We start from the raw sequence: 70,884 nt of genomic DNA, 5'->3' as shown, positions 1-70,884 counted from the left end.
CATTTCCACATCTAGACTGCAATGCTAGTAGACTGAGGTGTTATATAATCCAGTAGATCTCCAGCTGGGGCCCTCAGTTTCAGTTTCTGTACAGAAGAATTCAAGGGCTGGAGAGCAAGCCAGGAGGTGTTGCACTGGGGAGGATCTTTCTGTGACATGTTCTGCAGAATTAGGAAATCCCCTGACCTTCTACATCCATGTCTCCTCTACCCCCAGAGCTCAGTAGGCCACTAGACTTCAGATGCATGCTTGTTTGTAATATGAGAGGACCAGTTCACCCTGTCCGCAGTCCTCCAGTCACACCTAGGAAGGACAGAAGCAGCATGCCACAAGGACTGAAGGATTGTCATAGAAGATCAGGCCAAGGCCCGTCCAACCCAATGTGCTTTTTCTGACCGTGGGAATTGGTGGGTGCTTTACAGCAGGGGTGTCAAGGTTATGTCCCATGTGCTGGTTCCCGTGGAGTTGGGTTATCTGGCCTGCCCTATAGCAATGATGTTAATCCCTGCTGTTTCAGCACAGCTCTAAAACTCATGGGGTAAATGCTGCTCATGCTGCTGCACCCTCTCTCCTACCCTCAGCTTTTTCTCTGGCCTTAACTGCTACTAAAATCTGGGTTTTAGTTGCCCCTGGCATCCTGGGAAGTGCAGTGGCTGGGAATGCCAAGAAACCCTACTAATACAGTGCTGAGGACCTAAGGGGTACAGGAAGAGAAGGGACAGTCCCTGCTTCTGCATCATCCACATCACATGCTGTATGATTTAGATTTACCACTATGGATATGCCCTTCTTGGGGTCTTGGCTAGGTCCAAATCTGATTCATTTGGGAGACCCAAAGGGATCTCATCTGGAGTGTTCCTGGCTGTCAGACAGAGCAGAACATGATCATTGTCACTCACGATTTGTAGCAGTGAGCAGCTGACACAACCCATTGTCTGTTGATGAGAGCACCCCCACAGAAGTGGTACCCAGCGTTCAGAGAGGCCTGGTAGGGCACAGAGCCTTTAGGACAGGCATAGCCTCCAACGATCTTGTCATCATCATCGTCAACAGGGAAAGCAACTGAAGGAAACAGGGAAACTGGGTATCATAATAGTAGCTCTGAGCACAGTGAACTGAAATGCAGCAGCATCCAGTGAACTACCAAGGATTTAGCAGTAACCCAACATGTTTGTAGTTTAGGAGGTGCTTCCACATTTCTGAGGACTCCCTGGAATTACCCCTGTTTTATGTCCTATTGCCTTCCAAGCCAAATAGCTGTGACCAATGTTTTATTAGCTCAGGAGGAAGACAGGATTGGAGTTCAGCAATGCTGCTCCTTTCTGACAGCTGTCACTCCTCCTGCTGCCAAATTTTTGGTCCCTGCAGTCATCCCTGCCTGCCAGATGAAGGAACTAGCTGGACAGCAGGTGGGAGAGCCTCTTGTGCTATAGAATCAGAGAAACACAGAAAAGAAAGGCTGGAAGGACCCTCAGGAAGTCTAGTCCAACATCCTGCCTGAGGCAGGACAATCTCTATCCAAACCATCCCAGACATGCTTGTCTAACCTGCTCTTAAAAATGTCCAAGGATGGAGATTCCAGAACCTATCTGGGTAGCCTGTTTCAATGCTTAACCAGCCTCCTAGCAAGAAAGTTCTTCTTAATCACAAACCTAAATTTTCTCTCCTACAATCTGAGGCCCTTGCTTGCCCTTGCTCCTTGTTCTGTGCCCTGTTGCCACAGAGAAAAGTCTATCTCTGTCTGCTTTATAATCACTTTTCAGTTATCAATGCCCCCCGCCCCGCCAGATTTCTCTTCTCCAGACTAAATAACCCTAGTTCTTTCTGCCTTCCCTGGTAGGTCATACTTCCCAGGCCCCTTATAATTTCTGTTGCTCTTTGCTTGACTTTATAATGTCTCTGCATCTTTCTTGAAATCTGTGCCTAAAACTGTGCACAGTACTCCAGATGAGGCCTCATCAGTGCTGAATGGAATAGAAGCATCACTTGCCTTGATCTGCAAGTGGTGCTCCTATTAATAAAGTCCATTATGCTGTTGGCCATTTTGTACACTGTTGGGTCATACTGTAACCCCCAGGTCTTTTTCTGAAGTAGTACAGCCTTGCCAGTCTGTTTGTATTTGCAGGATGAAATGAAGGTAGAAAGTGGTAAGTCCTGGCAGTGTTGCAGGATCCTAGTGCCAGGCCCTGCTTAGTATCTTGAGGATCACTTAGAGCTGTCACATTTTGCTGCTTCAGGAACAAGTTATTCTTTCACTTCTAGCCCTGGCAGCAGCATTATTTGAATAGCAGTGGGGGTTTGCTTTCATGACCAATAGGGAATTAGACACAGTTTAAGCAGCCAGTAGAGGATTTGGAAGTGATTGGAGCTGTCTTGTCAATGAAGAAGGGACCTTTCTTTGCAGCTGACAGGCTGACAGTAGATTTTTATCAAGGGTCATCAATCCCTTCCATATCTACTATATCACTTTCCATTGTGCCTTTACTGGAAGCACCTTATGATCTTCATTATGGTGCCTTGACTGGAAGCACCGTATGATCTTCATTATATGAAATATTTTTTTCCTTTAGGAAAAAAAAAGAAGAAATGGAAAACATTAGGGACTGCAAGCCTCTTACCTTCTTGAATGTGGGCCACAAATTTTGCCTTCCACTTTATCCAAGAGAATCAGGAAAATATGGAGAACGTTACTCCATCCTGGTCAGTCAAATGCAAGCATAGGTTGTCTACTAGCAGACAACCGTTCTGTAGGGTGTGAGATGGGGAAGAGTAAGAGGGTCACCATTTCGTCTTGATCAAGTTAGTGCTTTCCAGGACTGAACCTCCCTTGTTGACAGTTGCTGAGGTCCATATTGGGCATCCCTATGGTTTAGGAAATAACTACAGAACCTGCATGACTGCAGTATTCAGCCCCTAGTAAATGGGTGTGGGCAGAACCAGTCCTGGGGCACTGATGGGTTAGGCTAGGCTGCTCTCCGAGCCTTTTATTCTTTATTTTTTCCCTTGGATCCTCTAGTGTGGTCAACAACTGGCATGGGGTGGCACAGGGCTAGTAGGCATCACTAAAGACTGAGATTTTTATATCCCACCAATCTACCATATTCACTTCTCTCCAGAATAGTGGACAACAGAACTAAAAGACAGGTTATGGGATATCAGTGTCCTGCTTGTCCTGCCAAACAAGGAAGTGGGGGGTGGTAAGGAAGATCATGATGAGCTGATGGGGTTTACCAGTGTTTTAGGATTAAGGAAAGGAACTAGGAAGTTGATTATGCTGACTGCTTTTTCTAGGTGCAACTGAAGTGACTTAGTAAAGAGAAACATGGTCTATGTGTAAATCTAAGGGTGTGGCTATTGTTTACCTTTAAAGTATTTTAAATCTGTGGAATGTTACACTGTCATAAAGTTAGAGCAGTTTCAGAGCAGTCACAGGTTAAAGCATAATGCCCTCTCAGACCTGAACAAATGTGACTTGCCACTAGACAGCTGGTGAGCAGGGGCATGGCCAGGAGCCATGGTGGGAGAGGTGGGGTGAGATGGCAATGTAGTTTAGAGGCAGAGAGGAGGGAGGTGAAGGGAAAAGGGTGACTTAGCAAAGAGAATGCTGCTTTTTCCTTGGTTGAATTAGTGCTGGTTAAAGGTGCCTTTGGCTGCTTGCAGATGTTAAAAAAAAAAAAACAAAAAACCCACAGACAAACAAACAAACCAACCCCAAAACGCACTTTACCAGCAAAAGCAATGTGTTAGTTCAACCTGGTTCTGCAGATCCTGTATAGATTGGGCACTTCAGTGGGGCTTTTTGGTACTTTTAGTTCAAACTGATTCAAGCAGCTATTAGATAAAGGCACCAAAAAAGCCCCACGAAAGTGCCCAGTTTATATAGTAGTCAGGCAAGCCAGGTCCAACTAAGGTTCTGGGCATGTGAGGAGCTCGCCACGGGAACGCATCAAGTTTAAGGTAAAGCACCATTTGGGGGGATTTGGGTTTTTTTTTTTTAAACATCTGCAAGCAGCCTTAGAGAATTAAGTCCTGAATTTATCCACATGGTAGGTATTGCATAGGCAGAAATGGCAAACCTCGACCCATGAGCCTCAGCTGCAGCCTAAAGTAAATGAAAAATGCCTCCACGCCATTATCCCATCCCAAATATTGTTCATGTGGTAACAGGGTGGAAACAGGGTTGTCTAGTTCATGTTCTAATCTGTCAGTCAGGAGAGCTAAGTTCTAGCCCTGATTCTGCTGTTAGCTAAGCATGGGTGACTGGTCAGAGGGGACATGTGCCCCCCCAAGCAACCAGTCAGCGACCGAGGCGGGTGGTCCCCTGCGATCTCACTGACGGGGGCCGATCGCTATGGCCAGTTACTGCGGCCGCTTCTGGGAGTGGCTGTGGCTGCTTCTGGGAATGCAACGGTGCTCCACTCCCTGACCAGTACTTGCTTCCACCTGTGCGCCCCCCCTCCCCAACCCATTGCCTAAGCGGCGAGCATGGCCAGTCAGGGGATGCACTGGTGCTCTCAGGGGGTGCATGTGCACCCCCGTGCACCTCTGCATCACCACTGTGGCTAAGCTTGCTGTGTGGTATTGGGAAGCCACTCTGCCTATTGTCCTATATGAGAGAAAATGTTGAGCTTCCTTTGCAAAGTGCTTTGAAATACATAGCTGATAGGTTCCATGTAAGAGCCTTGCCAAGGGGCTACTTGATGCACCCTTAATAGACTCAATGCACCCTTTGATAGACTTGAGGCACCCCTAAGGGAAATGCCAGCTTTTAGTTTTCAGTCTTTTTTTATATTTTTTATACTATAGAGAAATAATAGAGCAATCCATCTGTTGCAGAGAACTCAGCAAGACACCAACAGGGCTTTTAACACTATAGATTTTTATTTGAAATCTTTGGGATTATTTTATATCACTCTGGTGGAGAATCTCTGGATTACCTCACTTAACCTGGTAGCTCTGCACTGAGAGCAGAGCTGCCAGGGGTTAATTCCAGGCGGTTCAGCTCTCAGCACTGAGCCACTGAATTATTTTAGTGAGATCCAGGAGTCATGGGAAGAATACTTCCCCAGGCTCTCTGGTCTTGCTGAAGTTAACATAGTGGCTGCACACTGAGAATGGAGCAGCCAGAGATTATCAGAGCTGTGCAATGAGACCAGGGAGTCGGGGAAGCATGCCTCCCCCAGCTGCATGGTTTCCCTGCATGTAAACCCTAGCCCTATCATGAGCACAGAGCCACTGGCCTGTGAAACTATGGAGCTAGGGAACTGTGCTTCCCCTACTCCATGATTTTGCTGTACTTAAACCACACAGAGTGACTGTTCTCTGTGTTGGAGCAGGAGAGAGAAGCAGAGGTGTGGAGGGTTGAAATAGGTAGAGGAGCTGGGAGCTGTGCATCCTGGGATGCTGGAGGACTGCAGATTAAACATTTATCCTCTCTGGAGCTGACTAATGACCTGAAACAACCTAGGTAAGATGGAACAAAGACGGAATAAACATAGCCCTCACTTCCACTGGCTTATTTTTAAAATGCTTAGAGGGTACTTAAAATGGTTTAACACACTTTAATGGGTGAATGCTCCCCTTTTAAGTATCTTTATGACAGTTTAAAGGTAACCTGTAACATAACCCTCAGAAAAGGGATTGGGGGAGGTAGTAAAAAACTTTCTTGATACTGCTGAACATTTCACAGTTTTCAGTGAATTTGTCTGGCAAACAGAAGGGAATGGAGGGAATGGCCCTGCATCTTCCAGAATTATCTGGGAAGTCACAGGGAGGAGATGCGTTAGTGGTGGGAAGTAGCCCCTCTCCAACTACAGCATATCAGTCTCTTTCTTCCTTACTCATTTGCTTTGAGATATGCCTCTCTTGGTAAATTCAAGCCACCGCCTTCCAAGACAGTCTCTTATCATTTAGAAAAGCAGCATCCCAAGCTGTCCTTTAGGACTACTCATCAGAACTTCATTTCCCAGGGTTGGGTAGTCTGGAAGAATGCCTTTCTGGTGCATCACTGCACCACCAGGATGAGGGAGTTCCCTTCATGTACTGGGATGGATGGTGTCAGCTCTTTTGTGGGTTTTTCATACCTTTGTCCTGTCCCTGGCCTGATATGGCACTCTTGGGGTTGGTCTGAAGTGTTTGTTCAAGAAAGATGAACACAGATTTCATCGATTTCATAGACATTAGGGCTGGAAGGGACCTCGGAAGATCATCGAGTCCAGCCCCCCGCCCGAAGGGCAGGAAGTCAGCTGGGGTCATAGGATCCCAGCAAGATAAGCATCCAATTTACTCTTGAAGGTGTTCAATGTAGGTGCTTGAACCACCTCTGATGGCAGGCTGTTTCAGACCTTGGGGGCTTGGACAGTAAAAACATTCTTCCTTATGTCCAGCCTGAAACGGTCTTGTAGTAGTTTATAACTGTTTGACCTTGGCATCCCTTGGGGCGCTCTGATGACACACCGTGAAGTTCCTTGGGGTGCCCCTTGGGGTGCTCTGGTGAACAAATGTTCCCCCAGATACTGACGGTCACCCCTGATAAACTTATAGGTGGCCACCAGATCACCCCTGAGCCTGCGCTTTTCCAGGCTAAAGAGCCTCACAGATCTCAGCCTGTCGTCGTAAGGTCTGGTTAAACCACCGGGACAAAGGGAGAGAATCCTGGAGACAGTAGGAAGAGTTACAGGTCTGAAGGAGACAAAAATGAGAGAAAAAAGAAGGGGGCGGATTGAAGAGAAACTTGAGTGGAAAGCCAGAGGCTTGCAATGCAGGATTACTGATCCCCAAGGACAACTAGATCAGGAGAAACTCACCTGTTGCTCCCAGGCAGGTGAGAATCAGGAGGAACTTCATGGTGTGTCTGGTTGGACCTCCCTCTGTTGTGAGAACAAGTGTTGCAGAATCCTCACCCTACTTTATACCTGCCTGATGGATTTATCTTCCCAACTCAAGGTCTCACCAGATTGCTTCTTCCCAGGTCTTGTATCAGCTCACATAAATTTAGTTACCTTATCAAGGTAGGGTGGTAATAAAACAACTGCAGGTTCCTGGGTAACAGGTGCATGCATTTCCAGAATAAAAGACAAAGGCCCAGATCCTATTCTGTGTCTAAGGAAGACTACTTATGTGGCACTTCTATGGTTTTTATGTATCTAGTCAGTAAACAGAATGCTATTCCAACCTTGCAGAACATCCAAAAAACCATTAAGGCACCTTGATTCTGGCCTGAAAAGTTCTGTAGGCAACTGAAAATGGCTTCTTTGTGCTCAAAAGGGATCCAGAACAGCTCCTAGGTGTCTACCTCCACCTAGGTTCTTCTAGAGGTTCAGGGACCTATGGAATATTTTAATATTTTACCAGGGGGGATAGGATCCCAAGAACCTTATTCATGCCACTTAGCTGTCTAAGAGATGGAATAGGATCAGGGCCTAGTGTCCCACATTCTGTCCCTCCATCGTGCCCTTTGTCTCCCATTTATCCAAATTCCCCAGCTCCTTGCAATTTATAGAAAATTAGGTGTGGAAGGTGTGGGCCAGTAGGAGATGCTCCTGCATTGAGACACCCGCCTCACTGTGCCTGACCACCTTCCAGGCTCTGGGTGTCTCCCTGGGGGCACCTAACATCCAGCCAACTCCCTTCCTGGACCACACCTGCAAACTTGGGGGTAACGCTGCCACTACCCGGAGTCTGGACTGATCTTGGACCTGTGCCCCCTGGGAAACACAGGGCTAGTAGTTCCTGAGGGTACTTGACCCACTGCAAGCACTTGGGGTGCTTCCTTCAGTCTGAAGCACAAATAGTGGTCTCCCTTAGTCAGCTGAACCAAGGGGACCCCAAGGCATAATCTAGATCCTCTCCCAATAAGTCTCCCACGCTAGGTACAAAGGAGAACTTTATTGGTTAGAAGGAGTAGGCTTCATAAATTCATAGACTTTAGGTTCTGGAAGGGACCTCGGAAGATCATTGAGTCCAGCCCCTTGCTCCAGGGGCAGGAAGTCAGCTAGGGTCAAAGGATCCCAGCAAGGTAAGCATCCAAATGTTTCTTAAAAGAGTCCAGAGTAGGTGCTTGCACCACTTCTGGAGGGAGAGGAAGTCTATTCCAGGCCTTGGGGGCTTGAACAGTAAAGAAGTTTTTCCTTATGTCAAGCCTCAAATGATCTTGGAGGAATTTGTGACTGTTTGCCCTTGTCGTCCCTTGGGGTGCTCTGATGAACAGTCATTCCCCCAGATCCTGATGTACACCCCTTATAAAGGAATGGGGTACAGGGTAGAGCAATATCAGAGAAATACCTTAGAGCAAACAGTGGCATGGTAGCCTTTCATTAGTCATCTGTGTTACTGCAAGCTATATATCTAGTTAGATCTCAAGTAGCTTAGTCACAAGTAACATCCAGAGGCAAGTGGAGATTCCCTCTGGAGGCAGCCAGTTCATTGATCATGAGTTTCAAGAGGGAGAGAGAGTTTCAGATGGTCTAGCTTCTCTGTGAGTTTTCATCATGGCTACTGCCCTTCCTCCTGGGCAGACCTTAACATATATAGACCTTATGACCTCATTTACCTAATCCAATGAAAGCCAGCAACTGTTGGCTGCCAGCCAACCAATTTGAAATGCATCACTGGTTGCCAGGTAGACTGGCAGGGTCTCTAGACCCCTCCCATTGCTTAGAACAATAGGGAGTTTAATCCCCCACCCAAGTATGTGATGCCAGTCGCATAGAGAGAGGGAGCAGGTTTCCCCCTCCCTCTGGAATGTATCCAGCTCAAGTTATAACTCAGGACTACCTGAAACGATGGAACCAGAAGTGTCTGCCTTCTGCAGTGACCATGGCAACCAAACTGTCAAATAGCAGAGCTTGGGGTGAGACAGAGATGGTATTCTGCCACAGAAGGCAGAATCCAATCCCCTGCTAAAAGTGGGGCAGCTGAGACAGCTGACATCTGCTCTGCAGCACTCCCTGTTGTTCTGTTCATTCCTTGCCGTGCCTTTGGCGATTAGAGCCCTCAGCACTCTGGCACAGGCCCTTTATATTGACTCATTGGGTCTTCTCCATTTGAAACTCACTGGGAATGTCTTAAACACTTCTTGCTAATGGGGGTTTTAGGAAGTTCCCTAAAGCTGAGCAGAAAACAGTCATTGGTTTTAGAGGAATCCCCCATTCAGACATGTTTTGCATTGATTTAGAATGACAGTAAAAGGAATGGAAGCTGATGCTGAGAAAGTCTGTACTGAGTGAGGGCTGTCACGGAGATGTGCACCTCTGAACACTTGGTATCTCTCCCTGACAACCAGGGCCTTTCTCAGGTAACACTTCCAGGCCCCTGTAACAGAGAACCTTAACCCTGTTACCCAGCTGAAGGGGGAATTATTGCAGTGGACTGAGAGTGGCTGTAGGGGAGTGTGCAGAGGCCCCAGTGAAGCACTGGTTAGGTGCACTAATGCTCAATTCCCTGCCAGGGCAGGGTGTAGGCCAGAGGTGGCCAGTGGCCAAGAGGACCAAGGAACCCTAGCCCATGAGGTGAAACTAGATTCAGGAACCCAGAATCTGAAAGGACTGGAGCTTATAAAATGGGCTCGGGTACAGTGAGCTTAGGCAGAGGGATCCCAGTTAGAAAAATGGGAATGAAGCCTTGGGAAGGCTGAGGTCCTGACAATTCCAGAATAGGCCAGGCTGGGTATTGAAGCAAAGTGCCTCCTAAGCACGATGACTGAAAACATCTGTGAGGCATGGGCATGACTATGGGGGTGGCAGGAGGAGACAATTATCTTTAACACTTAAATTGGGGGATTTTCTTGAAAGGAGCTACCCACACCCTAGAGTTCAATATGAAGAAGCCTGAAGGATCATGCACAAAGTGAATGCACCTAGGAAGAGGCTACCCGTTTTCTATCAACAGCCTCTCTAATTAGAAAACTGAAAAGATCAAGTCATGGCAGGAAAGAAACTGGAGGCAGAATAGAGACAGAGTAGGGTTTAAACAGCCTGGTCCAAGTATGCCAGAGCTTGCTATAGCCCTTTGCAGTCTGCCAGGCTGGTCTCCACAGGGATTTTGTCAGCGCCACTTCATCCTCGCAGAACATTTGCGATAAATTGGCATTTGAACATTTGAACATCTGATAAATTGGCAAAGGCCAGTGAAAAACTATTTCAGCACAGTTTTTCCTTTGGGCTCTAACACTCAGCAATGGAAGAAAGGGCTGATGTAGAGGTCATGAACTCACAGTGACCTGTTACCATGTGTGCTGTGAAAGGGTATATATGAACGTTCTTCCTATACACTTACAGAGGGAGGTAGTGCTGGGAGTCAGGATTCCTGGGTCGTGTTTCCAGCCTGTCATTGGACTGCAGCATGATCTTCATCAGTGTCTTGTGCTTCAGGTTCTTCCATAAGGCTAATCATGCCAGTCTCAGTAGGATGTGTTGAAGGTTCCTGGGAGTAAAACAGAGGGAGATATCCTGAGGAAAGGTGCTGGAGCTTTGATCCCTCTGCATGTGACATGTGAAGTCACATGTTGGGGCTGTGTGGCGAGCCAGTAGGGGGAGCTCCTGCATTGAACCTCCCACCTCACTTCGTCCATCCACCTTCCAGACTCCACGTGACTCCCCAGGGGCGCCTAAGCCCTGGCAGACCCCCTTTTGAGCCCCACCGCAGAGTCCGGGGGTAACGTGCTGTCACCACCCCGAGTGGGGACCTTCTAGGTTCTGTGTCCTTGGGGAAACACAGGCCTAATAGTCCTACGGGTACTCGACCCAATACAAGCACTTGGGGCTCCTCCCTAAGTCGAGGGCCAAAAAGGATAGTTTCTCTTAGTCTGCAAAACTAGGGGACCTCCTAGGCATAATTAAACCCACCCCTCAATAAGTCTCCTACGCCAGTCACAAAGGAGAACTTTATTGGTTACAGAGGGTAGGGTTAGAATAGGATAAGAGGTAGAGCACTATCAAGGGATTACCATTGAGCAAAACAGTCTGGCTGAGGTAGCTATTTGATATGCAAATGCATCACTGTGAGCTGACTAACTCTAGAAACACTTACAAATATCATCCAGAAGATGGTAGAGAGCTGGCTCGGAGATTTCCAGAGAGAGTGCGTTTCATTTGGATCAGACTCTCTCCCTGTGTCCTGGTGTTTGGGCCATGCTGGTAAAATGACTTCTCTCCTTCTCCTTGGACCAGGCCCTTATACAGCCTTTCTGACCTCAGCAGCCCAGTCCAATAGAAGCCAGCATTGTTGGCAACTAGCCAACCAATTTAAAAAGCATCACTGGTTACCTGGTCAGAGGAGCAGGGGCTTTTCCCTCCCCCCACTCAGGTGAGCAGAAGGACCACACCCTAGGCACCAGGCTTTTGTCAGGTAGGCAGGGAGGATAATCCCCCCTCCCTTAGGAATTTGACCCCAGTGTCCCAAGCTGACCAGGACAGATTTCTGGACGGAGACACAGACGGTGGCCTTTCTTCCACAGGCTGTGCGAGGCATTGTTAAATGCCCTGAGAAATACACAGACACAAAAGAAGGCTTCTGGCATGTAATTAGTGGCATGAAAGAAGGCCCAGCATTCAGGTTGTTGCCTCTGTGGCTAGGGATAGACATGCAAAAAGCCTGAGCCTGAATTGATTCCATCTTTGCAGGCTACTCTAACCAGCCTAAGTTAAACAGGTTTGCAACTGTGCAGACATTCCCTCTGGACTGAAGAAATGGAGGCACATGCCTGCAGTGGCTCAGGCTAGAAGCCAGGCAGCGCTAAATCAGCACTCCCTTCCCTTCCATAATGCTGAGTTGACAGGGGGCATGGCCAGGCCCTAGCAAGACCTCTGATTAGGGAGGGGTGTAAACCACCACCCTGCCTGTAGTCCCAGGCTTTTCCCTGCTTGCTGCTCAAGCAGCAGGAGAGTTGCCAGACCCCAGCTCTGGGCTAGTACTCTGAGGCAAAGGGGTGCGTGCAGTGCATGCATCTGTTGACAATACTGAGCTTTTCAATCTTCCTCTCCCTGCTTCTTCATACTGTCTGCAGCAAACTTGACAGGTGAGGGAGCCAGCAGGGGACTGATAACATGGCCTATCAACAAAACAAAAGCCTCTCTCATTAGTTCAAGCCCTTCTTAAACAGTTTTTTCCAAGGAAGGAATGGAGGGATATTACCAGATGACCTGTTGATTAGCTCCAAAAAGCCATAAGTGGTCACTGTTCTATCTGCCTGTCGCTGTGAAGCTGGAGACACACACACACACACACACACACACACACACACCCCTCAGCATTATCTAGCATACCACATGCCTAGGGTCAGTGGGGCTGGGGTCTGTGATGTGGGAGATGAGAGGGAGGGAGGGGGGATATTTGCTTAAGCAGTGAGCAGCAAGGAGTGGGGGGCAGGGGGAAGGAAGGCAGACCCTGCTGTGCCTGCAGTCTTTGCTGGGGCTCCGGCTAAGGAGCAGAGGGGAGGGGCCATCCCTTTTTTCTGGAGCAGAGAGCACAGCCCTGTCCAGGACTGCCAAGCATCTGGGATGCTGGGGGACTCTGGTTTAACTTAAATCAAGAAGTGATCTGGGACAGACTTTACATAAACTGGTTTGACCCAAATCAGTTAAGTCTGATACTATATTCAACCCGGTTTTATCTCAAACCAGTTTCAGCAATTTTGAAGCTGGTTTATATATACTGAACTTATGTTCTGTTACAGGTTTAAACCAGTTTCTGACCACTTAAACCCATGTATGTGTAATGTTTGTCCTTAGCCTGTCTGTCCCTTCCAGTTTTTGGGAGAAAATGTTCTTTGGTGGTGGGAGTTAAAGGAGAGACACAAAGAGGCACTAATATGTAAATGGGTGGGTAGGCACACAGCTTGCCCTAGGAGAGAAACTTGAAGGACTTTTGGTGCCTTTGGTGCATGGTAGTAGACCTGTCTCACCTCAAAAGACTGGGACATAGGCTAAAGCCTTTTTATTGCCTAGGCCCAAATACCATCCCCATTTAGCCCAGTTATCAGTGGTCACTCAGCCTGGGGAGTTAAATGTAGCCTGACATGATATTTGTTAGGGCACTCCCCTGTGATCCCCTAACCTGCTAACCACCTCGCTTCTCCCCACCTCTCCCCAGATCAGGACAGATCAGTAATATTGGCCTTTGGTAGAATGATAGAAGGATGGGAAGTTCCCAGAGCCACTGGGGTGGGAGGGGCTGCCATGGTTTGTCTACGGGCCCTATACTGTCTCAGCCACAAAAGATTTAATAAGGAACCTCAGGAAGTGCTGCTGCTTGCATTTGGGGGTTCAAAGAGGGGTGTCTTCCAGCAACAGGCTTCAGGAGAGCAGATCTATGTCACCTTTATGTGCCAACAGGGCAGTGCTCTGGCTATGTAACTGCAGCTTTGGGCACTCAGGCACAACATGTATTCTGTTTGCACATGTGCAGCTATGCTCACCCTGATCTTCCCTCCTTACCATGCTGAGAAGGCTGCACTGGCTGTGCAGGCTCCAGGGCTCCGCACATGCATAACACTGGATAGGTCCTGAAACATCAGTCACAGAAACTCTCCAAATACCAGGTGCTTGGGGGCAAGGCAGAGGAGCAGTCACCTACCTTTTTAACTCAATAGTCTAGGCACTAGAGAAGAGACAGCCCAGGTCTTAGGCCCCCTGCTTAGAAGGGGTTTGAAACTTTGTCACTGCCAGGACATGGGTAGCTAGACTTGGGGTCAAACTGGGGAAGCAAAGTTACTAGACTAGGGCTGAAGCCAGAGCTGGAGAGGGCAAGCAGAGGCCAGGGACAAGCCAGTTCAGGACACTAAGAGATCAGGAGGAGAGCAGAATCTATCAGTATGCCAGGTCCGCAAGCCAGGAGGTCAGGAAGCAGGCAGAGCTACCAGAAATACAGAAGAATCCTATCTCATAGATATTTTCTGTTTCTCCCCCTGGTAATATATGAAGGAAGTGTAGGGTCAGGTGACAGGATGCAGCCACTCAGGTATCAGGGGTTTGTCTACACATGCAATTAATGTGATTTAGGCTTACTGTACAGTAAGTTACTTTGCAGTAAGTCAGTCCTGAGAACACGTTTACATGTGCACCCTGTGGGCGTGTCTACACAAGATGCTTTACTGCACAGTAGACTAATCCACTGAACAGTAAAGCATCACCATCTACATGTGCACATTATTTACTGCACTGTAAATTAACCTACTGTGTAGTTAGCCACTACCTGTAAATACAGGTAGTAAACTAACTGTGCAATAGTGCATGTGTAGACACTGACCAGGAGCAAATTTTCTCCTGGTCAGCCCCAACACCAGGGGGCCTGCCTAACTGACTCCCTGCAGTAGCGTGCCAGGGAGGTGTACGCCTCCTTGGTGGCTGCTCCCTGCTTCCACTGCCTATAAATCTCTTTCTTTGCCCCCAGTCTTTCCTGGAGCTCCCTGTTCAGCCAAGTGGGCTTTTTTAGACCCTTAGCCCCTTTCCTGCATAAGGGTATAGACTCCTTTTGTGCCCCAAGGATCACTCCCTTGAGAAACCTCCAACCCTCCTCGACCCCCATTTGCTTGATGCTCTTGAGTTTTGCCACCTCACTAACTAGGTTTCCAAGTTTACTAAAGTTGGCCCTTCTGAAGTCTAACACTTTAGCCTCACTGGATATTTTTCTCACCCTTCGCTGGATAGTGAACTCTACCAAGTGATGGTCACTATCTCTCAGGTTACTGTGTACTCACAGTTTCCCCATGAGATTATCCCCTGTTGCTAAGACCAGGTCTAGCAAGGCGCTACCCCAGTGGGACTGGACACTACCTGGGTTAGGTGGAGATCCTGCACACAGTGTAAGAACCTCCATGGCTTGTTTTGGCCACCTGTTTCATAGATTTCATAGACATTAGGGCTGGAAGGGACCTCAGAAGATCATCAAGTCCAGCACCTGAGTCCCACAGCTTTCAGCCTGTCGTCGTAAGGTCTGTTTTCCTGACCTCTGATCATGCATGTGACTCTTCTCTGCACTCTCTCAAGCTTCTCCACATCCTTTTTGAACTGTGGAGCCCGAAACCGGACACAGTACTCCAGCTGTGGCCTCACCAAGGCCAAGTACAATGGGAGAATGAGGTCCTGGGATTTGCTTGAGAAGCATCTATGGATGCAAGCCAGCGTTTTGCTGACTTTACTAGCCACAGCATCACATTAAAGGCTCATGTTCATCTTGTGATCAATCATGACCCCCAAGTCCCTTTCATCCATAGTGCTAGCCAGCATAGCACTGACGAGCCTATAAGGATGCTGCAGGTTTTTCTTCCCAAGGTGGAGAACCTTGCATTTTTCGCTCTTAAACACCATCAGGTTCTTATCCGCCTATTTCATGAGCCTGTCCAGGTCAGCCTGGATCACCCTTCTGTCCTCAGGTGTGGATGCTTTATCCCAAAGTTTGGTATCATTGGCGAACCTGGTCAGTCCACTTCTGACTTAAATGTCTGCACCATTAATGAAGATGTTGAACAATATGGGTCCAAGGACATAGCCTTGAGGGACCTCACTGGTCACAGGGCATCATGACGATTGACTTTCGTCAATCACCACCCTCTGGGTCCAACCACGGAGCTAATTCCCCAGCCAGTGGATCATGGTGGACCCGAGGCCACAGTTGGACGGTTTTGCCAAGAGGTAATCATGGGATATCAGATCGAAGGCTTTTTAAATTTGAGATAGATGACATCAATCCCCTCTCCCTTGTCCAGGTGATAGGTCACCTGGTCGTAAAAGGAAATCAGATTGGTCAAGCAAGATCTACCCGCAACAAACCTGTGCTGGCTACCCCTCAGGATGTTGCCATCATCCAGTCTGTTAAGAATGGCCTTTTTGATAATCTTTTCAAAGACCTTCCCCGGGATAGAAGTCAGGCTGATGGGCCTGTAGTTTGCCGGATCCACTTTCCTCCCTTTCTTGAAGATAGGCACCACATTGGCCACTGTTCCTCCCAGCAGATGTCCAGGGAATTTAGATCTCCCATGACCACTGGCTCCCTCGCCTGTATGGCACCTGAGAGCTGCCTGGAGAATACATCGTCTAGCTCGTCATCCTGGTAAGGAGGTCTGTAGTAGACCCCCACTACCAAGTCCTTTTCCCCTGGCCCCACCCTGGATCCTGACCCACAATACCTCAGTATTCCCCTCCTCCACTCCTGCCTTGATGATGGAAGATGTGTACTGCTCCTTAACATACAGAGTTACACCCCCGCCTTTTTTTCCCACTGTAGCCTATACAACCTGTACCCCTCAATGCTTACTGCCCAGTCATGCGCAGAATCCCACCATGTTTCAGTTAAGCTGACTAGGTCATACTGTGTGCTAGCAAGTAGGATGTAAGCTCCTCCTGCTTATTCCTCATACTCCTGGCATTTGTGTAAAGACATCCAAAGCATTGGATACAGGTGTCGCTGTGGATGTAGTCTTTCTGGACTTCAGCAAGGCCTTTGACACTGTAGACCACCCCATCCTCATTAAAAAACTAGGCGACTGTGGCATCGATGCCTACACAGTCAGATGGATTGCAAATTGGCTGAAGGGTCATACTCAGAGGGTGGTGGTGGATGGATCATATTCAACCTGGGGAGAAGTGGGCAGTGGAGTCCCCCAGGGCTCGGTCCTTGGGCCCGCACTGTTCAATTTCTTTATCAGCGATTTGGATGATGGGGTGAAAAGCAACCTGTTTAAAGTTGCTGACAATACCAAAATTTGGGGTGAGGTGGGCATGCTAGCAGGGAGAGAAAGACTGCAGCAAGACCTGGATAGGTTGCAGGGGTGGGCTAACAAAAACAGGATGCGTTTCAATACTGACAAGTGCAGGGTGCTGCACTTGGGCAGTAGTAACCAGCAGCACACTTATAAGATGGGAAACTCCCTTCTTGAGAGCACGGAGGCTGAAAGGGATCTTGGAGTCATTATTGATTCCAAGATGAACATGGGCCGACAATGCGAGGTCACGATCGGCAGTGCCAACCGGATCCTATCGTGCATCTACAGGTGCATCTCAAGTAGGACCAAGGAGGTGATCCTCCCCCTCTACGCGACGCTGGTCAGGCCACAGCTGGAGTACTGTGTCCAGTTCTGGGCACCCCACTTCAAGAGGGATGTGGACAACATTGAGAGGGTTCAGAGGAGGGCCACCCGCATGATCCGGGGACAGCAGGGCAGACCCTACAATGAGAGGCTACAGGACCCAAACCTGTTCAGCCTGCACAAGAGAAGGCTGAGGGGGGACCTGGTGACCATGTATAAACTCACTAGGGGGGACCAGAAGGGTTTGGGGGAGACCTTGTTTTTCCTAGCGCCCTCCGGGATAATAAGGAATAACGGCCACAAGTTGTTGGAGAGTAGGTTTAGATTAGACATCCGTAAGAACTACTTCACAGTTAGGGCGGCTAGGATCTGGAACCAACTTCCAAGGGAAGTGGTGTTGGCTCCTACTGTGGGGGTCTTTAAGAAGAGGCTTGATGCCTACCTGGCTGGGGTCACTTGAGCCCAGTTTTCCTCCTGCCCAGGCAGGGGGTTGGACTTGAAGATCTACAAGGTCCCTTCCGACCCTACTTCTATGATTCTATGATTCTATGATTTTAGCCCCCCAAATGGTGCTCTTGGTGCCCATTTTGCCTTGATGATGTGTATTCCTCTTAGTGCTTACCTGGTTAGGTCTGGTGCCTTGTTTGTGGCTTTCCAACCCTGGGTTCTCATCGACCACCGGTTCCCTGTCCCCTGTCAAACCTAGTTTAAATCTCTTCAGAGGAGCTCAGCCAACCTGCAGGAGAACAGGTGCTTACCTCTAGGAGGGAGATGAAGATCGTCCCGTCCTAGGAAGCCTTCTCCCTGGAAGTGCTGGTCATGGTTGTAGAATCCAAAGCCTTCCTGAAGACATCATCTCTGGAGCCGCCAGTTGACTACCCTGATGCAGACATCTTAGTGCCGCCGGCTGCTGCCAACTGAAAAGATGGAGGAGAATACCACCTGTGCCCCTGACTTTCTGAGCCCGACCCCCAGCTCATGGAAGTCATTCATGATGCAGTCAGGACTACTCCCACCTTCATCGTTAATGCCCGCATGGACGCTAATGTCCATGCATAGGACTGAACATGGATCTACCTCCAGTTGGAGGTAATCAGGCAATCCAGCCGAGTCATCCTTCCCTGGATAACAGACCTCCTTGCTCTGCTTCTAGTCTGCTTGGAACTCCTAAACCTGATCCTGTTCTCTGAACCTCTGGCCTGTGACTTCACATTTATTCCTGACTGTTCCTGTTCATGTTTTGGACCTTGTGGCCTGGATCAGGTGCTTGTCCTGATCACAACCTCATTTCATCCTTTGGCTGGATAGCCTGGACTCAAACACATTACCAGGCTTGATCACTCTGGTAAGCCCCTGTACTAGCCACCACTGCCCATGACTTGGTCACCACGTTACAGACAAGCACACAGAATCATATTTAGACCCTCACTGCATTTTCTACAGGTGCTTTAGTGTCAAGACCAGGTACGAGCCACAGCCCAGCAGGGCTGCAATTAAACTCCAGCTGCTGCTGAAAGTAGTAGTAGGGTCTGAACCTGACATTCATTTAACAGCTGGAGGCTTTCACCCACTTAGCAGTAGGTGTAGATGCACTGATGACAACTAAAATTAAACTCAGTGTTGAGGTATGATAGGAGGGGTGTAGGTTGTAGCCTTGTTGGTCTAAGGACATAGGCAGACAAAGTTCCTTGGGTGAATCTGATATCTTTTATTAGACCAACCCAAACAGTTGGAGAATAGTTAGTAAGCAAGATTTTGGGTTCAAAAACCCTTCATCAGGCTAAGGAAGTGTCAGCAGTTGGTGTGTGCTCTTTCTGGATGGAATAAAAAGTAAAGAAGCCAGAGGCTGGGCTGGGGAGTCAGATGTCAGGCAGATTATAATGTGTCAAAAATCCAATGTCTATATTTAGTCCATGATTTTTAGTATCCAGGAGGTTGATGTAGTGGAGTTCATAGGCTCGTCTCTGGGACGTGTTGTTTAAGTTTCCCTTGAGGATCAGGACTGAGAGACTGGAGAGAGAGTGGTTTTCTTGTGAGAAATGTGCCCCGACCCGTAATTGGGTATTTCTGTCTTTGATAGATTTCCAGTGTGCATTCATTCTGGTGCGCAGTTGTTGTTTGGTCTCTCCTACATATTTTCCATCAGGGCATGTGATGCATTGGATGAAGTATATTACATTTCTGGAGGTGCAGCTGTAAGATCCAGGGATGCTGATAGCTCTGTTGTGGGGTGTGGTAACATTGGGGGTGGTGGAGGTGTGTTGGCAGGTTTTGCATTTCTTGTCATTGCACGGTCTGGATCCTTTTGGTATGTTCTGGGCTTGAGGAATTTTGCTTCTGGTGATGAGGTTAGCGAGGTTTGGTGCTTGTTTGAAGGCTAGGATGGGTGGCTCTGGGAAGATCTTTCTAAATATAGGGTCCCTGAGGTATGATAGGAGCATGCTGAGGTATGGGCCAGCTGCTGGTGCCCTGTTCTCCTGCACTGACCAGGACATTGAATACCTCAGCCAGAGATCCTGAGAGGGCTGAGATCCAAAAGAGTCTGCAGATTAATAAGCTGAAATAAATAGTCCTGCTGCCATCCTCCATAGGTCTCCAGGGTATTGCATAGGACTGGACATGGAGGTGCCAGACAGAAAGCTTCAGAGGAGCTGGACTAGTGTCTGCTGGGACTCAGAATGGAAGAGAATGAAAACCATGCTGCACTCCTTGGAAACCTCCATCCTGGCAGTGAACTGCTCCACAGTTGTCAGAGGGAAGTTGGTGACAGGGTACCAGTACCACTAACCGGGGTAGACCACTCATACCTGTGGACAATGTGGCTGGCCTACTCCTTCCTGGTACTTCCTGTGCACCACAGAAAACATGTACTGAGGTCTGCTGCATTCTCAGCACCTTTGGTGGAGCTAGCCAAGGTCCCCCTCACTAAGGAGGACAGTGGTGGTTTGGAATGATAGATGATGCTTTAAACAATCAGGGATGCTCTATGCTGCCAGTTCTTGGAATCAGGTTTGAGCCACAAAATGCTCCCGTGCAGACGTATGTGGGGTCACAAGAGCCAGGAAGACACAGGGCCATCCTTTTTGGCTCATCTTTGCTATTAATGCCTGCCCATGCCCTGAATGGAGGACATTAACACAAGTATTAGGAGATAGCACATGATCCTGCGATTGAACTCCTTTAGAGTAGTGCTTTGATGTGGATGGCAACACAAAAATGAAGATGACTTCTCCAGGTCAGGAGAGGGAACTAGAGCTGGACCCATGGGGCAAAGGAGTAGTATGTCCTGGTGTGAGGGCACTGCAGGCTGTCCCAACTACTGAAGAATCAACTGGGAGACCCAATGTCCTCCAACCGTTGAAGAGATGAGAAGGATGTTTCTGGGAAGCCCAGACAGGACCCTCTGTGAGCAACACGGTGCAGGGAAGCCTGTGCCCTAGGTCTGGGCAAGAGAATAAGACAGCATTTATGGGGGAGCTGGGTGGGAGGAGGGGACAGTAGGAAGCAGCAGGGGATTGGGGGGAACCATCTTCATCTGCTCCATGTGAGGAGTCCAGAGGAGGGAGACATATGTGGTCCCCCAGGAACCTCTGATGAGGCCTGGAAAGGTGAGTATATTTTCCTTTGCAGAGAATACTGGCCCCTGACACACCAGGCTGCAGCAAGAGAAGAGACTGGCTAAGATCATAGGCCCACACTAGATGGGGAAGGAGTTGATGATGGGCTGAAGGGAAATCTGAGGCACACTTTAGTGTAAGAGGGTGGCAGGTGCCAGAGCAAACTGTGATGAGGGAACTCAGGTGCCCTGGCATGGGGGAGAGTTGGGAACACAAGACAGTCCCTGACTTGGATGAGGCAGGAGGTGGGCAATGGAGAGAAATTGGGAGGCCCATGGGCAGGCAGGGGCTTAGCCGATGAAAGAAATGGCAAACATGACTCAAGGATGATTTTGTTTATGTTAGTTTCTTCTCAGAGATGAATAAATGTGGAGGGAGGAAATGCCTCAGCAAAACCCGAGGAAAATGGATGCTTCAGTTACTAGCCACGGTCTCCTCAATCCAGGCAAGGTAGTTGCAGACCTTGGTGTAGACGCCTGGGTAACCTGGCAGAGCGCAGCCGATCCCCCAGGACACGACCCCTTGGAGCTCCCCGTTGCACACAACTGGGCCACCAGAATCACCCTGTGAGTAAAAGGGTTTAAGAGGTTATAAGCACACACTGACTTGGGCAGCTGATACTTTGACTGTAATCCAGGAAGGTTCCCACCCAGCTCCAGGAATGTCCCAATAGCACTGGGGAGAGAGAAGCAGCATCCACAAACTCTGGTAGATGGAGGACGAGGATGGACGAAACCAAGTCACTGTCTCAGCCTCACTAGGACCATCCCTGCCAGTCAGAGACCAGGCTGCAACTGGTCATGCAATGGTGACATGCTCTGTTGCTCACTCCTGGGTCCCCTGAGCTCTCTGGTTCTCATTCTCCCAACTGGTAAAATAGTATTTTCTTTATAGTTCTCTTTGCAGTGGTCAGGGTTTTGGTGCAAGCAGTGGGAAGGGAGACACAATAGCAACTGGTCCACATCTCTGAAGCAGGAAACAATGCAAGAGTTCTCACCTGGCAGGAGTCCTTGCCGCCCTCCAGAAATCCCACGCAGATCATGTTCTCAGTGATATCTCCTGGATAAGATGCCTCACACTCAGCATGAGTCAGGACTGGAGCATTCAGGCACTGAAGGAGCTCAGGTAAGTTATCTGCCAAGAGATTGGAGAAGGTCAGGGTAGAGCTTGGAAACCAGGAAGTCCATCTGGGGCAAAGACTGGGAGATATTTGGATTAGAGATTTAAATGCAAGTAATAGGAGATGTGTTGAGAATCCCAACAATTTCAGTAGGAGGGATATGGAATATTGCAGGGCAAGAGTGAGGGAGACTGCCAGAGCTCTGGGGGGAGCTTAGGAATGGATGCAGGGATGCTGCAGGGCAGAATGACAATGTATATGGGTCCTACAACTGGAAGAGTCAGGTAGGAGGCTGTTACTTTGTCATACTCACAGCCATCACTGAGGGTGTTTCCCCACCCAGAAATCAGGCATTCAGTCCCAGCAGCCACACAGGCAGTGGGCAGAGGAATGGTATTAACACTTTGCGTCAGCTTGGCTGGGGTTTTCAGCTTGATCAGCATGATGTCATTGTCCAGGAGCCAGGAGTTGTATTTAGGATGGCGGATGGCTTTTTCAACTCCAATGAACTCTTCAGTCCCTTCCAGCTTCTCAATGTTGAACTCACCAAGCCTTACCTCCATACGGCTACAAAATCAACAGTACAACACCATACCGGTTAATCAGATGCTAAATGATAGGCTGTGTCCACTAAGTGGTGACATGCATTTCAGCACAGTGGGTTGGGGAGTCATTCGGGGTGCTGGAAGATGTCAGATTTGAAGCATTTCAAAGGCCTCTGAAGTGCTTCAAAGGGCGAGCCCTACAAACACATACCCTTTGAAGCACTCCAAAAATGGCTACAGCACTCCAAAATAGTAGCCGCTGGAATGAGGTATTATTTAGAAGTGATTTGCTTCTTCTCACATTTGTACACTTATGAAAGGCAAGTTGGTACACTTAATGGCAGACTCCTGGGTCTTTCAGCATCCCATGGTGCTTTACTCTCCCCACGTTCCCCAGTGGGAAGGGGAGGGAGGGCAAGGCAGACTGTCAGTGACTTCTCTCTTGTCGCTTCACCGCTGCTCCCCAGAGTGCCCTGCTGCTACAGCCTGGAGACCCAGCGTCCCTCATTGTACTGCTGAGTTAGGAGACCTCAGTATATCTCCCTATCCACCTCACACAGCTGGAGCCAAGATTTTGGTTTTCCAGACCTCTACCCGCAATTGCCCCTCCACTTCTGGTCTCCTGGTTCTAGCAACAGGGATTCACAGAAGCAGATGGAGGTGGAGAGTAGGGCTGTGTGAAATGGCACTGTTCCATTTCAACCAGCATTTTGACATTTTGATGGAACAGCATTTTGTTTCAAATTTCGTTTTGATTTGGAACTGCTCTTCTGTGTCGTTTCGTTGAAACAGTTTCGCTATTTCAACGCTGTTTCGATGTTTCGTCCATAGGCTATAATGGGGAAGCTCAAAACCACCTATAACGTTGTCATTTCTGGCCTGATTTAGATGACATTTGCAGGAATGGTAGCCCCTTCTGAGGACATGAAGCCTGCCAAGTGTCAGGGAGATAGGTGCAGGGGTTTTGGGGAAAGTGCACCTGAAATCTTGAAAGCAAAACTCATGTCACGTGTATGTATTAAGCCACAGCAGGGTCAATACTGCAGGCTTGCTAGCCCTTGCTGAGGCAACAAAGCCTGCCAAGTTTCAAGGAAATTGGTGCAGGGGTTTGGGGGAAACTGTACCTCAAGCTGCGGACAAGCAGAACTCTTGACATAGGTGACACTGTGTGTGTTAAGGCACAGGAGGGTGAAAGCAGCAGGCCTGCTAGCCCCTGCTGAAGTCACAAAGCCTACCAGCTGTTGAGGAGATGGGTTCAGGGCTTCTGGGTTCTGGCGCCCTGCACCTCTGGCTGCTGACAGGCAAAACTCGTGACATGGGTGCTTGCGGGACTGTGACTGTCTTGAGGCACAGGGGGGTGAAAACTGCAGACCTGCTAGTCCCTGCTGTGGCCACAAAGCCTGCCAGCTGTTAAAGAGATAGGTGCAGGGGGAGTCTGGGTTCTGGGGCCCTGCACCTCTAGCTGCTGACAGGCAACACTTGTGACATGGGTGGGTGACACTGTGTGTGTGCTAAGGTGTGCCCTCACTCAACTGACACCGAGGCAGAAAGCAGGGCAGTTCAAACAATGCTGCCTTTTATGCAATTTTCCATCCCTCACCCAGAGCACTGGGATTGGAAGGGACCTCAGGGAAGAATGACAGTCACTGGCCAGCTACACAGTCAAGAATGAGAGCACTCCATCCCCCCGCTTCTCCCTTCCTCTCCTTAGTTCAGTTTCTGTCTCCCTGAAGACAAGCCCAGCGAAATCCAAATGAAACAGAGAGCTTCGAAACAGCCTCAAAACAAAATGAGGCAAGTTGAAATGTTTTGAAATTTTCAAAAGGTTTCGAGTTTCGAAGCTCTCTGTTTCATTTGGATTTTGCTGTTTCAAGCTCAAAACAAGTCGAAACAGTGTTGAAACGAAACTGCTGGCAGAATTTCGCACAGCCCTATTATTTATCCATGTGACTGGCCTTGCTTCATGTTTTTTGACATCACACATTGACAGGGCCACTTGACCCCTCAAGAAGGATAGAAATAGAAAATGCCAGAAGGCACATGCAAACGGTATATTATCTAATACTGTCACTCACGATTTGTAGCAGTGAGCAGCCGACACTACCCATAGGTCACTGATGAGGGAGCCCCCACAGAAGTGGTACCCAGAGTTTAAGGACACCTGGTAGCGGACAGCATTCTCTGGGCAGGTGTAGCCCCCCACAATCTTGTCATCATCGTCAACAGGGAAAGCAACTGAGGGAAACAGGGAAATTGGGTTTAAAATGATAACTCCACCTAATGGCCACATCTACACGAGATGCTGACTGTGCAGTCATTACTGTGCAGCCATTTAGTACTAGTATGAACAGGTACTAAATGATTGTGCAGTAGCCAATGGCTTTTTTTGTGATGGTACTGCACAGTAACCTAATACTACTGCATAGTAGCATTGCATCATGGTTGTTTCCATGTGGCACTACTGCAAAGTAGTATTGGGCTGCTGTGCAGTCAGCATCTTGTGTAGACACAGCCAGTGACTTGAAAAGCTGCAGCATCTAGTGAGCTACAGGTCAATTAGCAGTAGCCTGAACTGCCTTTGCCGCCAGTTTCCAAGGTTCACACCTTCTGGCTTAGGAAGAAATCAGGATCAGAACCAGAACTCACCAGCTCTGGTCCTTTATTAGCCAAGGAAAAAATGACAGACATTTCTACTGTGTCTTAAGTCCTGAAAGACCCCAACATGCTTGCAAGAAATAAGTGTGCATCAGCATCATACCACCTATTGTTAGGGTGCTGCCAGTTCTAGCATAGGATGAGACAGGAGGTTGGCAGCGACCAGAGGCAGTTGGACAGGGCAAGAAATGACAAGGGTTCTGGAGTTTCATTCCTGCCATAAAGGTCATATTCTGTTGCCACTGCCTATGGGGGAGTTTCCATTTCATCATGAGGAGACTGCTTGGAAAGAGAGAGGGAGAAAACACAAGGAGAGGAAGATAATAAGAGAGGCAGCAAAGAGCACGCAATTTGAAAAGAGCAGAAGAAATGACTACACAGTGTGAGAGAACCTGTGCATTGAAAACCTACAGAGAAGCTAAAAGCCAGGGAGAAGCTAGTCTTGTTTCTATGGGTCCAGAGGACAAGCAGAAGATAAGAAGGGTAAAATAACAGAGAAACTCACCAGCTGCTCCCAAGCAGGCAAGAATCAGGAGGAACTGCATGGCGTCTCTGCAAAGTGTTGTCTGCTGTGCAAGTATGGGCTGCAGGAGCCTCACTCTGCTTTATAACTCTCCTAGAGTCTTATCTCCCCAGACCATGGTGCCACCAGCTTGCTGCTTCCCAGGGACTTGCATCAGCTGGAAAAAATCAGTTACATTATCAAAGTAAAAGAGCTCCAGGTACTCCAGAAATAAACATTTCTTGGACTGCAAAGGGAAAATACCCAACTCTGCACAGTACTGCCATCTATCCCTTGCAGCTCTTGCCATCTACCCCTTCATATCTCCTCTGAAGTGCCTGGACTTCTCTGGGTCCTGTCTGCGGTGCTCTGCTTGGTGTCCCCCGAGGGTGTGCTTTTTTTCAACCTCTGACCCTTCTGTACATCCTTTTGTCTTTTTTGTCCCCCGTACTCAGTTGATGCTCTTGCTTTCCCTTGCTGCCCCACTGAGTGACAGCCCTAAGTAACTTAGTGGGCATGTGCCCACCTGTCTAAAGGTATCAAATAGGCCTACTCTGGCAAAGCTCCTCACAGTGGGCCAACAGCACTCCCTGCTGTTTGAAAGGTCTGCTTTTGTTTGAAATGCTTTCTAGACTAGCTCCTGGAGCTGACCCTGCTAACTCATGCAGAGGAGGTTTGGCATGCTCACTTCTGTCAGGCAGAGCAAGGGTAACTCCAAGTAAGGTTTCCTGTGCTGTTGTTTGCCTCTAACTGGGGAAAATGAACAAAGACAGCAAATGTTTAGCAGAGGCTGCCCTGGCCTGCAGTCTCCCCCTGGTGATCAACTCCCCAGCAGCCCATGAGGAAGCAGAAAGGGCTCTTGCAACTCTGCTGACCCAGGGCCCAGCACTGGAGCTCCTGCCTTTTGTTTCACAGAGAAGCAGCCCTGGATCCTCATAAGAATGACCAGTATCATGTCTCCCCTTCGGAGAGCTCTGCTTTTTCAGTGGCCAAGCCCTAAGATGTCCTCATTTAATTACATGCTAATTTATTGTATAATTAAGTGCTGTGTCACTGAACAAGGCATGGGCTGGAGTGCATGGGCCATAGATTTCAAGTTAGGCACCAGGATTTGCGGATAGGTGGACGGACTCCTCATGTCTCTAATGCTGTTGAGGCTATGCCTGGTGTCCCATCACCTGGTCTGCCCAGACCCTGGCACTGTCCCGCCAGCTCTGCCCAGCCAAGACAGGCAGCAGGGGACTTCTCCCCCGACTCTGCCAAGCTGGATGCACATATGCATGCCCCACGCCTTGGCACACTTGCATAGCCTGAAGGCGATGGCTGACCCCAGGTGGATGGACTCTGCTTGCAGTGTTGCACCTGCAGGAATATTCAGCCCCTGATGATCTGGGGAGTGAATAGGGGCAGAAGGGAGGTTCAGGGCAGCTGGGGCAGAAAGGGCAGCTCAAGGCAACACATGGTGAAGTGAGTGGCTCCAACCCTTCTAACCAGCTCTCACCACTGGCCTGGACAACCCTGCTCTTCCCTCCTAAACCCACTGCCTGGGCCCAGTGCCCCACTCCAGCATCACCCAACAAGTCTCAGGGCCTCAGCCTGCCTCAGGACCTAGTGAAGGAGCAGCAAAGAAAGAGCTAGCACAAGCTGGGCCAGATACTGGTGTGCAATGCCCCTGCATTAGCACCCCTCAGAGCATCCACGGTTTGGGTCTCCTGCATGGCCCCCACCCACTTACCTGAGCTCCTCCATCCTCTGCCTCCTGACCTTGGCAATGCACTTGTTGTCCTGCCACTTATCCTCCTTGAAGATGGGAATTTGATCCTGCACCAGCTTCTGCTGGTGCTCTCATACCTGGTGCCATACCTTATTTGTGTGCCTCAGCTGCTGGGCCACCCTCTCCTCTGGCTGCTTCTGCTCCTTCTCAGTCTGGTCCTGCTGCACTTGGGGGGAGATGCCACAGCCAGTGACACGAGCAGTGCACGGGCAAAGACTGTTCTCTCCAGTTGCAGACTGACCTGGCTATGACCTTTCTGCCAGGACTGCTACATCTCCCCTCATGCAGACACATCTGATCAAGCCCTGTCATCTCCACAGCAGCTTGTGCTCCTCAGATTTGTCCGGAGCTGCAGACTGCCAAGCCTAGAATAACTTGTATGAATCTATGGTACTCCACATCCTGCTAGTGCTCCAGAACAAAGGTCCTGGAGCAGATCCCATGCTCCATGCAGAGGTGTGTGCCTACCTGCACCCATCAGCACATGGGGTTTTGTCTATTGCTCTCCTCTTGGTCCAGAGATGCTGAGACCAGAGCAGATCATCCAGTCACCACTCAGGCTCAGCAGGTCCTTGCCCCTGCCCCTGCCTCTACCCCTGGATTGTACATTTTCTGTTTCAGGTACTCCAGCACCAGCTTGTCAGACCGTCTCCTGCTCCAGTTGCTCCTCCTTGTGCTTCTCATTTTCATCACTGATATGTTTAATCTCAGCCTGGATTTTCCTTTGCTGATCTTACTTCTGCTCTGGAGAATGTTAAGGATTTCCCACACCTTGGAAACCACCTCTTGCAGAAGGTTGACATCTATGAAGAAACCCAAGATTGCCTAAAACATGCAAGTGCAGCCTTTATATGCCTGAGGAAACAGGTGGTTGAAGATTACAACATCAAATTCAAAATGAAGCTCATGGTTTATTGAGCATTAGTGATCCCTGCTTTATCATATGGATCTGAGACATGGACAACGTATAGGAGACACCTTATGTCTCTGGAGAAGTATTGTCAATGCTGCTAGGGGATGATGCATTGAATCCAGTAGGAAGCAGACACACCAACATAAATGTCCTCTTGCAAGCAAATGAGCATCCGATGATCATCCAACATCAACTTTGTTGGGCTGGCCATATCATCCGGATGTTCAAATCCAGATTCCTGAAGCAAGTTCTATTCTCCCATCTCAGGCAAGGTGTCTGCTCAAGCAGAGGGCAAAGAAAGTGCTTCAAGGACATCCTCAAGGCCATTTTAAAAAAAGTCAACACGGACATCAACTCATGGAAGACTGTCACCCAGGATTACCCCAAATGGAGGACGAATCTGCTGACTGCTGGTAGCTGGGCAAGCTCTGGACACACATTGGCCCTTCAGAGCAGCTTGGCAGTTGCACATCCCCTGTGGCAGTTTGGAGCACTGGTGTGTGCAGGACATGCCTTGGTGTTAGTGCTGGGGACTCTGCTGCTCTGCGCTGCTGGCTCTACCCTGGATGCAGCCAGGCACCAGCTTGTTTCTAGCTCCATGGTGAGCTGGTTCCCTGGTGCTGACAAGCAGGCAGTGCAGTCATCCGTTCCAGCAATAGCATCTTAGGGCCATGGGATGGCTGGAGCCAAGTGCAAAACCCCGTGTTCCCAACCTGTGCCAGGCTCGGGAATGGAGTAGCAGCATTTACCAGAGGGGCAGGCCTTCGCAGCAGGGGCCCTGCCCATGTGCCACTCACCTATGGGTGAGGTACTTTGCCTTCAGAGGAGAAGCCGAGCGCAAGGAGGAAGGGGTGGTGGGCTGGACTCTTCTGAGGAGTTTGACCACAGCCAGGTGTGGGAACAAAGCCAAGCACTGCCTGCCAGCATGGACTGCTGGGCCTGGGGCTGAATTTTCCTTGGGTCAACTAAGGCAAAAGGGGATGGGGTGTCCAAACCCTTGTGAAGCCCAAGCCCCTGTTGGCTTCCCCTTTCACCTGTCCCTCAGAGTAGTGCCAGCTCAGAGCAGCCATGAGGTTGGGGCTCTGGAGAGGGTGTGAGTGAGCTCTCAGGGGCTCTGGGCAGTGCTGGTCCCAGGGGCCACAGGCAGCAGGGTGCAAGCTCCTGTTCTGATGACTATGCCTATGAAATGTGGCAGAGAGGCCATGGAGTGGCCCAGTGCCACAGTCTGCCAAGACCTGGGGCAGAAGCAGCACACAGGGGCCCTGCATCTAGGGATCCAAGTGCGACAGCTTGGTGAGAGCCCAGCCAGGACAGGCCACTGAGCTCTGCTGTGCTTCCAGCCCAAACAAGAGTCCTGAGGCCAGCCAAGCAACAGCTCTAGGAGTCCAGGATGCCACAGGCCCTGACCTATCCGTGGGGTGAAGATTTAGAGTGGAGAGAGCTGTGCCTGAGGGAGATGACAGGCAAAGGGCCAGCATGGAAGAGGAGGAGGCATCACTTTAGGATCACAAGTGGGGGCAAGGGAGTGAGAGCACTGGACACATGCAAGGCAACTTTGATGAGGGTGAGACACTTGGCTTGTGGGACTAGGGAGAAGTGTTTGACACAGGCCTGTGTGAACCGACAGCTGCACCATTTTCAAAGTGTGTGGAGGACCCAGCACTGAGCCAGGACACCAGCTGGTCCAGTGAAACTGCCCCATGGGTGGATCTAGCTTTTTAAAAAGCGGGGTGCAGATGATGAGGTGCATCATCACATAGGAAACAATACACCTTTTTCTTCAGTTAAAACTAAACTAGAAGCTGTACTAATATGCTAGCAGCCTAGGGCTGGATTATTCAGTTTAATAATCAGCCCTGCTCAGTCAGTGTTTCAGAAGGACAGGCCAGATGGTCAACTAGCCCTTGCCCTCTTCACAGAGACTTTCCTCAGAAAACCCTGCTCTAGGCCCAGGTGACACATACTCTCAAACCGGGCTGCTAGGATAGAGTTTACCCCCTTATCCCAACAGGGCCACTAGCCACCACCGTTCCCATACCCAACATGCTCAGGAAGGTCTCACTGACCCTCCCAAGCTGGAGGCATTTCAAAAATGCCTTTCGTATAATGCAAGGGGGTTACACTGAGATTTCAGGTTCTTCCATGTTGGGATGATCCTGGTAGGTTCCTGCATCTTGCACTCATGACAAGCAGGCGCTTCCCAGAAGTTTAGCCCAGTGTAAAAGCAACTCATTCCCTGCAGGTGGATCCAACCTAGGAAATAATGTGCTCAGCAAAACCTGAAATTCCTGCAGAGGAGAAACGAGCAGACTCTTTGTATCTAGAGGATGGGGAAGCTGCTCCGCCAGTAGCCCTGGGTGTGGAAAGGCACCTTGGTCCTTTCCTTGCCCTGCAGTCAGCCAGTGCCCCTACCTGAGGCAGATACTTGCTGGTGCTCTCTGCGCTGATGGTCTTGGTGTGATGGTTGTAGACCTCTTGCATGTAAACCATGATCCAGAGGATCGATGATTGCCAGGATAGTACAACACCAGCCATACAAACGGTGCAGCCCTGACTGACTGGTGTTAAACTGCATCCTCTGCTGCTTTGTGGACCTTTCTTGGGACCTCACCCCAACAGTTAAGAAACTCATGCTGAAGCAACAGGCAGTTAGCAGCTCTATTCAAGTTGCTCCTCCATAACTCTGTCTAGGTCTTGGCAAGACATCACAGGGACTGGAGGCAGTCAGAAGGGCCCTGAGGCAGATTTCCAAGCAACACTGGTTAGGGATGGCCTGCTTGCTTCACATGAGAGTGGCCTTAGAAAAAGTGGGTCAAACAAGGCTTGCCTCACTGCTGACATCCTGGATCAACTGATTTTATAGACCGAATTGCTTGTTGGAATATTTGAACTCTGATCCCCGGATATGACTTGGATCTGGATTCAGATCGGAGGAAAATGGCTTTGTGGAGTAATGAGCTTGCACGTTTCAGAATTTATATTATAGCTCTTTCGGAAACTGAGCTCTGAGACACAGGCTTCATAAAGGAGAAGGAATACACCATTTCCTGGCATGGCAAACGTGAAGGAGTAAGGAGAGGGCATGCTGTAGGTTCTGCTATCAGAAAGCAGGCAAGGGTTTTCGAGTAGAAGTGATATGTTTTATTAGACCCACTGTGTAAATGGAAGAACAGTGCAGAGAGAAGCATATCCCACTATACAAGGCTTTTATAGATTGGTCAGACCTTTATAATGTTCTGAAGAAGCTTGGTTGTCCACCTATACTGCTAAATCTTGTTAAATCCCTATATGATGGCATGAAGGCAGCTGTAATATATGAAAAACAAGTATCTGAGTCATTCAACGTCAACAACAGATTGAAGCAGGGCTGCTCACTGCCTCCCACCTTGTTTAACATTTACTTCTTATTCCTGCTTCAACATGGGTTCCATGATGTTTGAGAGGGTGTCTATCCCAGCACTAGACAAGATGGAGGCCTGTTTAACATTGCGAAGTTCAGAGGTAGACAAAGATGAAAGACATCATCAGAAAGGACCTTTTTTTTCAGATGATGCAGCCTTTGTAGCTCACAGTGTTGATGCCCTACAACGTCTCATTACCAAGTCCTCTGGCTCATGAAAAATCTCTGGGCTAGTAATAAGCTTGAAGAAGACTGCTATCATGCACCACGGCTCTTCAGAACCAGGTCCAGATATCACCCTAGATGGTACTCATCTGGATGTTGTTGACCAGTTTTTCTACCTTGGCCCAACTGTTACCAGCAATGTAGATCTTGATGCTGAGTTTGCTACTAGAATTGGCAAAGCAGCCAGGTACTTTGGGCTTTTCCAAAACAGAGCCTGGAATAATAGCAAATGGTGAACTAAAGTGAAAACTCATATATGCGAGACGTGTTTCATCCACTCTTCTATATGGCTCAGAAACATGGACAACCCACAACAAACATACCAAAAAACTAAACAGCTTTCATATCAGGTACCTGCACAAAATTCTTCAAATAAGAAGGCAAGACAGGGTGACAAATGAGCAAGTGTTTAATCATGCAGGTATGTCATCCATGGGAATGTTGATTAAGAAAAGACTTGGGTGGCTCAGCCATGTAAAGCAAATGCTGGATCAGGGGACACAAAGAATGTGCTGTCCTGTGAAGCTCATAAAGGGTCTAGAAAGAGAGGCAGACTGCTGTGCAGATTTTGGGATGCTTGCAATGATGACTTAGCATCCTTTGGAATCGCTGTGGATGACTGGGAAAGGAGTGTGGGAGGTCCCTCTGGTTGGTGGAGTCAGCTTTCAGATGGAGCAAGATGTCACCTGCTTGGTGCTGGCAGGGGGTGTGCTCCAGGCCAGGGAGGAGAGAGTCCAGCAGGATCTTCCTGGTGCTACCATGGTGCTGCCAGATCACTTGCCTTGGTCCTGTGATGGCCATGCAGGCTTTCATAACAGGGTCTAGGGTGGACCAGGTGAGAAGAGACAGTCACTGCACCACCTGTGCTCTGCCCTGGGCACAAAGGGTCTGAGTCCTTCATGCCCCTGGGTGCCCGTAAGACAGAGAGCCTCACAGGACACCACGTGGCACTCCCCAGTCCCTAAACACCGGCCACCCAAGCCCCATGGGCATGGCCAGCCCACAGACCTACCATTCCCCACATAGACATATTTGGGGTTGCTCTGGGCCCAGCCCTCTCGAGGATGAGAGCCTGTTGGGGGAAAAGATGAGGGAGTCAATACAGGGGACACGGGCCCACATACCCGCACTCACATGGTAGACACCAGCTCAGGCTCACAGGCACATATACACATCTACACACACTGCAGTCTCCCACATGGACATGCACAGCACACAACACTGCCCCAGCACACATGGGCACACACCACCAGAAGGTGGTCAGGGACTGGGGCAGCAAGTATTACTTGGGATGCAAAGGGTTTCAGGCCAGGATGTAGCCAATTTATCAGTCTCCCCAGGCCTGCTGGGGTGTACAGGGCTCTGGGTTCCTCTGGGCCACAGCTCTCCTCCCTGGAGCCTCCACCTGGAGCCTGCTCTGAGGGCTTCTGTCCAGGCCCTAGGAGAGAAGGAGAGGGGACAGTCACCATGCCAGCAGGGGCCTTCCCTGGACACTGAGGGTCTGCGCCCCACACATTTGTGGGCCCCATAAGGGAGGGAGCCTGGTGGGAGCCCCTCCTGGTGCCCAACTCCATGGATACAGCCCACCCCTGCTCTGGGGCGCTGCCCTCGAGGGACCTACCACTCCCTGCACAGCTAGCCTGGGCAGCTTCTGTCGGTGCCGCAGAGTTTCATTGTGGAGCGGCTGTAGAAGGGAAGAATAGGGGAGTTGGTGCAGGGAGCAGTGAGTGCACGCTGGGAACAAAGCCTCACATACATGCACACGTATGCCAGCCACCATCATGAGCTCACTCATCTATGTATACACTTCACCCCACTGGACACACAGTATCTCACCTGATGGACATCTCTGCACAGCTGCACAGCTGCACATCTCTACCATCTCCCAAGCACACACATATGCACAAACTGACGTCCTGTGGACAAAGTCCTCCATAATCCGTGCCTGAGTTTCCCCTTCTCAATCCTAAAGCTAGGAGGTGCTCAGAGGCAAGAGCCAGAGGAGTCCAACCCTGATGTCTCAGGGCACCTAGGGATGTGGGGCATTCTGGGGAGAGCATTTCAAACTGCTCAGCCAGGGCAGGGCATAGGGAAGGCTTGGAGGGGACTATTTCGGTCCCCATGGCCAGGGCAAGTATTCATACATGGCAGGGCACAGGACACTGTCTGCTCCCAGGACTGCAGCCAAGGCTCTGGCTGGGGGTTTGTGCCAGATCAGGGTGCAGGCAGTGACAGGGAGGGCCCAATATATCACCGTCCTGTCCAAGGCTCAGGGCACAGTTCTGCCAGCACCTCACAGCCACTCACCTGGCTCTTGCCCCTGGGAACATCACCTGCCCCCATGTCTTCACCCTCTTCCCTGGGACATGGTGGGTGCACCAGCAGAGGGGCCCGCACCCAGACTAGTCTGTGGGTAGGCTTATGTTTTCTTGGAGGAGGCTGCGAGGCGAGCTGTACCCCAGATCCTGCAGGTATCTGGATCTGGGGTAGCTGGAGGAGGAGAAGAGCTGCTCAGCAAAAGCCCCCTTGGGACCTCTTCCCCCCAGGAGTCTTCAAGCCACTTCCTGCACCCATGGGGAAACTTTGGGGCCTTTCTCAGCCTACACTGACCCAGTGCCTGGCTCTCGTAGCTCCCACCCACCCCAGCACCAAGGGGCAGCCCCAGCAGACTTGTCAATAGCCAATGGCATCACTGTTACCAGGAGAGCTCTGCTCAGCCTGTGCCTGGGTATGCAGAGGGCCCCCAGGAGGACTGTCAGCTCATGCCCAAGCCACAGACCACAGGCATGGTCACAGAGCTGAGGAGGCCTCATCTCTCCTCCCCACCCCCAATATCCTGCCCAAATGGCATCAAGGAGAGCTCAGCTGAGGCAGAGGCCTTGGGCCTAAGAGCTAAAGCCACATGGAGCCAGGAAAGTGCTGCCCCAGCCAACAGGAGAAGCACATGGTAGCCCCTTGCCAGCAGGAGGCTGGAGCACCAGGAACCCTTTGCTACTGCCATGCTGGCCTCACAGCTTGTTGCAAAACCCCAAGGTGTTGCCAGCCCCTTACCCGCACTGGGCCGCCTCTCCCCTGTCTCTTCCTGCCGCTCGGGTCAGAGCAGCTGGTCTGAAATGGAGGGAGAGAGATGGGAGTAAGCAGCCAAGGGCTGGGGCCATGAAGCCCCAGGAAGCCGAGCTCTGTGAGGGCAGCAGGAGGCACTGGCTCCGGCACCAGGACAACATTTCCCTTTGCAGCTGGGTCTGGGACTTGTCCCTCCAACCACTCACCTTGCTGCTGTGCTGCAGGCACATCCCTGGGTCTTCCTTACCTATCATCACTATTACTTATTCTATTACTATGCTATTACTTATTCTATCTACTCTACACCACTGTCTCTATCTACTATTTATCTCCTACTTTTGTCTGCTCTCCTATCTACTGTCTACTATCTCTAAACTCTCTCTACAACTCTCCACTAACTACTCTCTATCTGCTGTCTCTAATCTATGTAATCTAACCTCCTAACTTGAACTCTCTCCAACTAATAAAACCTCTCCTACACCTTAGCTGAGTCTCTTGGGTTGCGCTGAGACTGACCAGAAAGCACTGGTGGTGAGCTTTTATTCCCTGCCGGTCCCTGGTCTCCGTGGTGATGGACTGACACGGGAGCTATATCACAGCTTGTGTCGGGCCCTGCACATGGCAGTCGGGCTGGGACCCTGGGCCACATCCTGCCTCCCCACCCCCCAGCCATTAAGGCCTCTCACTGTGCTCAGGTGTCCAAACACAATCTGGTTCTGACCCCACGGTTAACACCAAGCGGGTCCTTCTCCTCCTCTCCATGGGCAGATGCTGGCTGAAGGCTCGGATGGGCACAAGGAGCCGTGGGCCCAGTTTCAGGGTCTGCAGCCAGCCGGGGGGTGGACCCTGAGCAGATCAGCGAGTCCAGCAGAGCCGGGCTGGCAGGGCCCTCAGGAGGGCTTGTCTAGTCCAGCCCCTGCTCAGGGCAGGATCAGCCCTGTGTGAACCCTCCTAGACAAGGCAATGGAGGAGCTGGTTCAAACATGCTCAGTAGCCCTCAGGCAGAGAAGACAGACCCCCACAGCAAAGGAGCGCCCCCCCACCCCTCCCGTGCTGATCTGACGGGGGGCCCCCGCCCATTCAACGAATTCCAGAGCTTCCCACAGTTGCTGGGCTCATGAATTGTGAGGGCTTGTCCAGACCAGAGGTTCATGGGCTTAGGAGAGAATGGGCGTACTGGGCTACAAGGCCTGAAACAGCCATGATACAAGCCACTTGCAGGAAGGGCAGTCTGAGCTTCTGGCCTGCCCAGTGTGGCAGGGGCCAGTCTGTTGTGGGGCATCCTAATCCCATCCTGCCAGCTCTTCAGGCCATATCCACTAGTCTGGGGACCCTTCCCAAGCTGTTGGGCCGTCAGGTCTCACAGCCAAGAGAAAACACCCTCCTTCTCTACGTAGCCATCTCTGCTCCCTCCCAGGAACGGGCAGAAACGGGGATGATGTAGGTCCTTCTACATAGGCTGTCAATATGGTCCCCTGATGCAAACCCCTTCTCTACTGATATTAAACCTCTTACTTGTTGAAATCCATGAAAAGGGAAGCATCTGTAAAGATTATGGGCCAGCTGCACCTCTGTCTCCATCCTGGTTTCTCTGAGTGCTCCTCCTTGTGTCTCAGGCCTCTTGCCTCTCTCTCTCCTGAGGTCAAATCCCACAATCCTCCCACTTGCAGACTGGGTCCTGGGCTGCAGCCCCTGAGGAATTGCTCTCCCATCAGATGACCCTCTTCCTTCAGATCCCCACTGACATTCATGAAGCCCATTCATTCATTTCATTCCCATTCACTGCAGCAGAGCTGAAACTTTTTCAATCAGGTTCCTGGGCCTCAGTGGGCAACTTGTTGCACACATGCATCCTGTCCCCCACTATGTCTTGCACCCAGGGCCCCAATCCTGCACACACCTGCACACGTGCTAAGCTTTCCCACCAGGTGCATCCACGCAGGGCTAGGCACACACGTTCCTTCCCCACTACACCTCACCTGGCCCTGGCACCATGATGGAGGGACCATCCTGCTCAGCAGGTCACTGGGAGGTCGATGTCTCTGCAGAGGCTCCATAACTCAAAAAGCCTCAGCCCCAGTAACCAGGAGTTGTAGGGTAGGATGCAGTGCTAGTTCTGGGTGAAGACCCAGCGTGGCTGTTTTCATGCTACAAACCAAAGCGGGTTTCCAAACAGGCAGAACCTCAGCTACTGCCGACAGGCAGGGTATCCCCTCCTAGCAGCCAGCCTGTTGTATGCCAGCCCAGCAGGTACAAGGTCAAGCAGGGACAGCATGGGGAGCTGTGCAATGCTGCTCACCCCACATGGAACTGATTTGCTTTGTCACTGCCATGCTCCACCAGCTACAAAGGGAGCATCTATTTCTGTGGGTCCCTTTCTTCACTCATGTGTGTGAATGGGAGGGGAAGGGACTTCACAGCCAGCCCCTTCAGATATTGCTTGGAGTCGGCTAGGAATTTCTCTTTCAAATGTTTTCTCAGGAAAAAGAGCTTTGTGAAGGAAAAGAAAGCATTTGCTTCCTTTAGGAGCACCAGCACTGCCACAAACTCTCCAAAGTGGAATTTTTGAAGGGTTTCAACAAATCGAATGTCCAACCACTTTCTTCTTCTTTATTGGTAAAAATCTGTGTCCTTTCAGTTTTCTAAAACTGAAAGTATCTTTCACATACCTGAAAGCTGCCACCAGAGGTTTATGGTCAGGGGGAACAAATTATGCAAATCTGGAGAAATATGGCTAAAATGTATACAAATATGGAGTGATGGGAGGACAGCAGGCAAGGAAATCAAGAGTTAGTGCCGTGATTCTTAATCAGGGGCTGCAGCACACAGGGAAGCATCCTTTTAAGGGTGCTACAGGTTACCTTGCAATATCAGTACTAAGTCTGCCAGTGATTATTGAAGCAAAGTTCCCTTTTTCCTTTTCTTGTACATAGGGACTACATTTGGTTCTCACTCACTGTGCAGCACTGTCCCCATGGGGACTAGGTTTGGCAAGCACAGGTGCCATTCCTTGTACAGATCTTTCGGTATTTGGGGAGGAAGATTATCCCAGCCTCCCCATTTGGTGTTATGAGACAATGGACATTTCCCCCCCACCTCAGATGCAGACTTTTCCACAGCTACATCTTCCTTGCCACGTGGTACCAACCATTGTCCCCAGCCATGTCCCATTTTCAGTTATTTATTTGGGATAAGCTTCGTGCTGTGGGGAGGGCAATCTTGGTCCTACACCAGATCAGGGAACAAAAGACTTGAGCTTCCGACTCCACAAGTGAATCTTGGTCCATGTTGTGGCTATAGTGGGTGCTGACTGAGACCATTGGGACCAAGCAGGCCACTGCCTGACTTCAGGGTCATGCTGGTGGCAGAAGATAAAGGGGGGGACTCCGGGGAGTACCAAGTAGAGGGGGCCTAGGGCATGGGAGATGTCAGAGCCTCCAGAGGTGGTGAGTGTGGGAGCTTTGCCCAAAGCCATTCAGCTCCCTGCTGTCAGAGCCAGCCCCATCGAGCCCCTCCCTGAACCACTGAGAGCAGGTGTTATTGTCCAGTCTACAGACACACAGACCTGTTTCAGGGCAGCCCCTCGTCCCACTCCTGCCGGTCTTGGTGCTGTTCCCTCCGCTCAATGATCTCCTCCAGCTGCTTCATATGTACATTGTAGCTCCTGATCTCCCTGCCCAACTGGAACTTCTGTGGGATGGAGGAGAGAACTAAGGAGGCTTAAGGGCAGAGGGCAGACAGCAGCCTCTTGGGAGATTGCCCAGGAGGTGCACTGGCTGCACTATGTCATCCCTGACACACACACATGGAAGTTAGTACCCAATGAACATGCATGTGTACATGCACATTGGCCACCTTAACAAGCTTGCAAGCAACTCAATGCCACCACCATTTGCATGTACATGCACTTTGCACTAGTGCAAACACACTGCCAGACACATCTGCACACACACTCATACCTAGGGCACAAATGCAGGCCACACTCAGAGCAGCTTGGGCAGAAAGGGCAGCTCAAGGCAGCACATGGTAAAGTGAACAGCTCCAGCCCTTCTAACCAGCTCCCACCTCTGGCCTGGAAAGCCCTGCTCCAGGTGCTATGCCCCCACAAGCTCACTGCCTTGGCCCACTGCCCCACTCCATCCCCACCCTGCAAGCCTCAGGGCCTCAGCCTGCCCCAGGACCTGATGAAGGAGCAGCAAAGGAAGAGACAGCACAAGTTGTGCCAGATGCTGCTGGGCAGTGCCCCATGACTTGCATCCCTCAAAACACCCATGGTCCAGGCCTCCCACATGGTCCCCACCCACTTACCTGAGCTCTTCCATCCTTTGCCTCCTGACCTTGGTGATGCACTCACTGTGCCAGTGTGCCTCCTTCTCTAGCCACTTGCCCTCCTTGAAGATGGCAACTTGATTCTGCACCAGCTTCTACTGGTGCTCTCAGACCTGGTGCCATACCTCATTTGTGTGCCTCAGCTACTGGGACACCTTTTTCTCCTGCTGCTTCTGCTCCTTCTCAGTCTGGTCCTGCTGCACTCAGGGGGTGATGCCAGTGCCAGTGACATGTGTGTCAGGCCAGCTAGGCACTGTGAGTATATCAATTTAGTCACTCGGCTGTTTGGTTCGGGATCGAGGAGGCAGAGTTGGGAGTAAAACAATGGCAAATTTATTAAAGCTTACACACACACAACAGTTAACAAAAAGATAAATGCAATAAGCAAATAATGCAATATTAAAGAGCTAATAGTAAATAATAACAGATAATAACAACAGATAAATAGATCAGTCTGCTGCAAGCCAGCTAGGCACTGTGAGGGTATCAGCCACTGGCTGTTTAAAACAACAAATAGACACACATGGGTTGGCAATTTATCGATAATCCCTCAATGCCAGGTGCACGCCAGGTGATTCCAGCGAAGTCAGGCATCCCCGATAGATGCTTCCTGAAGGATTACCGGAGAAGATCCCTTGATCAGGATCCAATCCTCACTCACAGTGGGAATCCAGAGTCCACACTTAAAACAACAGTTTCCATCCTGTTCCCTCCTTCCTGTTGGTCACCTGATGCACGCGCTTTTTATACCTAGTCTTATGCTAATCTGCTGGTTTTAGGGCCATTCACAATCTTGTTTTATAGCTACTACCCTATGGGATTAAAAAGTGTTAAAATTATTATAAAAGGTTACTACCCAGACTTGGGTTTATCCAATAAGCAAATTGCAACACAGCATCTTCAGGTTTGAAATTAACATTACCCCGCCTAAATCCAACCCCTTAGAACTCTCTGGCTATGCTTCTTTGAGATGTGCTTTCCTGGAATGTGCTGGGTAAGCTAGGCAGTTGAATCCAGTTTTTATCATCATCAAGGCTAAATTCTGAGCAAGAAAGAACTATTAGGTCAGCTAATTTCACAGCTATAGCTTTGTCTTTGAGGCCTAGTCAGTTCTACAAACAGTTACAAGTTACATTTGCGGGTTACAAAAATACAAGTTATACTAGACAGAAATTCCAAATGCCTCCAACAAGCACATGTTTATTGCTTATTAATTTCTTTGGTTCTGGCCATCACAATCCACCCCTTGCTTCTTTGGAGCATTTGGTAAGGCTTACAAATATGATTTCTTCCAGGTGGCGTATACATGGTTGGCAGAAACAACATTTATTTTGGCATGGGTATTAGACTTAATTGTATAACAACAACATTTAAAGATTATATTGAACAATATTAATTCAATAACCAAACTTATTACTGCTACAAACCAAGGAAAAGGAGCACCTTTAGTAAAGGTATTCATTTGCACAGTACAGACTACTTCATACCACTTACACAGCGGGGGAATATTAGTAGCACATTTAATAATTTGCCCTCCTTCTTGAGCCATGACGGCAAATTGTTTTTCCTTTTGGGCATCTTCGAACAAACCTTTAATGTGGGCCACTACTTCACCCCATCCTTTTAGCTGGGGCATGTCTACATCCTTAACCCAGGATTTTGGAAGACTTAGGTTAAGGGTGATGCTTTCTAATTGGATTTTCGGCAACATTAAAATAGTTTCCTGGCCTTGGACATTTAAAATAGCTGATTCTCCTTGAAAATCTTGAGCTTCTGCACAACAGTTGGTGCAGGAGGTCCAAAATGTACTGTTGGGATAGTACAAGCAGCCAGAACTTTCCCAACAAACCCGCTGAGCTAGGGTAACATAGGGAGTTGCTGGTAGGGGTGTTACACAAACCATGTCAGGGGGAATATTGGGCCACCCTCTCCATAAATTTCCCAAGCTATTAAAATGCCATTTACAATCTACTCCGGAGATTGAGCTAAATACTTGGGGCCTTCTGTGGTTATCATTTCCCAAATGGGACAATGTAAGTCCCAGTCCCACATACATCCTCCCCCTAGTCCTCTTGTTAAGAGATGGGCAGTGGACCACGTGCCATTTGCTACCCCATGTACGACAAAAAAGCATTTTGCTTTGCTACACCCCTCCCATTCTGTGCTCCACGTGTCTCGGTAAACTAACTGTTGGGTTAAAACTGAGGGTAGTCTATGGCATTCTAAGCCAGCAGGCTATTCTTTGTGTTTGAGATCTTTCATTACCTGGGAGAAGTGAAAATTAAGTGAAAGCTGCACTTGGGCACACGCAGTGCTCTAAGTTTGCTTAGCATCAGCTTGAAAGGCTGCATGCATCAACAGGTAACTTATTTGTGCTGCTTCTTGGCCAATGGTTGCTACTAATTCATCAGCGTATTCTAGGGCGATGTTATCAATCATACTCCCTTTAGTAAGAAAACCTATGGCTTGTCATATATCCATTATTCCTTGGGTGTTTTTCTGAGATTTATCTATGTCCCAAACTCCCATGGCTGAATTAAGCCCGTTCCACACATGGTCTAGGGTATCCTTTTTATCCGGGCGATTGGAGGCTGCTCTGTGGGTTGAAAAACAGTTGGCCAGGCCCAGCACAGCATATTTTCTGCCAACTGAGCGCTGGCAGAGCAGTTAGGAAATGCTGTTCTGGCAAACCATTGCTTGGGGTTAAATGTGATACAGATATTGAACAAGGAGGCATTAAGGAGAACTGGAGCTCTGGTCTTGGATCTCCACCATGGGGTGACATTAGACAAGCGAGGTAGCAAATACACTTGTGGTGGCTCTTTTTGAATTAGCAGCGTGCATCCCTACTTAATGCAAAAAATGGACAGGGGTTCTCCTGTTTAGGTGCTTAACCATTTCCCTCCTTGTTTCTGGGATTGTTAAACTTCCCAATGGGGTTGATTTATTCGCTGGAGTGAATTTCCATCTGCGTACTTGAACGCACACTGTCCAGGTACGACTATGGCATGGGTATCTTGCAAAAATGATTCTGGCACGGTGCCCCCCATGGGTTTGGCCAGTTTTTCTGGGTTGACTAGGGCTGTGCCCTGCAGACTTTCCCAGACTGTTTGGCGATATGCGGCTATGGTATATTCAATTCCATGAGCGTGCCCCCCTTCATCCATATGGCGGAACCACAAAATACCCGGAACATGGGACGTGTTGGTTTCCCATTCCATGGACCGCTACATGACAGCATAAGAGCCATTTTTAAACCACCATAGTACCTTGCTGTACCAGGAGGACCCGTGTATTTGGTGAGCTGTACACCGTTGTGCCAAAGTATCATCGGGCAGTGGAACCACTGGAGCGATTGTTTCTGATGGAGGTGGTGTTGGAGGTTTTGCTCATCTCCTTGGGCTCTGGGTGGTTGTAGAACTTCGAGCTGCAGGCGGGGTTGCAGCAGTGGTTACATTGGGACCCGGGGTGGGCAGCGTACCTGCAGGTAGAATATAACAGCACCAGGGCCATTGGAAGAAACCACAACAATCTCCCCCTATTCCACACTCATTTTTCCTGATTCTAGCATATGGGAGTGTCCTGTGCAGTGGCCTTGGCAGAGGCCCAGGCAAACATCATTCTGGTGACTGCTTTCACTGCTACAAACACATACTGTTGCTTTCTGGAAGTGTGGGGAAGCAGGCCTATAAAATCACATTGCTAAACTTGCCATATTACCTTTCTATTGTGCAGCAACAAAGGGGTAGTCGAAGCGGGGGTTAGCCGGGCCTTGACTTTCTGGCAGGTGATGCAGGAGTTGACTAATTCCTGTGCTTCCCTATTAGTTAGGTGAATGCCCCAGGTGGCTGCAAGGTGAGCAGTGCTATCGCGGCCAAGGTGCCCATGCTGCCAATGCAGCCATTCTGCGGCTAGCACTCCAGGGGCTAGGGTGGGGCTGCGCACCCAGCCCTGGGGTAGGACTGTGTAGGTGTACTGCTGTCCCAGCTTTGTGAAGGCAAACAAAGGTTAGTGATTTTCATGGATGGGGATAGCAAAGAACATGTCCTTAAGGTCTATGGATCCCATCCACTGAGGGCTATAGCACCTAATGCTTTCCGTCAGTGCAGGCATGGACAGGACCACGGCTGTCAGATGGTAGGTGTTGGCATTCAAAGCTCTAAAATCAACAGTCAATTGCCAATCCCTATTTGGTTTACATACCGGCCACACTGGGTTGTTGTATGGGGAATGAGTGTGAATAATGGTTCCATCCTCCAGCTGCCAGTCAATAATGTCTTGAATGGGTTGTGTTGCTTCGGGACATGTACGGTATTGAGGTCGGTGTACCTCCTTCACAGCTGGCAGGGCGAGTGGGGTCATGGAACATCGGGGTACTGCCATCATCACGTCTTCCTGCTCGCTCTTCTGGACCATGCCACATCTTCTAAACTGCCAGGTTTCCTGCTTAAGGATAAACTGCTGCCCCTGCAACACGTTTAGTCCCAGTAGGTTCGGCCCTCCCCAGACCATGACAGCAGCTGCTGTTACTATGGAACTTGTTACTATGGTACTTGTTGGCAAGGTGAACGTGGGGCAGACCAGATGTCCCGGTTGTTTGGCGCCTCCCACTCCTACTACTTGGTAGGGGGTTCCCCATGCCCCTTTCCACTCTGCACAGTCCAAAATGCATAGCTGGGCACCAGTGTTTAGTAGCATGTTAATTGACTTTTCACGTTTACTTATTGAATCTGTACAGGTATCTGAACTAAGGGGTTAATATTAACTTTAAATACCAGTCTCTGGTTTGCTACTGTCCCCATTGTGGCCCCTTTCTTTGGGGGTTGGGCTGGCCGGACTCCCTAGGCTACATGATTAGGTGGAGTAAAGGCTGGCAGCCCCGCATGTGCCTGGGAAAATGTTGACAGTTTTGCCCTCAGGGCAGAGAATCTCTCCAGTGATACTGTTGGTGGTACAGAAGGCTCTGCTTTTGGGCTTGCCCTCTTGGTACAGTGTTTAGCTCACAGCCATTGCAAAACATTGGTGGGCAGTCTATTGATTTGCACCTTATTGAGACAGGTAGCCAACAAGTCTTTCCACATTTTTGCTTGCGGAGCCTTGGGCTGGCTTTCTCCGGCTTTTCTCAACAATTTGTTGGAGGTCAGGTGGTTTATCTTTTACTGAGGCCACTGCCATGGCCTTGGCAGTTTTCGTCAGCTTGGTAAGTCTTGGCTTCTGCAAAATGAGTAAAAGCTACACTAATTGCTGGATCGCATCTCTTACCGGGTGATTCACTGCCTTTGTCTCCAAGGCCAACAGGGTTGAGGTGTACTTTGTGGGAGCTTGTTGGCAAAACCTCCTCCACAATGGTGTTGTCATGATTTCTGCATCTGGCATGTGAGTTCAAACTGCTGCGCAGCGAACAGCTTCCTTTAAGTTAGCCCATGCCAGTGGGAAAGGGTCAAGCTCTTCTTCCACGTTACCGTAACCCGCAGCAGCTGCCTGCATTGCAGCAGAAAACAGAGTAATGTTGTGGTCTTGCCCGATCCACTGACTAAACTGGAGTTTGGGATGGAGAACCAATTGTGCTGCCTCTGTGCAACTCACAGATACTGCCGAGGCTTCTTCTCCATACATTTGAACTAGTTAGTCTATTACTGGCTCTTTTGGCTTTTGAATATTTTTAATCTTCACATGGGTAAAGGAATTCAGCTCTGTTCAGGGATTCTTTCTTTGCAGCCTTGAAAGAGTTATTACCATGGGAAAAACTTGGCTGAGTTTCTCCCTCAGGGCGGGGAAGGCCTGGCTAGGTTTCTCCCTCTGGGCAGGAACATACAGGGGTCAAGGCGGTTATTGCTTATTAATTTCTATGGTTCTGGCCATCACACAGGTGCCAGCCCAGCCTCATGCATATGCAATGACTGTCCTGCCCAGCTGCAGGCTGGCAGGGCCATGACCTTCCTGCCAGGGACTGCTACGCCTTCCCTCCTGCAGGCACATTTGACCAAGTCCCATTATCTCCACAACAGCTTGTGTTCCTGAAGGTTTTCCAGAGCTGTGAAGTCCACGTCTGACACTCCACATCCTGCCCATGCTGGACAAAGGTCCTGGAGCAATACCCCTGCTCCATACAGTGTGTGCCTACCTGCACCCATCAGCACATGGGGTTCTCTCTAATGCTCTCCTCTAGGTCCAGAGATGCTGAGACCAGAGTAGATCATTCAAGCCACCACTTAGGCTCAGTAGGTCCCTACCCCTGCCCCTGCCTCTGTACCTGAACTGTACCATTTTCTGCTTCTGATATTCCAGCACCAGCTACATAGCCAGCCTCTCCTGCTCCAATTGCTCCTCCTTGAGCTTCTGTTTTTCATTGTTAATATGTTTAATCTCTGCCTGGATTTTCCTTTGCTGATCCTGCCTCTGCTCTGAAGAATGTTAAGTATTTCCCATATGTCAGGAAGCCACCACTCGCAGAAGGCTGGCATTGATGAAGGAATCCAACATTGCCTGAAATGTGATAGTGCAGCCTTCAGATGCTCAAGGACCAGGTGTTCAAAGATTGCAACATCAGCTTTGAAACTAAGTTCATGGTTTATTGTGCGTTAGCGATCCCTGCCTTATTGTATAGAGCTGAGACATGGACAACGTACAGTAGACACCTTAAGTCTCTGAAGAAGTACCGTCAATATTACCTGCAGATGGTCCTTTGAATCCAGTAGGAAGACAGATACACCAACATAAAGGTCCTCTTGCAAACAACTGAGCTTCCAATGATCATCTAACATTAACTTTGCTGGGCTGGCCACATCATCCAGATTTCCAAATCCAGATTCCTGAAGCAAATTTTATTTTTCCAGTGCAGTCAAGGTGTCTGTTCAAGAGGAGGGCAGAGAAAGAACTTCAAGGACATCCTCAAGGCCAACTTAATAAAAGCAACATTGACATCAATTCATTGGAAACTATTCCCCAGGACTACCCCAAGTGGAAAAATCGGCTTCAAGAGTCTCAGGACTTTGAAACCTTATGATGACAAGAGGAGGCAGAAAAGTGTCAGAGGCAGAAACAGCATATTGTGGACTGAATCAAGAACAAAGAGTCACTCACCCTACACGTGTGCCCGAGTTGCAATAGAGTCTGTCGATCCCGGATCAGCCTTGTCAGCCATCTTCAGACCCACAGAAAAGACAATCATAGAACACAATCATCCTTGCCTGTGAGGGATTGTTGATGATCTGCTCCTAGTCCTGAGGAGGGTACAAGTGGGTGGGACTGAGACAGATACCAGGGGGAAACCCAAAAATGGATCTTTGTTCCACCTCTTTAGCTGACTGAAGCCTGACAGTGCCATGCCCAGCATGAGCCTGCCAGAACACCCCTCAACTGGGTTAGAAGGTCAGCACTGCTGTGTGGCACTGCTGGGACACTGGGACTGGGGATCTGATTCTGTTTTCAGGCAGCTGGGCTTACAGCAGTGCAGCTCCCTGTGTCAGGTAGGGCAAGCTCAGACCCGCACTGATGGGGAAAGTCAGAACTGAACCCTCTCTTCAATCTGCAGCCACTTCAGATGGTCCAGCATCTCCTGGGCCTCCTGGTCCCTATACTCAGCCTTATGGTTCTCTCCTTGCAATCCTTCTCTATCTGCCCAACCAGCTGGTGCCTCCCACTGGGGTGAGACACAGGAACTCTCACGTCGGGCTCCCCACTGGCCCTGCACGGCACATACTGCCTTGTCTTGGTGTGAGGCTCTTGTCTCTGCCCCATATGTCCGGCACCACTAGCGTGCTAAGGGACTACTTGTCACAGCACAACCTGGCCCAATGCTCTACTGACAGTGCCTATATGCTGGCCCGCCTGCTGTAGTTGTCCCTCGTGGAGGTGCTGATAGTGGGGCTGCAGTCAGGCTTGCTGCAGGGTTTCCTTTGCAGTCTGCTACTTGGGTTCTGCCCTGGAAGCTGTCCTAGAAAGAACCCCGAGGCAGCTGCTGAGGATGGTGAGCGCTGGGACTGCCCCAATGGACCTTCTGGGTGTCAGGGCAGTAGCGTGTGGCTGGGGACCAGGGATCATGAATGCTGAGGAGTTGCTGAATGCTGGGAGCTGGGGCATCTCTGGACACACATTGGCCCTTCAGAGTAGCTTGGAAGGTGCATATTCCCTGTGGCAGCTTGGGGCACTGGTGTGTGCAGGACATGCCTTCTGTTAGCTTTGGGGACTATGCTGCTCTGGGCTCTACTCCAGATGCAGCCAGGCACCAGCTTGTCTCTAGCTCCATGGGCTCTATTCTGGATGCGACCAGGCACCAGCTTGTCTCTAGCTCCATGGTGAGCTGATTCCCCAGTGCTGACAATCAGGCAGTGCACAGTCATCCCAAGCATCAGCATCTGTTCCAGCATCAGTCTGACTTCTTCTTCTATGATGTATATATGTGTGTGAGTGTGTAATGTGTGCTTCCCTGCACAGTGATCACACTGCCAGGGAAAACACAGCTTTCTTTTTAAAATGTTTTGGAACACCCCCCCCCCCCCCCAAAAAAAAAAAACCACAAAAAGAAATATAAATTGAAAGAAATAGGTTAGATATAGGGATAAGTAGAGGGATTCTAGTTAGTAAGCTAAGCTATAGCCAATCCTTTCCAAAAGCAAAAAGTAGCAGGAGACTGACTAAGAAGCCAACCCAGTCCAATAGCTTTCAGATGCTGTTGCTCAGGCAGAAACAGCTCACAAAAGGGACAGAAATGCTGCAGACAGAGGCTTATATGCTGTTTATATGTCCCACGCCCAGACACTGTGATTGGAAGGGGACTCAGGGAGAGGTCATAGTCACTGGACAGCTAGAGATGTCAGTTCTTCCCCACCCCCCCACCCCCAGGTCCCCCTCTGTCTTCTTAGTTTCTGTTCCCCTGAAAGACCACCTCTGAATCTCCAACTCTCTGAATACTTTCTGAATCTTTTCCAAATCAATTTGCAAGGTTTTTGGCTTCTCCTGATTTGTTTTGGATTTGGAGATTCAGGCTCTGAATTCGGCCAAATCTTCTCCAAATTGAATCACAGACCAAAGCTTTGCACAGCCCTAGTTGCCAGGACAGACATACCAACATACAAACTGGTACAGTCCTGACTGACTGCCATTTTTGCTCCCACAGAGGGGGCCTTTCTCTGATTCCCTGGCAGTTTGTCTGTGGCCTTGTGGCCCTCTGGCCTGACATGCCTATTGTCCTGGGCATGATGTTAAATTGCATCCTCTGCTGCTTTGTGGACCTTTCTTGGTTGAAGAAAGGCTACGGGACCTCACACAACAGAAAAGGCACTCATGCTGAAGCAACAGGCAGTTAGCACCTCTATTCCTGTTGCTCTCTGACAGCAGCTACCACTTCTCTGTCACTGAATGTCTTGACTTGTTCTGGCCTTTGGATTTTGGCAAAGTGATCTAAAGTGGGGATGACAGGTCTATGGCAGCCTCCACTCCTCCATAACTCTGTCTAGGTCTTGGCAAGATGGTCACAGGGACTGGAGACAGGCAGAAGGGCCATGAGGCAGCTACCAAGATTACCAAGCATCCCTGGTTAGCGATGGCTTGCTTGCCTCATGTGAGAGTGGCTTTAGGAAAAGTGGGTCAAACAAGGCTTGCCTCACTGCTGACATCCTGGATCAACTGATTTTATAGACAGAATTGCTTGTTGGAATATGTGGACTATGACTTGGATCTGGATTCAGATCTGAGAAAAATGGCTTTGTGGAGTAATGAGCTTGCATGTTTCAGAATTTATATTGCAGCTTTTTCGGAAACTCAGCTCTGAGAAACAAGCTTCATAAAGGAGAAGGAATACACCATTTCCTGGCATGGCAAACCTGAAGGAGTAAGAAGAGGGCATGGTGTAGGTTTTGGTATCAGAAAGCAGGCAAGGTTTTATGAGTAGATGTGATATCTTTTATTATACCAACTGAGTAAATGGTAAAAAGTTCTTAGTAAGCTTTCAGGTGCACTCACCCTTCTGCAGGCATAGGAAGTCTCTGCTGTTCTGAGACTATGTCCTTAGACCAACATGGCTACAACCAAAAACCCAGTTGCTCTGAGAAATGAACTTATGTTGTCATGTGAAGTGTTCATACATTGAGTTTAGTCTCCATATGTACCATGACACTTCATATTAGACTACAGAAGGGATTCATCAATCTCATCAGTGTCTATTCTCCCACTCTGCAGGCTAGTGATGTGAAGAAGAACAGCTTCTATCAACATCTGGAAGAATGGTCAGCAGGATTCCCTGGCAGGAACCCATCCTAGTACCTGGAGACTCCAATGCAAGTGTTGGGTCCAATTCTGAGATCTGGACTCGGATTCCGGGTAGACATGGCATTGGACATAAGGATGACAATGGTCAGAGAATTCTTGAGCTCTGCATCAGTCAAGGCTTATCAGTGACCAACACCTCCTTTTCTGGTAACATCAGAAGAGGAATGTTGTAGAGGCACCTACGGTCCAAGCACTGGCATCAGCTGGACTTGTTACTAACAAGACATGCCAACCCATGCACACTTGAAAGATATCTTGCATACATGATCCTTTCAAAGCGCATACTGCAACACACATCCCTCCCTTATCTGCTATAAAGTAGTATTTCAAACTAAGAAGATCCACTGCAATAAAACTGCTGGACAACCTCATATTGACTTGTGCCGAACCAATGACCCTATCAAGAAATGGCTTTTCATTGAAGAAGTAGCAAAGTCAGTCAGAAGAAATGAGACTGCATCAGATGCCAGGCAAGTCCTGAAGACAAGTACGTACAATGTGGCAATCAAGAGTTTTGGAAAGAGTGCAAAGAAAAACGTTGACTGGTTTGTAGACCATTTGGAAATACTTCTTGTTAGACCCCAACTCCATGCGGTGCCCAAAGACTAGGGAGATGACGGTCCAATTGTCCATGGATCCTGTTGCTCATTAGCCAGAGCAGAGCACGGAGCAAACACCAGCACACATTGCTTGCAACAGCTTTATTCAGAATGGAGACAGCTTTGGACTAGCTCCCATACTGACAGAATGCGGGGAGCCGCCCAGAACAACAGTTCTTTCCAATATTTATACACCTTGGTTCATACATATTAACATTTACCCTGCCTTGTCCCACCTTTGGTTCCACCCATTTTTCCTCCCATCTCAAGCTCCACCTGTTTACTGTTTGCTTCCTTAGCATGGTATTGCCTATGCAGTACATTCATTTACAAGCCTCTCTGCTAAGAGCGCATGCGTAAGACTTTGACCCTTATCTTCTTTTGCTCACTTCACAGTTTATCACTGGTTCTTGCTGGTTTTCCTGCTGACTTCTCCATCTCCAAGGCTGTATCACTGCTTTGTCTCCTGACACTAGTTGCTTAATACATCATGCACTTTGCACCCTATCCTTTTGTTAAAAATCCACTGACTTAAGCATTGGCCAAGTTAGCTGCTTTTAATACATCAGCTATCCTTGTGACCAGCAGCCTTTTGCTGAGACACAGGAAAAAGCCTTAATTCAGCTGCACACTCAGTACTCCCCAAAATTCATAACATACAGAGAAAACCTATCCTGAGGGCCAGTGTGGCTTCTGCTCAGAAAGGATCATCATAAATAAGGTCTTCTCTGTAAGACAACTGCAGAGAAAGTGCACAGAGAAGCATATCCCACTATACATGGCTTTTATACATTTAACAAAAACCTTTGATATAGTTTGTTGGTCAGACCTTTATACCGTTAAGAAGAAGCTTGGTTGTCCACCTATACTGGTAAACCTTGTGAAATCCCTATATGAAGGCATGAAGGCAACTGTAATATATGAAAAACAAGTGTCTGAGTCATTCAACATCAACAACGGAGTGCAGCAGGGCTGCTCACTGCCGCCCACCTTGTTTAACATTTGCTTCTTATTCCTACTTCAGCATGGGTCCCATGATGTTTGAAAGAGTGTCTATCTCAGTACTAGACATGATGGAGGACTGTTTAACATTGCGAGGTTCAGAGGTAGACGGAAGTGAAAGGACATCATTACAAGGGACCTATTTTTTTCAGATGATGTAGCCCTTGTGGCTCACAGTGTTGACGCTTTGGATGTTGCTGACCAATTTTTCTACCTTGGCCCAACCGTTACCAGCAATGTAGATCTTGACGCTGAGTTTGCTAATAGAATTGGCAAAGCAGCCAGGTACTTTGGGCTTTTCCAAGACAGAGCCTGGAATAATAACAAATGGTGAACTAAAGTGAAAACTCATATATACTGTCATGACCCAAAGGGTATGATTTTGTGTGTGCTTCGGCACTGCAGAATTATTTCCCGCCACATGGAGCTTTCTTTGCACGGTGCAATTCTCAGTTGCATAGAGAAAACCCCGGTGCAAAGGAGTTCCCGCCATCCGTATGTAAATTTGTTTCCCACTATTGGCTGTTTCTAAATTATTCCCACGTGGCGGCTAGCGTTTGGCTTGCTAGCCGTATAAGAGGCTTGAGCAGTTTCCGCCCAAGTTGGAGGAGGAGAACTTCACATCAAACAAACTCCGTGTGTGCCTTAAAGGAGGATACAGGGGCCTGATCAACCTCTAGCCTCTCCCCTTTGCTGCCTGATCCCTCGACGTACCCTTTCCTGCGTGCTTTCGATCGGTCCACGGAGCCTAGCAAACTTCATGTGTGTGTATCCAGAGCTCTGTCCGGGTTGTTTCAAAAGGCTCGAGTTTTCTGCAGGTCTTGTTCGAGTTTTGTTTTCGTTTTGTAACTGCAACTCAAGAAAGTTTTCCTGCCTGCACCGCGACCATCTACGGTGTAAGTAAAATAATCTTTAATCAACCTCTACGCGTCAGTGCCTAATTCTAGTTCGCTGTGCCGACCCTTTTCCCCGGCTCACGTGCACGGGCTGCTGGCCACAGCCCCTCGGCCCCGACGTATACGAGGCATGTGTTTCATCCACTCTTCTATATGCCTCAGAAACATGGACAACCCACAACCAACATACCAAAAAACTAAACAGCTTTCATATCAGATACCAGCACAGAATACTTCAAATACAAAGGCAAGACAGGGTGACAAGTGAGCAAGTGTTTAATCATGCAGGTATGTCATCCATGGGAATGTTGATTAAGAAAAGACTCAGGTGGCTCAGTCATGTAAAGCAAATGCTGGATCAGGGGACACAAAGAATGTGCTGTCCTGTGAAGCTCATAAAGGGTCTAGAAAGAGAGGGAGACTGCTGTGCAGATTTTGGGATGCTTGCAACGATGACTTAGCATCCTTTGGAATCGCTGTGGATGACTGGGAAAGGAGTGTGGGAGGTCCCTCTGGTTGGTGGAGTCAGCTTGCACCTAGATGTTTCCTGCTTGATCCTGGCAGGGTGTGGGCTCCAACCCAGGGAGGAGAAAGGCCAGCAGGATCTCCCTGGTACTACCATGGTGCTGCCATGTCACTTGCTGTGGTCCTGTGATGGCCATGCAGGCTTTCATGGCAGGCTCTAGGATGGACCAGGTGAGAGGAGACAGTCACTGCACCACCCATGCCCTGCCTTGGGCACAAAGGGTCTGAGTTCTTCATGCCCCTGGGTCCCCTTAAGACAGAGAGCCTCACAGGACACCACCTGGCACTCCCCGGTCCCTAAATACCACCCACCCAAGCCCTGCGGGCATGGCCAGGCCGCAGACCTACCATTCCCCAGACAGACATATTTGGGGTTGCTCTGGGCCCAGCTCTTTGGAGGATGAGATCCTGTTGGGGGAAAGGGTGAGGGAGTCAATACAGGGGACATGGGCCCACACACCTGAACACACACGGTAAACACCAGCTCAGGCTCACAGGCACATATATACATCTACACGCACTGCAGTTTCCCACATGGACATGCACAGCACACACACTGCCCCAGCACACGGAGGCACACACCACCAGAAGGTTATCAGGGACTGGGGTAGCAAGTATTACTTGGGGTGCAAAGGGTTTCAGGCCAGGACATGGCCAATGTATTGGTCTTCCCAGGCCCCGCTGGGGTGTGCAGGGCTCTGGGTTCCTCTGGGCCACAGCTCTCCTCCCTGGAGCCTCCACTTGGACCCTGCTCTGAGGGCTTCTGTCCAGGCCCTAGGAGAGAAGGAGAGGGGACAGTCACTGTGCCAGCAGGGCCCTTCCCTGGACACTGAGGGTCCGAGCCCCACACATTTGTAGGCCCCATAAGGGAGGGAACCTGGCAGGGGCCGCACCTGGTGCCCCAGGCCCTGGATATGGCCAACACTGGCCCTGGGGCACTGCCGCTCGGGGGACCTACCACTCCTTGCACAGCCAGCCTGGGCAGCTTCTGTTGGTGCCTCAGAGTTTCAGTGTGGTGCAGCTGTAGAAGGGAAGAATGGGGGAGTCGGTGCTGGAAGCAGTGAGTACCTGCTGGGGACACAGCCTCAGATGCATGCACATATGCGTGCCAGCCACCATCATGAGCTCACACATCTATGTACACACCCCACCCCACTGGACACTCATATCTCACCTGATGGACATCTCTGCACATCGAGATGTCTCCCCAGGGCACATGGGCATGCCCATGCTACCACCCCGCAAGCACACACATAGGCACAAACCAGGGTCCTGTGGACAAAGCCCTCCATAATCCATGCCTGAATTTCCCCTTCTCAATCAGACAGATACCAGAGATCCTAAAGCTAGGAGGTGCTCAGAGGCAGGAGCCAGAGTAGTCCCAACCTGATCTCTCAGGGCACCTGGGGATGTGGGGCTCTTTTGGGAGAGGATTTCAGACAGTTCAGCTAGGGCAGAGCACAAGGAAGGCGAGGCAGGGACTGAATTGCTCCCTATGGCCAGGGCAGGTGTTAGTACATGGCAGGGCACAGGATACTCTCTCTTCACAGGACTGTAGGCTGAGGCTCTGGCTGTGGGGTGGGAGGAGAATAGTCTGCCAGATCAGGGAGCAAGTGATGGCAGGGAGGGCCCAGCACATTGTCACTGCCCTGTCCAAGGCACAGGGCTCAGCTCTGCCAGCACTTCACAGCTACTCACCTGGCTCTTGCCCCTGGGAACATCACCTGCCCCCATGTCTTCACCCTCTTCCCTGTGACAAGGTGGGTGCACCAGCAGAGGGGCCTGCACCCAGACTGGTCTCTGCGTCGGCTGATGCCTTCTGGGAGGAGGTTGTGGGGCGAGCTGTGCCCCAAATCCTGAAGGTATCTGGATCTGGGGTAGCTGGAGGAGGAGAAGAGCTGCTCAGCAGAAGCCCCCCGGGACCCATTCTCCGCAGCAGCCTGCAAGCCACTTTCTGCACCCATGGAGAACCTTCGGGATGCTTCTAAGCCCGTGCTGACCCAGTTCCTGGCTCTCATAGCTCCCACCCACCCCAGCACCAAGGGGCAGCCCCAGCAGACCTGGCAAGAGCCAGTGGCATCACTACTACCAGGAGAGCTCTGCTCAGCCTGTGCCTTGGTATGCAGAGGGCCCCAGGAAAGACTGTGGCAGCTCAAGCCCCAGCCATGGGCCAGAGCTGCTGTCACAGAGCTCAGGAGTCCTCATGCCCCCCTAGTTCCAGCCCAAATGGCATCAAAGGTCAATCAGATGGCTTGGGCTGAAGAGCTAAGTGTGCAGGGAGTGAGGAATGAGCAGCTCCTGCTGGCAACAAAAGAACATGGTAGTCTCATGCCAGGAGGAGATTGGAGCACCAGGAACCCTTTGCTACTGCCATGCCAGCCTCACAGCTCATTGCCATACCCCAAGGTGTTGCTGGCCCCTTTCCCGCACTGGGCAGTTTCTCCGCTGTCTCTCCCTGCCACATGGGCCAGAGCAGCTGGTCTGAAATGGAGGGAGAGAGATGGGAATAAACAGCCAAATGCTGGGACCATGCAGCCACAGAGACCTGAGCTCTGTCTCAGGCAGCAGTAGGCACTGGCTCCATCACCAAGATGATGTTTCCCCTTGCAGCCAGGTCTAGGACTTGTCCCTCCGATCACTCACCTTGCCGCTCTGCTGCAGGCACAGCCGTGGGTCTTACCTACCTATCATCACTCTATGATTTATTCCTTATTCTATCTACTCTACTCTTTCTATCTATCTGTTTATCTTCTACTTCTATCTGCTCTATCTACTATCTACTCTAGTATCTATAAACTCTCTCTACAATGCTCTACTAGCTACTCTCTATCCACTGTCTCTAATCTATTTTATCTAATCTGCTAACTCTAACTCTCTCCAACTAGCAAAACCTCTCCTACACCTTGGCTGAGTCTCTTTGGTTGCACTGAGACTGACCAGAAAGCATCAGTGGTTAGCTTTTATTCTCTGGCCATCCCTGGTCTCTGTGGCATTGGAGTGACATGGGAGCTACATCACAAAGCAGCTTGTGCCGCGCCCTGAACACAGCAGTTGGGCAGGGACCCAAAATGTATCTCCCTGCTCCCACCTTGCCTACCCCTGACTACAAAAGGCCTCTCACTGTTCTCAGGTGTCCAAGCACGATCTGGTTCTGCCCCCATGGTTAACACCAAGTGGGTCCATCTTCTCCTCTCCATGGGCAGACGCTGGCTGAAGGCTCAGATGGGCACAAGGAACTATGGGCCCAGAGTTTTGGGGTCTGCAGCAGGCTGGGGTCAGACACCAAGCAGATCAGAGGGACCCAGCAGAGCTGGGCTAGCAGGGCCCTCAGGAGGGCTTGTGCAGTCCAGCCCCTGCTCAGGGCAGGATTAGTCCTATCTGATCGCTCCTGGCATAAGCTCACATGTACATAGTCCACTCCACTAGACACACACATCCCACCTCATGGACACCTCTGCACCTCTAGATGCCTCCCCAGGGCAAATGGGCATGCCTATGCTACCACCTCTCAAGCATACCCACGTGCACAAACCTGGGGCCTGTGGGCAAAGCCCTCCATAATCCGTGCCTGAGTTTCCCCTTCTCAGACAGATACCAGAGGTCCTAAAGCTAGGAGATGCTCAGAGGCAGGTACCAGAGGAGTCCCTGCCTGGACTGTCAGGGTGCCTGGGGATGTGGGGCTCTTTGGGGAGAAGATTTCAGGCTGCTCAACCAAGGCAGGGCACAGGGAAGGCTTAGCAGGGACTGGATTGATCTCCATGGCCATGACAGGTGTTTGTTTGTACATGGCAGGGCACAGGACTCTGTGCCCACCCCCAGAGCTGCAGGACGAGGCTGTGGGCCCATGCCAGCTCAGCGAGCAGGCCGGGTCAGGGACAGTTCAAGCAGCCCCTGCTCACCCTATAGCCAGCAAGTCATCCCTGCTCTGTGCCAGGCACAGGGCACATTTCTGCCAGCTCCTCACATCCACTTGCCTGGCTCCTGCTCCTGGGCATCACCTGTCCCCACATCTTCACCCTCTTCCTGGTAGCATGGTGCGTGTACTAGGAGAGGGTCCCGCAGCCAGACTGCTTTTCAGGTTGGCCTAGGACTGCTAGGAGGAGGTTGTGGGGTCAGCTGCAGCTCAGATCCTCCACATGTCTGCAGCTCAGGCAGCTGGAGGAAGAGAAGAAATGATTAGAAAAAGCCCCCTTACAAACCCTTCCCTGCTTAGAGCCATAGAGCCGCTCCCTGCACCCACAGGGAACCTGTGGTGCCCTTGCAAGCCTGACATCTGATTTTGGGAGGATTTCACCCTCCCAAAACATGTTTTATCTTGATTCAGAGTGGAAGCCCAACCATTCCCTGCTGTGGGGAATGGAGATCTGGATCCAGGCCTGTCTGTATTATGGGCACTGTGGATGCCCTTGCTTTCCCAGGTCAAAGTCAGTGCACCTGGAAACCTGCCCTGGGGCCAGAGGGTCTGGATAGTCAGGATCTTTGGCAGCCTAGCAGGAGGGCTGTTGAATAAGTCAGGTGTCAGGATCCTGCTTGATTTCCATGGAACAGGGAGATGTGACTTACTCCTAGACCCTGGCTTCAGGGGAGTGGGAGGATGTCCTGGGCTTTACACACTTTTGGGCTGCCAGCCACTAAAGAGTTAACAGCCATACTCACTAAAGTAGTGGTTCCCAACCTTGGGGTGGCAACCCCATGTGGAGTTGCAACAATAAAAAATGGGGTTGTTGAACCGGTGTGGGTGGAGGATAGAAGCAGGCTGCCTGCTGCAGGCTCCCTGGACCTGCTGCCCTCCCCTTGGGGCCTTTGTGGCAGAGTGGAAAAGGGCAGGGAGGTTCAGTAAAGGTGCTGGGAGCCCCACACCAGCCATGCTGCCATGATGAGGTGCCCCTTGCACACCCAGCAGCAGTGGGAGTGCACAACCTCACACCACTGCTCCCACCACCACTGCTGTTGAGTGGGCAGGGGGTGCCTTGCTATGGCAGCATGGCCAGCATGGAGTTCTTGGTAGTGGGACTGATTCTCTGTGCCGTCCCATGTCTGGTCCCTCCCACTGGGCTTTGGAGGCCCCAGGGGGAATGTGGGGGGAAGGTCTGGATTATATTAGTTTGTGAAATCTGACAATGGTAGGGGACAGACAACTTTGGAAAAGTGTAGCCTCCCACAACCTTGTCATCACCATCGGGAGGGAAAGCGACTAAGGAAGACAGGAAAAATGGGTATTATAGCACTAAGTCTGAGCACAGTCATTTCAGGTGCAACAAAGCTGCTGTTTACTTAGCATCAGCCTGAAGTATTTGGGATTCAGAAGCCTTCCCACATATTTTCCAGGCTCACAGCTACTTCCAAGAGGCTCTGACCATTATTTTTTGGGGTCAGGAAATAATGGTGTGGTGGTCCCCAGATCTGCTGCCTTATTACCAGTGAAAAGAATGACTGCTGTCATGCCTTGAATAAGGAAAGACCCCAAGGAATGAGTGTACTAGGAGGGCACAGCGCAACACACTTCCCACATCACAAGCATGCCACCACTTCTGGCAAGGAGCAGGGGAGCAGTACCATATAAGCAGGTGGCAGTCAGGTCAGGAGCCCTAGGAGTCCACATGACAGGGGCACCAGAATGGACTTGAAGGGGGATCTGACCTACTGTGCTTCTGAATCCACAATGCCTGCTGCCTCTGGCAATTGGAATCAATGGCACTTGGGGGGTTGGGGCTGGTCCTGCCAGTGGGAAAGGTGGGGACTCATCACCTTAGTCTCCTCATCAGCTCCTATCTCCTCTGCTTGGGAGATTTGGCTTCTGTGGGAGAAAGTGCCAGGAGCCAGGGTGTGGAAGCAGTCCCCTGCTGCAGCCTCTTGCCTTGATTCCCTGCAGTATAGGGCCAAGCGAGGGTCTCTGTACTTGGTGGTTGCTGGGTTAACCCCTTAACTCCTGGCTATACCGATACCTTCCCCTGCAATAGCTGCCCAGGGCTCAGAGCTTACCAGTTATGCCTCTGCAGGGCAGTCAGTTGAAAGTCAGCACATCTACACATGCATTAATGTGCCTTTTCTAATGCACATTAAATTTAGTACCTCCAATGTGAGGTACTAAATTAATGCACATTAGGCTGTGCTAATGCATAGTAGCTCATTTACATGTTTTTTTAATGATGCTTAAAGTACAGTAAACTATTTTACTGTGCATTAGAGTAATGTCACAGTTTTTTACATGATGCTTTTACACTCAGTAAAATAGTCTAGTGTGCATTAAAGCACACATGCCAAGTGATAACTGGAAGCTGTAAGGGAGCATAGATTCATAGATTCATAGATGTTGTGGTCTCCCCACTCAGGGGAGATCCCTGGCCAGCCCCAGGCAGTATCTGGCCAGCCCCTAGCTGTGTGAGCAAGTCCTGCTCAGCACAGGGTTTGTGCCCATCTGCACAGGGCTGGAAGAGCTGTGCAGCAGCAGCTGTCTCCTGGACCATGCACATCAGGACCCCTCCCGATGTACATTGGGCAAGGAGACACCTCCTGCTGCAGGTGGGTAAATTCTCCTAGCCCTGTGAACATCGGGACTGGGCTCTGTGCTCTCTACTAGCCCTCAGGCTGAGCTCTCAACTGAGCCTGGGGCTCTCTCTGGCTTCTGCAGGGGGCCAGAGCAGGGTGGGAGCAGCCTGTACTGAGCTGCTCCCATTCCGAGTAGATTCTCCCATCAGGGAGCACGTGTAGATGGGCTCCCAGGGAAGGCTTGCTGCACAATATTTTACTGTGTAGTAAACCTTTATGGCATTAATGGGCATGTCTACATGTGCTAATGTGAGGGAGAGAGGGAGCAAACAGAAAAGGAGGGTAAGAAGAGACTGAAGGGAAGCATAGTGGGAGATCTGAAAATGTGGAAGAAGTAAGAGAATCGTAGAGAGTAGAGTTAAAGGGAGCAAGAAATACAGAAAACTAAGTAGAGGTGAAGTCCAGGGGCTTGTTACACAGAGCACAGAGCCCTGAAGAAAAGCAGAAACAGGGGATCAGAAGAATAAAATGGGTCTGGAAAAGTCACCAGCTGCTCCCAGGCAAATGAGAATCAGGAGGACCTTCATGATGTCTTTAGGGGGAGCTCTATCCAGGGTTGTAGGGTTTGCTGCAGAAATCTCACCCTGCTTTATACCTCCTGAAAGGTCTTATCTCTTCAACCCAAGGACGTACCAGCTTGCCACTTCCCAGGGTCTTGCATAAGCTTGGAAAATATCTGTCACAATATCAAGGCAGGGAGGCAATAATGTGACTCCAGGTGCCCCAAGGATAGGAGGAAGCATTTTCTGGAATACAAAGGGAAAATGCCCAACCCAGCAGAGCTCTCAGTACCCCTGCCATGCAGGTACCTGCCATGAAACCAGAGTCCTGGAAACCCCCTGCAATGCATCTACCTCATTTGAATTCTCCCTCACAATGTCCCCTGTTCCCTATGACCTTCAGTCTTCTGATCCCTTGGCATCAGATCATACCCCTCGCTATCAACCCACAATGTATACTGCTGTTTGAACTGAGCTTGCAACCCTTTGCAGCAATGGCTTTGGGACATTTTTGGAAGCAGGCATGCTATTCAGGGGTTCGGCAGAGAAGTTGTAGTCAAGCTTATTGGAACAGATTAGTCTTTTTAAACACAATAGACTCAAGTAGGGGAATATAACTTGGAGACAACTACATTGTACAACTGCTCCCGGCTCTTGCTTCTAACCCAGTCCTATACAATAAACATGACTTAATAATTATGCATCTCTTAAAAGCCAGTGGCCTTACAACTGGGCAGTCATGTAAATTCTTTTTGTTCACATCTTCACTGATTCTGAACCAGGACTCAAAATGTCAAAATTCTCAGCAAAGGGGCAGGAGCAGTCTGCACAGTGTGGTGTCTGCCAGCTGCAGGTGCCTTAGAGTCTGACTGTCTAAGCAGTCTGCCTTAGAGTGCAGCCCTGGAAGGGTTAGGCTCCTCAGGACCCTCTTAGGCAGGCATCCAAGGACATGAGCAGGTGAACTGGCTGGAAACCAGGCACACTGTGCCAGAAACCCACCCAGCAGAAAGGGGAGTATCCTTAGCATCAAACTGTCCCTGTGGAACATTTGGGTGGTCTGGGTTTCCCTTGCAGCCCCAGTGTGGGGTGGAAAGTTTTACTAAAGTCTCCAGAGTGAAGGGGTCTGAAATCTATGGGGCTTTTTATTCTGCCCTTTGGAGAGGTTAATAGCTCCTGTGGCAACCTTGGGAGGGAAGAGACCATCTGTGACCCAAATGAAGGCACTGCCTGAGCATCAAACAGGGGAATTGTGCCAAAATGTATTACTGAAAGAGGGAAACAGCTATCAAAGCAATCTGTGGGCAGGGCACATGGTAACTGGCCTGGGAGCAGAAGTGAGACACATAAAAACATGGGCATGACTGAGATGGTGCTGGGGTGGAGCTTCCAAGACATACCTGTGGATAAAGGCAGACACTGAGGCAGCTTGGTGGCAGCCATAAAGAGATGCATGGAGCCCCTGGTGTGTGCAGTGAGCTCAGTCAAGAAACTAGGTGCAGTAGCTTGTGGGGTTAAGATCAGGAACTTGAGCCTTGAAAGCCCCCTTCTTCCCTCCCCACACTGAATCAAGTAAAGATCTCATAAACAGAGAGACAGTGGAGGGAGGTTTGAATTGAAGCAATTGGCCATAATATGAGACAGCCAGCTATACGGGGACCCTGCAAGACTGAGGAGATGCTGGTTTGAGCTTTGTGCCTTTCGTGCTCAAAGCAGCGATGGGGAGCATGCATTGCCTTTGGAGTGTGTGTGGGCAGATGTTCTTTCATTCCAGGTCTGGATCCAGAAGGGATGTAGGCCTTTGGCTATGGGTGCAGACAACCTACTTGTTTAGTTAATAGGAAATTGCCTTTTCTGTGAAATGAAAATTAAATAAACACCTGACCCACAGCCTTACCACACGGTAAATCACTGAAATCTAAGGGAATGTTCCCCTAACAAATGTGTATTGCTTGCACCGAGTGAGAGAAGTTCCTGCAAGGCATGTGTCCATGGCTAGGGACAGAAATTACTGGTACAAGTGATTGGAAACTGGTTCAAATATGTAATACAACGGAAGTTCAGTGCGCTTAAATGACTCTCAAAATGGCTGAAACTGGTTTAAAATAAAACTGGATGGATGTAGTAGACTTGACTAATTTCGACTTGGCTAATTTAGGTTAAATCAGTTTGTTGAACTTCTGTCCCAGATCCCTGTGACTGCTCCTCAGACTTATCCCAGGGAAGCCATAAAGCAAATGGGCTCCCTGGCCTCCCTGTGGGGAGTTGATGAAAAAGCACATGCTACAGGCAGCTCCTGAGAGAGGAGCTTGTGGGCCCACTCAGTGTTTCAATGAAAATCCCAGTAGATCACCTTGCGCTCTTTGTCTTGTATGGCCACATCATACTTCCAAGCTATAAAGCTCTTGGGCTGCAAGAGGGACCCATCCCTTGGATCCACTGGGCCTGACATTTACAATGGGGCAAGTGTGGTGGTTTAGGCTTTTGTGGCACTAAGAGCAGGTGATGGCTAGTGCCTACAATGGGGTGTTAGGTCCCGTTGTGTCACTGCCTGTATCCCATAGTGTGCTGAGAAGAACTCCTAAGAGAAGAATGACTGGCCTAGGTGTGCCTACCAATCCCAGTGGGTTACTAGGGACTGCAGAGTCAGGGTGACTAAGCCCCATAGGGCCTGAGTGTGCCACCATCTGGAGAAGGTACCAGCCTTGTCATGCATAAGGCCCTTTATTGCCCTGTGAGGGAAGAGGCTTCTAGTGACCTTGCTGGTGTCCCAGTGGACCCAGCAGGTGTGGAAATGCTGACTGGTGCCATGAAGGAGAAATCAAGGCACACTCACCACTGCTCTCAAAATTATAAGGAGGAGTTGAATGTTCAGGGAAGCTCCAGAGTGGGTCACATCTTCCTGGCATCAGGGAGAAGGTGGGGCTGAAGAGACACAGATAGGGAGGGAGGAGGAATAGGCAAGAGGTCTATGGAGGGGAGGGGGGATGCTGGGAGGTCCAGAGATGGGTAAGGTAAGAGGAACAAGAACTTAGGGGATGCTCACAAACATTTTATTTTCAGGTGTTTTCTTCTCAAGGGTGAAACAAAAGTGGAGGGGGGAAAATGCCTCAGTGAAAACTGAGGGAAACAGGTGCTTCAGTAAGTGGCGATGGTATCCTGAATCCATTGAAGGTAGTGGCAGACCCTGGTGTAGACCCCAGGGTAACCAGGCATGGCACAGCCGATCCCCCAGGACACAATACCCTGGAGCTCCCCGTTGCATACAACTGGACCACCAGAATCACCCTGAAAAGGAGAGGGTTGAAGGGTTACTGGCACATGATGATATGCATATCAATATGGCAGATTCCTACCCAGCTTCAGACAGGTTTGGAGCTGGGCACCTGGGCACGATGCACTCAGATTCCTGTGTCTCAGCCCTGCTTGGACATTGGCTCCACCACTGGTTGTCCAGTGGTGACATGTTCTGCTGCTCACTCTTAGGTCTCCTAAGATTTCCAGTCTTCACCCTCCCAACTAGTCACCAGCATTTTCCTTATTGCATCTTTTTCAGGGTCAGAGACACAAGAACAGGTAGTCTACCTCTGTGCAACAGGGGACATCTCAAGGTTTCTCACCTGGCAGGAGTCCTTGCCACCCTCCAGCAATCCAACGCACATCATGTTGTCAGTGATTTGTCCTGGGTAAGCATCTTCACACTCAGCTTGAGTCAGGACTGGAACTTTCAGGCACTGAAGGAGATCAGGGAGGTTATCTGCGAGGACACAGAAAAGAAGGTCAGGATGCAGCTTGAAAACCAGGAAGTCCAGTTAGTGCAAAGACTGGGAGGTATTTGAGTTAAAGATTCCAGTATAAGTACTGCACTGGCAGAACTGGTTGCACAATCCAGGACTGCAATAGTGTGGGCCTAAAGGGCAGGACTGAAATGTCTATGGGTCCTGAGACAAGAACAGTGGGGTAGGAGGCTGCTTGTCATATGTAAAATACCAAAGTACTCACAGCCATTGCTGAGGGTGTTTCCCCATCCAGATATCAGGCACTCAGTCCCAGGAAGCACACAGCTAGTGGGCAGAGGGACGATTCCAACATTTTTTGTCAGGACTGCTGGGGTTTTCAGCTTGATCAGCATGATGTCGTTGTCAATGGTTCGTGGATTGTAGTTAGGATGTCGAATGACTTTTGCAGATGCGATGTACTCTTCGGTGTTATCAAGTTCATTGATGTTGTACTCCCCAAGTCTCACCTCAATGCGGCTAAAAAATGAGGATGTATGGAGAAAACAGTTAGCCACAATAGAACAACAGGGTGTGGCTGGTAGAGCATCCCTTGGCTTCAGCTCATGGCCAGAAGAGACACTCAAAGTCCATCACTGAGCACAGGTGAAATAGTTTTGACCTGGTCTCCTGGCTTGATTCCACTCTGGAGAGTACTGAGGTCAGGGTTGCCAGGATCTGCAATGGGCTTCCAAGGGAGGTGGTGCTCGCCCCATCCTTGGGGGTCTTTAAGAGGAGATTGGACAGACACCTGGCTGGGTTCACTTGACCCCAGGTTTGGTGACCCTTTTCTTGCCTACCAGTGGCAGGGGGTCAGACTAGATGGCCCACTGAGGTCCCTTCCAACCCTAGAATTTATGAATCTATGAATCTAAGAGCTGGTGTGGTCTCATGTCCCATCTGTAAATGGAACGGAAGATCAATGCTGCACAGAAAAATCTGTCTGACAAGTGACATGACTTGTGCCAGAATATAGTTCAAAAGGGAATTTTCTACCTGACCGCAAGTGGTGACTGCATGATTTCCAAAAGCAGTAGGACTTAGTGAATACTCGTCCATGTCATTCAGTGACAGGCGCACCCACCAGTACAGAAAAAGGCCAATGTGGAAGAATCTAGCTGGAGTGATGTCCAGTTGAGTCACTTTCCATCTGTGGCCTACAGAATGCCCTTATGTTCAAAATAATAAAAAAAGTTTTGAGAACCAATGAGGAGGTACATTTGGAGATTTGTCACTTGCAACTTTCTGCAAGTGACAAATCTGAAAAGTGCAAAGTGAAGTCTGTGCTGGAAAGTGGATCCAGCACAGACTTCAGCCAGGAATAATTACAAGGGACTTTGAAAATGAGTAGTACAGGTCGGAACATGTTCCTGTGTAGGAAACGTGCATCCTAAAGGTGCACAGTGACATGGATTGTCTGCTTAGGTCCAGAAATGATGCAAAAATGCAATCAGTTGGGAATTTTGAGGGAATGGAGGAGGAAAAGATGTAGTTACAAATTTCAGAAATTGATTTATCCCAATGGACTATCTACCCTGCCAGAAAAAAAACAAAAAAACAAATCCCCCTCCACCCCAAAACAGTTCCTGGGAACTGAAGTGGCTTGGAGTGGGAAGGAATGCCTGCTAGCACAGCTATGAGATCCCAGGAGGCAATGGTGGTCACTTACGATTTGTAGCAGTGAGCAGCCGACAAAACCCACTGCTGGTTGATGAGAGAGCCCCCGCAGAAATGGTACCCAGCATTCAGGGACACTTGGTAGGGGACAGAGCCCTTTGGACAAGTGTAGCCTCCCACAATCTTGTCATCATCATCGAGAGGGAAAGCAACTGAGGAAGACAGAAAAATTGGGTATTAAAGTACTATCGCTGAGCATAGTCATTTCAGGTGCAACAGAGCTGCTGTTCACTTAGCAGTGGCCTGAAGTATTTGGGATTCAAACTAGGGGGATGTGAAATGACTCCTATTTGATTTAGATTTGGATTCAGCCTGAATCAGGGTCACCGATTCGATTCGTTGATTCGGATCACTGTCCCCGATTTGATTCAGTTGAATCTGAAGATTCAAAGCTGATTTGAAGAATCAGTGATTCAGACACAGCTTTAACTGTTTTCTCTACATACCTCGAGGGACCAGCGTGGCTTGTGAATGATGTGATACTGGGGGACATGGAGATTCCCACAGGAGTGCGGGGAGTGGGGGTGGGCACTGCATGCTTGGCGATGAACCCAGAAGTGGACCAGAAGTACTTCTGGTCCACTTCTAGGTCTGCCAAGGAGGATGCTAGCCCCCCCCCCCCCCCCATGACCCCTGCTCAGAGATTGGCCATGGGGGAACAGGGGATTGGCCATGATGCCCCCCCCCCCCCCCCCCCCCGGCCCCCAGACCCAGGAGGCACCAGTCACTGAGCTGCCCCCCCCCCCCCCCCCGCATGCTCCCTGAAGGACCTGGAAGTGAACTGGAAGTGCTTCTGGTCTACTTCTGGGTCTGTTGCTGACCGTGCTGGGGAGCCCTCCATGTTTCTGTGGGACGCTCCATGTGCCCCAGCATTGCAGCATTCATGAGCCATGCTGGTACTCCAGGTATATAGAAAAAAACATTTAAAGCTGTGTCTATGTCCGAATCTCTGAATCTTTCTGAATCTCTCTGAATTGATTCGGAGGGTTCCAATTTGATTCGGAGAGATTAAAGGGTGTCCTGATTTGATTCGGATTAGGAGACTTGGCCACTGAATCAGGCTGAATCTCCGCTGAATCAAATCAGCGACTGAAGCATCGCAGAACCCTAATTCAGACATCTCCCCACATATTTGCTAGATTCACAACTCCTCCCAAGAGGCTCTGACCATTACATTTTTGGCTTAGGAGATAACAGTGTGGCACTCCCCAGCTCTGTTGCTTCATCTGCCAGTGGAAAAAAAAAGGATAATTATTTCTGCTGTGCCTTGAATACTGAAAGACCCCCAAAGAGTGAGTGTACTGTGACTGCACATCAGAATCACTTCACACATCACAAGTGTGCTACTATTCCAGGCAACTAGCAGTGGGCAGTCAGGGCATGAACCCCGGGAGCTGAGATAAAGAGGGCACCAGAATACACTCCAAGCGGGCACTGACCTACTGTGCTACTGACTCCACACTGCCTGTTGCCTCTGGCAACTGGAATCAGTGGCACTTGGGGATTCAGGCTGGTCCTGCCAGTGGGGCAGCTGGCGCCTTTTTTTGTTCAGCTCCAGTCCCTTCTGCTTAGGAGATATGGCTTCTGTGGGGGGAAGGTGCTAGTACCCAGGGTGTTCAAGCAGTGCCTACTGCACCCCCTTGCCTTGATTCCCTGTGATATGGGGCCAAGAGAGGGTCCCTGTACCCTGTAGATGCTAAATTAACCCCTTAATTGCTGGTCACACAGATGCCTTCCTTTGCAGCAGCTGCCCAGGGCTCAGAGCTTACCAGTTATGCTTTTGGAGGGCAGTGAGTTGAAAGTGATGACTGGAAGCTGTAATGGAGGAGGGACAGGGGGCAGATGTGTCTGGACAGGCCCTACGTAAATATTCTTCCCCTATTATCCTCCCTTTGTCCCAGTGAAGGACAAGATACCTTGTGGTCTGACCCCTTACATCAGTTGTTACGTTCATCCCAGGAACAGTGCACATGGGAAAAAGGCTGGAAATGGGAAAAATCACATCCAGTTTCAATTATTGGTGAAAACAGGATTATTGGGTGACAGAGATGGAGACTGGGTGTGTCTACATGAGATGCTGACTGCTCAAGAGCCAAAAAATTCTGTGCAGTAGCGCATCACAGCACGGACAGTGCTAATACACTACTGCACAATACTTTTAGGCTACTGCTCAGTAAGTGTCATCTAAAAGATGTTCATCGGAGCTACTGTGCAGTAACTCTGGTGACTGTGCATTTATTATTATCTAATACAAGTACTAAATAAATGTGCAGTAATGACTTCACAGTAGTATCTTGTGTAGATATACCCAGTGTGAAGGAGGAGAGGGAGCAAACACAGAAGAGGCAGGGTCAGCGGAGAGACTGAAGGGAAGCAGAGTAGGAGATCCGAAAGTGAGGAGAAGGAAGGGAGAAAATCTTGGAGGGCAGAGCTAAAGGGATCAAGAGATACAGAAACCTAAGTAGAGATGAAATCCAGGGGCTTGTGAAACACATCACAGAGTGCTGAGAAAAATCATAAGTAGGGGATCAGGAAAATAAAATGGGTCTGGAAAACTCACCAGCTGCTCCCAGGCAGGCAAGAATCAGGAGGACCTTCATGGTGTCTCTATGGTGAGCTGTATCCTGGATTGGTAGGGTTTGCTGCAGAAATCTCACCTGCTTTATACCTCCTGAAAGTTCTTATCTCCTCAACCCAAGGTCTCACAAGCTTGTCATTTCCCAGGGTCTTGCATCAGCTTGGAATTTTTCTGTCATGTTATCGAAGTAGGGAGGCAATAGTATGACTCCAGGTGCTCCAGGGAGAAGTAAGCGAATGCAAAGTGATAATGTCCAACCCGACAGAGCTCTCACTCCTGCCCTGCATGCCTTGCTAATCCAGCCCTGGGCTCCCCACAGCTCTCCCAGTGCCCCTCATCTCTGTCCTGTAGGCACCTGATACCAGAATCCTGGAATCCCTTGCAACGCATCTACCTCATCTGAACTCTCCCTCACAACGTCCCCTGTCCCCTGTGGGCTTCAGTCTTCTGATCCCTTGAGATCAGCTCATACCCCACACTATCAACCAATGGTGTGTACTGCTGTTTGAACTAAGTGTGCTGCTTCTTGCAGCAGTGGCTTTGGAACATTAACAGCAGCTGGCATGCTATTCAGGGGTTCAGCACAGGAGTTGTAGTCAAGCTTATAGGAACAGATTAGTCTTTATTAAGACAATACATTTGAGGAGAGAAATATAACTGGGAGGCAACTTCATTGTGCAAATACATTGTGCAAATGCTCCAGATACCTGCTTCTAACCAACAGCCAGTTCTGTACAAGCAACATGGCTACACTAGTATGAATCTCTTAGAGATCCAGTGTCCTTACAACTGGAGTTGTGTATATTCTTTTTTTTTTTAACTTTTTCACTGATTCTGAACTAAGACTCCAAATGTCAAGATTGTCAGCAGAGGGGCAGGAGCAGTCTGCACATTATGGTGTCTTCCAGCTGCAGGCTGGGAAATCCCTGCTTTTGTCAAAGGCAGAAGCAATCTGACTTAGGCCACAGTCCCTGGAAGGTCTGGGCTCCTCAGGAGCCTCTTAGGTTGGCCTCCAAGGAAAATGGTAGGTGAACTGGCGGGCAGAAGGGGCTGTATCCAGGGGAGCTTTCTTAGCATCAAACTGTCTCCATGGAACACTGGGGTGAATGGGAATATTTTGATGATAATCTTTTATTAGGTCTTTTCCAACCAGCTCCAGTGTTCATTAATGGGGGCTAGTCTGGTATTCCCCAAACTAGTTCCCTTTTCTCCCTCAGTCCGCATCAGGCCTCCGGTCCCAAGAGGTGAACACGCAGTGACCTCTTCCCATATTTACCCCCAAGGGACTCTTAAGACCACAGAGCAATTTGTTTTGCTGGAGGCAAGGAGTGGTGTCCTGTTGGGACAGGGGCTGGGAGTTAGGTCTCCTGAGTTCTGTTCTTAGTCCAAAAGTGAATTACCATGCGATTTCATCAGATTCCTTCATTTCCCTTAGTTTCCTCATTTTTTAAATGGGGCTGTTTCAGAGGTGTTGAAAAGCTCAATTACTACATGTAATTAAGGCCTAGTCATGAAAAATGTCTCAGAAGCAAAGGAGTTATCCTTGGCAGTTAACCTTAGGAGTTAACGGAAAAATTTCATAGACTAAACCTTGTTGGTCTAATAAAAGATATCAAATTCACCCAAGGAACCTTGTCTGCCTATAGACTAAACCTGTGTTTCTACTTTACAATATAGAACTGACTTTTTCTGTGAGGAGTGGAGGGAGCTTTAATCCCTTGCATTTTTTCAGGGCTTCCTAATTCACCCTTGCGCTGGTGCTTCTCCAACACTCAATACCACCCCAGCCCTCTCAGGGTGAAAGCCCAGCCCAGGGGTCATCTTCAGAGAGCTCCTAAGCCTCTGAACCCATATATTCCACCAATCTCGTTTCTGTTTTGCTGTCCTCAGCTGCATTCTGGGTTTTCCACTGTAATCTTTCTAGATACAAAAAGTGAGATGTGCCATGTGTGAAATTCTCAGGTTCTCTGGCAAGGTCAACCTTCCAAAAAAAGAACATTTTATTTAACAAACAGTTTGAATGACATGTGATGAAGAAGGCAGGAGGGCCTACAGTGAGACATAAAGATAAGAGGAAATATTGGACACATTCATTATTCCCTGACCACTGCCCATCTTGTAACGTTGTCATATGGACATATAAGATATGAGGATATAATTATTATGCCAGGTTCATATACAATACAATACAATACAATACAATACAATACAATACACGTTAAAGGAATTCAACTGAAATGGCACCAGCATCTGTGAATTAGGCTTTTCCCAGCTTTTGAATTCTTGGCTTCTGCAACTCTACAAACATTGGTGGAGGGGACCGCTATCAAATTATTTACATGGTTTGACATCCTGTCCTCCACCAGTGTGCCCATGTTCTCATTCAGTCATTCTGCCAGCAAGAGAGAAAGTAGCAGGACAAGAAACAGCTGGTGGAAATTCAGTCCAGGTGAAAGAGAAATAATGTTGGGAAACAACCTGACGGGCCTACAGGAACCAGTTATGAACTTCATTGACAGCATTCACCTCCATGCTGTACTTGATTCTTCTCCGGAACAACCAAATGGCAACCATGACAAGGGCTGCTTCTTGTTATTTCCAGACATCCAGGAGATTATTCCCACTCATTGGGGAAGGCAGGTCAGCCAGCCCTGCTCCACAAATTGGTCTATTCAAGGGTAAATATGAACACCAAGCAGTTGAGGTTATAAGACTTAGCTATAGAGAAACCATTATTCAGCTCTACTTTGAGTTTAAGATGTTCTGAGCATTTGGTTTCAAAAGAGCATTGTGTGTACTTACCCATGTAACTGCTGTGCCTTTGTTTTCTAGGTACATTCACTCTGTATTTCTAAGGCACATAGTCTCAGAAACAAGAGGTCTGTCTGTGTTCAGGTGTGTAGACTGTCACAAAGGCAATGCACAAGCTCCTTTATAGAGGTGTGCAAAGCTTCAATCGCTGATTTGATTCAGAGAAGATTTGGCTTGATTTGGCAGCCAAATCATCAAATCTGAATCAAATCGGGAGACCCATAAAAAGCTCTGGATCACCTTGAAGCATCCAAATAGATTTGGAAAAGATTCGGTGATTCAGCGATTCGGAAAAGGCGGTTTTGTGGGGAAACAAACTGAGAAGAGGGAGGGAGCCAAGATGAGGTGAAAGACTGCTCTGATATTGACATCTGTAGCTGGCCAGTGACTGAGATCTTTCCCTGAGTTCCCTTTCAATCACAGTGCTCTGAGGGAGGGATGTAGAAACAGCATATAAGCCTCTGAGTGAAGGCTTTCTGCCCCTTTTGTGAGCTGTTTGCCTGGAAGCAACAGTGTGAGAAAGGTACTGGCTTCCTAGT

General features: G+C 49.5%; 2 protein-coding genes and 1 long non-coding RNA gene across 4 annotated transcripts in view; all 3 read right to left on the bottom strand.

Moving 5' to 3' along the window:
- LOC102568334 (cationic trypsin-3) overlaps window positions 1-6,846 on the bottom strand; it is a 9,722-nt gene extending 2,876 nt beyond the window's left edge. Inside the window, exons 1-2 of the mRNA XM_006271792.2 lie at window positions 6,807-6,846; window positions 900-1,062 (exon numbers count right to left, since the gene is read on the bottom strand). Of these exons, the coding sequence (XP_006271854.1) occupies window positions 900-1,062; window positions 6,807-6,846 (203 nt within the window). The remainder of the gene's footprint in view (window positions 1-899; window positions 1,063-6,806) is intronic.
- A 13,919-nt stretch (window positions 6,847-20,765) lies between these two features.
- LOC102568103 (anionic trypsin) lies at window positions 20,766-27,589 on the bottom strand. The gene is made up of 6 exons (XM_006271791.4): window positions 27,326-27,589; window positions 25,466-25,640; window positions 24,381-24,540; window positions 22,074-22,327; window positions 21,638-21,774; window positions 20,766-21,204 (listed from the first exon to the last, which is right to left on the bottom strand). The coding sequence occupies exons 2-6, from the start codon at window positions 25,503-25,505 to the stop codon at window positions 21,055-21,057; spliced, it is 741 nt and encodes a 246-aa protein (XP_006271853.1). The 5' UTR covers window positions 25,506-25,640; window positions 27,326-27,589; the 3' UTR covers window positions 20,766-21,054.
- Window positions 27,590-32,165: 4,576 nt separating this feature from the next.
- Window positions 32,166-42,645, bottom strand: LOC109283447 (uncharacterized). Of its 2 annotated transcripts, XR_009461916.1 has the most exons (4): window positions 38,403-42,645; window positions 33,061-33,212; window positions 32,787-32,846; window positions 32,166-32,595 (listed from the first exon to the last, which is right to left on the bottom strand). It is a non-coding gene; the product is annotated as an uncharacterized LOC109283447 (long non-coding RNA). The 2 variants fall into 2 exon arrangements; XR_009461917.1 differs by lacking the exon at window positions 33,061-33,212.
- Between the last annotated feature and the right edge of the window lie 28,239 nt (window positions 42,646-70,884).

Source organism: Alligator mississippiensis, chromosome 4 (genome assembly GCF_030867095.1).
Source record: "Alligator mississippiensis isolate rAllMis1 chromosome 4, rAllMis1, whole genome shotgun sequence".
Classification (NCBI taxonomy): domain Eukaryota; kingdom Metazoa; phylum Chordata; order Crocodylia; family Alligatoridae; genus Alligator; species Alligator mississippiensis.
The sequence above is the reverse complement of the archived record's forward strand: the minus strand, read 5'-3'. Positions and strand labels throughout refer to the sequence as shown.

Bases quoted from the DNA above. Each gene is read 5' to 3' on its own strand.
- LOC102568103 (XM_006271791.4), bottom strand. From the start codon at position 25,505: ATGCAGTTCCTCCTGATTCTTGCCTGCTTGGGAGCAGCTG. The intron at 22,328-24,380 runs GTGAGTGACAGT...TTGATTTTGTAG, and splicing joins GCTGCTCACTGCTACAAATC to CCGTATGGAGGTAAGGCTTG. The intron at 21,205-21,637 runs GTGAGAACTCTT...TTTTACTCACAG, and splicing joins GCGGCAAGGACTCCTGCCAG to GGTGATTCTGGTGGCCCAGT.